Source organism: Salvia splendens, chromosome 13, assembly GCF_004379255.2.
Source record: "Salvia splendens isolate huo1 chromosome 13, SspV2, whole genome shotgun sequence".
Lineage (NCBI taxonomy): Eukaryota > Viridiplantae > Streptophyta > Magnoliopsida > Lamiales > Lamiaceae > Salvia > Salvia splendens.
In genome coordinates this window covers 20,149,659-20,210,606 of record NC_056044.1, presented here as the reverse complement: position 1 = coordinate 20,210,606, position 60,948 = coordinate 20,149,659, and the positions used below count along the sequence as shown (strand labels likewise).

General features: G+C 38.4%; 7 protein-coding genes, 1 long non-coding RNA gene and 1 pseudogene across 10 annotated transcripts in view; 5 read left to right on the top strand and 4 right to left on the bottom strand.

Moving 5' to 3' along the window:
* The first annotated feature begins 2,045 nt into the window (after positions 1–2,045).
* Positions 2,046–4,644, top strand: LOC121763026 (mitochondrial dicarboxylate/tricarboxylate transporter DTC-like). Its single transcript, XM_042159076.1, has 6 exons — positions 2,046–2,289; positions 2,633–2,716; positions 3,337–3,398; positions 3,624–3,985; positions 4,074–4,288; positions 4,371–4,644. Exons 1-6 carry the CDS (start codon positions 2,173–2,175, stop codon positions 4,425–4,427), a joined length of 897 nt encoding a protein of 298 aa, XP_042015010.1. The 5' UTR covers positions 2,046–2,172; the 3' UTR covers positions 4,428–4,644.
* Positions 4,645–6,244: 1,600 nt separating this feature from the next.
* Positions 6,245–7,842, top strand: LOC121763043 (NHP2-like protein 1). Its single transcript, XM_042159101.1, has 5 exons — positions 6,245–6,368; positions 6,492–6,612; positions 6,726–6,829; positions 7,355–7,486; positions 7,576–7,842. Exons 1-5 carry the CDS (start codon positions 6,366–6,368, stop codon positions 7,600–7,602), a joined length of 387 nt encoding a protein of 128 aa, XP_042015035.1. The 5' UTR covers positions 6,245–6,365; the 3' UTR covers positions 7,603–7,842.
* A 10,309-nt stretch (positions 7,843–18,151) lies between these two features.
* On the bottom strand, positions 18,152–19,054 carry LOC121763032 (40S ribosomal protein S6-like). Its single transcript, XM_042159084.1, has one exon. The coding sequence runs from the start codon at positions 18,985–18,987 to the stop codon at positions 18,241–18,243; it is 747 nt and encodes a 248-aa protein (XP_042015018.1). The 5' UTR covers positions 18,988–19,054; the 3' UTR covers positions 18,152–18,240.
* Positions 19,055–26,138: 7,084 nt separating this feature from the next.
* On the top strand, positions 26,139–31,005 carry LOC121763004 (lysine--tRNA ligase, chloroplastic/mitochondrial-like). Its single transcript, XM_042159047.1, has 14 exons — positions 26,139–26,418; positions 26,765–26,983; positions 27,443–27,554; positions 27,869–27,977; positions 28,523–28,580; positions 28,674–28,742; positions 28,931–29,038; positions 29,288–29,380; positions 29,513–29,617; positions 29,703–29,906; positions 30,016–30,110; positions 30,298–30,388; positions 30,508–30,675; positions 30,766–31,005. Exons 1-14 carry the CDS (start codon positions 26,188–26,190, stop codon positions 30,859–30,861), a joined length of 1,758 nt encoding a protein of 585 aa, XP_042014981.1. The 5' UTR covers positions 26,139–26,187; the 3' UTR covers positions 30,862–31,005.
* Positions 31,006–31,356: 351 nt separating this feature from the next.
* LOC121763044 lies at positions 31,357–33,243 on the top strand. Of its 2 annotated transcripts, none has more exons than XM_042159103.1 (3): positions 31,357–31,690; positions 32,008–32,804; positions 32,951–33,243. In XM_042159103.1, exons 2-3 carry the CDS (start codon positions 32,488–32,490, stop codon positions 33,009–33,011), a joined length of 378 nt encoding a protein of 125 aa, XP_042015037.1. In that variant the 5' UTR covers positions 31,357–31,690; positions 32,008–32,487; the 3' UTR covers positions 33,012–33,243. The 2 variants fall into 2 exon arrangements, with proteins under 2 accessions (XP_042015037.1, XP_042015036.1); XM_042159102.1 differs by having other exon boundaries at positions 32,003–32,804.
* A 130-nt stretch (positions 33,244–33,373) lies between these two features.
* Positions 33,374–37,256, bottom strand: LOC121763003 (ruBisCO large subunit-binding protein subunit beta, chloroplastic-like). Its single transcript, XM_042159046.1, has 14 exons — positions 37,059–37,256; positions 36,369–36,607; positions 36,155–36,280; positions 35,851–35,988; positions 35,686–35,781; positions 35,331–35,573; positions 35,006–35,240; positions 34,720–34,889; positions 34,557–34,634; positions 34,403–34,474; positions 34,206–34,310; positions 34,023–34,115; positions 33,850–33,942; positions 33,374–33,748 (listed from the first exon to the last, which is right to left on the bottom strand). The coding sequence occupies exons 2-14, from the start codon at positions 36,594–36,596 to the stop codon at positions 33,611–33,613; spliced, it is 1,815 nt and encodes a 604-aa protein (XP_042014980.1). The 5' UTR covers positions 36,597–36,607; positions 37,059–37,256; the 3' UTR covers positions 33,374–33,610.
* Positions 37,257–38,660: 1,404 nt separating this feature from the next.
* LOC121763014 (probable serine/threonine-protein kinase PBL16) lies at positions 38,661–40,782 on the bottom strand. 2 transcript variants are annotated; one of them, XM_042159058.1, is made up of 6 exons: positions 40,584–40,782; positions 39,949–40,250; positions 39,718–39,853; positions 39,475–39,611; positions 39,288–39,396; positions 38,661–39,210 (listed from the first exon to the last, which is right to left on the bottom strand). In XM_042159058.1, exons 1-6 carry the CDS (start codon positions 40,645–40,647, stop codon positions 38,822–38,824), a joined length of 1,137 nt encoding a protein of 378 aa, XP_042014992.1. In that variant the 5' UTR covers positions 40,648–40,782; the 3' UTR covers positions 38,661–38,821. The 2 variants fall into 2 exon arrangements, with proteins under 2 accessions (XP_042014992.1, XP_042014991.1); XM_042159057.1 differs by having other exon boundaries at positions 39,288–39,411; positions 40,584–40,780.
* A 3,187-nt stretch (positions 40,783–43,969) lies between these two features.
* LOC121760667 lies at positions 43,970–56,456 on the bottom strand (annotated as a pseudogene).
* Positions 56,457–60,110: 3,654 nt separating this feature from the next.
* Positions 60,111–60,948, top strand: part of LOC121763049 — a 3,430-nt gene continuing 2,592 nt past the window's right edge. The window contains exons 1-3 of the long non-coding RNA XR_006042337.1: positions 60,111–60,549; positions 60,629–60,706; positions 60,784–60,843. This is a non-coding gene — a long non-coding RNA (uncharacterized LOC121763049). The remainder of the gene's footprint in view (positions 60,550–60,628; positions 60,707–60,783; positions 60,844–60,948) is intronic.

Below are 60,948 nucleotides of genomic sequence, written 5' to 3'. Positions count from 1 at the left end.
GCGAGGGCGCGGCGGGTGGTGTTGAGCTCGGCGGCGGAGGCTGGGGAGAGGAGGAAGTGAGGGGAGAGGAAAAGGAGTGTGAATAGATGCCCCATTTTTTCTGAAATTGGAGTAGGAAATTTGAAGGAGACGGTTGGAGTTGAATATGGTTTCCAAAAATGCCCTTGTTAATTACTTTTTATTTAAAACATGTAAAAATAGCTAAGCCATAAAATTAATTTGGAGTATTAAGATCTATGGCTGAGATTTGTTCTTTAGTTATACACTTAAAATTAGTTAAACACTGATCACTCCTCTACAACCTTCTATATATTTACTTCGAATTGGCGGATCCAGAACCTGGAAATGGCGGGGAGGGGGGAAATTTAAATATTAAATATTAATAAATTTAATACTTAAAATTAAATATTATATTTAATATTAATTTTAATACTAAAATAAATAATATTATATTAATATTTAAGTAGCACTAGCTTCGTTAATAAAATATAAACATGTATGATAGCTTGCAAATATGTATTATTCATTTTAAAATATAAAATTATGGTAATTATTATATACATTTAAAATCATTGTAAATATTATATACAAAAGTGATATAAGTAGAGTAGTAAATATTTAGATTTCAAAAATATTTAAAATGTTTATTTTGTTATATAGAGAAGATGCATGAATCACAAATTATAAGTACTTTAGGACAAAAAACTTTAACACAAGATTACAAATGATTTTAACTAAAGAATAAATATAACAACATAATATATGTAAATAAGTAAAAGTTTAGATTTCATAAAGTATGTAAAGGTATTATTTTGATAATAAGAAGAAATATGAATTGGTAAAATAAAAAAAAAGTAAAGAATGGAAAACATATATGTTTTTGTGGAGGATTGAGTCCTCTAGGTTAACAACCAAACAATCAAACCATTAAGCTACTACATTTTATTTAATATTTATTGAAAGCAAATATATTTCTACACTCCACGGAGGGGGCGGATATGCTATTTTTGGCTCGATTCAAGGGAAAGTTTAGGCTATCCGAATAACCGGGAGGGGACGATCGCCCATTCCTGCCCCCTAGATCCGCCACTGCTTCGAAATCGTGTTGATCTTCTGTTATGAAATTTTATCTACCTCTATATATTTATGTTGAAAATGTGTTGACAAATTTTTAAAATAGAATTCTATCTAATATTATTCCCAAATTTACATACTTGAAAAACAAAATATTGAAAGGACATCCTGAAAATGACCAAGTAAAAGAAGTTGACCTCAACTTAGCTATCCAAATATAGACCTTCCACATCCAAAGGGGTGAAAACATGATTTTAAGAAGTGTAGGAGTGTTTGTATAATAACTAAACAAATGATGTAGATTGGTCAGCCAAGTTGGGCCTCTCGAAAAGTGCAAACATTTATTCTTTTAATATTGCTCATTTTTGTTATCATCCCTAAATTTTACTTTAATATTAATTTTACCCCAAACCATATAATACATTAATAGATCATAGCTTTCTTTGATTCTCAGCCCTTCGTCGAGGGCGATTTTTTCAAGTAAACATACATAAATGAAAATGATGGCAACAAAGAATTGAGCATGAAAATTGAGGTCAATAATTAAATAAATAATACTCCTACTACCTATTATTATTATCAAGTTTATTTTCTTCTAAAATTTATACATACTTAATAACTAAAGTATAGTAGCATATCCTTATTAGCTCAAATAAAATATATTGATTAGTTCATATATTTATGGGAGCTATTTCTTAAAAACATTTGTAATAAGAGGGAAAAAGGAGCATAGTTTGGGACCAACATAAATACAAGAAACCATTTTTCGTTCTCAAATTGGATTATTAATTGGTTTGAAATCAAAATCCAGAAATACCAAATTGAGGAATACATGTATTAGAACATTTATTAGGTATATTTCCTACTAATTCATCGTCATGACATGAGTGAGTTCATGTAGAAAAGAGACAAATTTAACACTTGGGAAATAAAGTAAATTTGAGATGGCGGCCTTAAAAACCCTCTGCATATTGCCATATTCACTTGGACTTCACACAAAAGGCCCTCGAATTGTTCACCTCGGTGCACTCTTTCTCTCTCTAGTCATCTCCCATTTTGGCCGAGGAAAGCTAGAGAGAAGGAAAATAAAAGAGAAAAATGGCCGCCGAGAACCCGAAGTCAGCTGGAGTTTGGCCCACGGTGAAGCCCTTTGTTAATGGGGGTGCATCTGGAATGCTCGCTACCTGCGTTATTCAGCCTATCGATATGATCAAGGTATCCAATTTTGTGTTTTATATCACATGCTTGCTCGAGTAAACTGCAGTTATGAGTTGATAAAGATTGTTTTTTTAGTTGTTGTAGATGAATGCTGGGTTTTTGGCATGGTGATAGATCTTAGGTGAAATGGGTTATGCTTTTTGAATCTAAAAATTGAATCTTGTTAAGGGTTCGGTGTCTTTGTGGATGTTCTTGTTTGTTTCCCTTGCCACTGCCATGGGTTATAGATCTGTTGTTTATGGGGTTAGAGAATGTTTGTGATGAGTGTTTCTTTTGGAGTATCAGCTGAAGGGTATTGAATGTTGATCTTGATTTGTGAGGTTGTGGTTTTGATTTTCAGGTGAGAATACAGCTTGGCCAAGGATCAGCTGGTGAGGTGACCAAGAACATGCTTAAAAACGATGGTATTGGTGCCTTTTACAAGGTTTGTTTGGGTATCTTTTTTTGTGTTTTCTTTGTAGGCCGATGGCTGTTTTGAGATTGAAGCAAATGTTAGATCATCTGTCTTACATTATAGTACTACCCCCAATCGAGCCATGGAATCGTCTGAAACTCTCTTTTGCACTTTCCAAGTACGGGGTCTTTTGATTTTAGAATTGTTTACAATTGATGAGTGAAAGGTTTTCATAAGCAATAAGTCCCCAAATAATGATGGAAAATGTCTGGGACATCACTCCATAGATCAATCAGTATTGCCTGAGTATTTTGGCTTGTCAATTTTGGTTGAGTAATTTTGCCATTGCATCTCTGTTTTTATCCCAGATACATTTAAGCCTCACTCCTTTAGATTCTGATTTGCTTAATACCAGCAGTTATATTAAACTATTGTAGCATAAGGAATACTTTTGTTTTAATTCTTATTTACTTAATACCAGCAGTTATATTTAACTATTGTAGCATAAGGAATACTTTTGTTTTAGCCACAATGGTTATTGATTTAAGATGGAAGGCTGTAGGCACTTCTGTTTCATGTAAATTCAGTTGTCACTGTTGGTATTTGCTTTGCTACTGGACTCATTTTTTTAATGCTATTTGTTTCTGCAGGGTTTGTCTGCTGGGCTTCTTAGGCAAGCAACATATACAACTGCTCGTCTTGGGTCGTTCAGGTGAGATATTTATTTTGATCTTTGTTGCTCAACGGAATCAAACTAGTGAGTCATACACATCTTGTTATGCACTTATATTGCTTAAGTTAGATATCTGCTAACTACAACTCATTTTTCATCAAATGAACCGTTTTAACAATAGGCGTCTTTTGAATGGAGAAAACTCAAGATTTCAGTTTAACAAGTGGCATTTGCTTATTTTGGAACTTGTATTTTGCGTGGTAGGATTTTGACAAACAAAGCAATAGAGGCTAATGATGGGAAGCCGTTGCCTCTTTACCAGAAGGCTCTATGTGGATTGACTGCAGGAGCAATCGGGGCATGTGTTGGCAGTCCTGCTGATTTGGCACTCATTCGTATGCAAGCTGATGCAACACTACCTGCTGCGCAACGAAGGAATTATACTAACGCATTTCATGCCCTTTACCGTATTGTTGCTGATGAAGGAGTGCTAGCTCTGTGGAAAGGTGCCGGTCCAACTGTGGTGAGGGCTATGGCGCTCAACATGGGTATGCTTGCTTCGTACGATCAAAGTGTGGAGTTCTGCAAGGATACTCTTGGTCTTGGCGAAACTGCTACAGTCGTAGGTAGGATACTCTTTTCACATGCACCTAGTTCTTTCCTTTAGTCTCGATTCTTGACAGAGTTGATAGCTTTTCCTCCATCTTTTCCCAGGGGCCAGTTCGGTATCAGGTTTCTTCGCTGCAGCCTGCAGTTTGCCCTTTGACTACGTGAAAACCCAAATCCAGAAAATGCAACCTGATGCTCAAGGGAAGTATCCTTACACGGGCTCTCTCGACTGTACCATGAAGACATTGAAAGCAGGAGGACCCTTCAAATTTTACACTGGATTTCCAGTATACTGTGTCAGGATTGCTCCTCATGTCATGGTATATTCTGTTTCTCTCATGAAGAATCACTGAAAGAGACACTATTGATTCTTGTTTCTAACTTTGGTTTTCGACATTGCAGATGACCTGGATTTTCTTGAACCAAATCCAGAAACTTGAGAAGAAGGCCGGGCTGTAACTCGAGCCGGAGAAGCCCGTTTTCAAGCTCTAACTTCAGAATAGTGTTTGGAATACAAGGATTATTATTTTGAGATTAATACTTATGATTTTTTGTACTGAACTGGATTGTATTCAGATTTGGATAGGAGACAAGTTTACAATTCACTTAATCTGGAAGAGTTGTTTCATTAATTCACTAAATAATACTCCAATCAATACTGCCTTGATTTCTATTATATACTCTTCTCTTCTTCTCTCTAATATGCTTTCTTCAATATTGTGTGTATCGTGAGTGATCGATATTGGCAATTGTTCACTATAGATTATCAACATCTGTCTATGTTAACAATATTGTTTAACTTAGTTCTACAATGACTAAAATATTTATTGAAACAAGATCAATTGAAACTATGAGTCTACTGATCAGTCCGCTTGTAAAAGATGCTATTAGAGATGCTCAAGGTTTTCGGTTCCGGCGGTTAACCGCAGAACCGGAACCGTGACTTTTTTCTTGAACCGGAACCGCCATATTTTGAACCACGGCCCGATTTTGGTTTCAAATTTTACGAACCGAAACCGTTCCGGAACCGCCGGTTTCGGACGGTTCCAAACCGGAGCCGTGAAAAACCGTCGGAAAACCATAAAATCTAGCCGGAACCGCGAAAAACCGCCGGAAACCGGCGTTTCGGAACCGTGAAAAACCGTAAAAAACTGCCGAAAAACCGGTGGTTCGGAACCGGAACCGTGAAATAGCCTCACGGTTCGGTTCCGGTTCCACATTTCTCGAAACCGGAACTGACAGTTCCGAACCGGAACCGCCAGTTTATGAACCGTGGGCATGTCTAGATGCTATGTAAAAGAATGTCGAAAGTAACTAATGTGAAGACTGAAGACAGACAAAATTAGAATATGGACAGTGGTGATGATGAATCATGTAAATTTTACAAAAATATATTTTCCGTTGCATATCTATCATGTATCCCTCCCTCGCTCTGAGTCTGAATAAGTTCAATTTACTGGACTTTGAATAAGTTGAATATGTTGTAATGATTTGGCCAATTTAACGTACATTAGTAAAAAAAAAAGTTAGATGAATTTTAAGTTTCTAACTGAATTATTTGATTAACAAACCACCAAAAGATAAGAAAAATGGAAAATTTTGATGAATAATGCCAATTGCCAAGAACTTTGTACGTGATTGAATATTCTTCACCACGACATCAAAATTATTGATGATCTATTTGGTACCATTAAATTGAGGACGTGGAATAAAAGGTTGAGACTTGAGAGCAATGTTGGAAATCTCAAAAATTCACTATACTAATTGAGGAGGAGAGAGAGACTAAACATCATAATCATAGTTTGTAAATAGAGGGGAGAAAGATTGGACATAAATCATTTTAAATGATGACAAATAAGAGAATACAAAAGAGAATTTAAATTGTCTAAAATATTCATTAAGAAAAAAAAGTAAAATTGTCTGAAAATAGTGCAAAAATATCTTAAAAGTTATGTATGTCTGTTGCTATTAATTTTTAAAATATCTTAAACGTTATGTATGTCTGTTGCTATTAATTTTTAGGATGTAAGTACTTCCTTCGTTCCACTTAAAATGTTTATTTTTTATTTTTAGTTTATCCTACTCAAGATGTCTACCTACTTCATCTAACAATTTTTATTAAAATTCCGCGTCATTCAAGAACGTGGACATCTTTTTTAATTATGCTAAAATATGGGGCTTTACAGAGGCCAGTATAGTTCATACTAAATTATGGGCTCTATACAATATAGGCATGTTTTTGTCGGGCCAAGGCCCATTTTCACCCTAAAATCTTCTTATACCCTACTCGCCCTAGACCCTAATTCTTCTTGGCGGTCTCAAAACCCTATAAATCTTTTCCTCTTGAATCCTCGGCACTCCCAATTCATTCTAGTTTGAGAGCTATCCGCCATAATCATGGTATAATTCGTTCGTTCTTTAATCTCCGTTTCTCAATTTGAGTATTTTATGTTTTACGCAATCTATTGCTTTAGCATTTTATCTATTTTTTGGATTATGCTTGCTCAATTTGTTTGTGTGTAGACTGCCGAAGCTGTGAACCCCAAAGCATATCCCTTGGCGGATAGCCAGTTGTCGATGACAATTCTCGATTTGGTTCAGCAAGCTGCCAATTACAAGCAGCTCAAAAAGGGTGCTAATGAAGGTGAGGTGTTTTTTTCATGTGTTTGTTACTTAATTTTTTGGGTTTTGGTGGTTTTTTGTTAGTTCTGTGGGTATTTGGTTTTGTTTGAATGCTGAGTTGTGATTTGGTTGCAGCTACCAAGACTCTGAACAGAGGGATTTCTGAGTTCGTTGTTATGGCTGCTGATACTGAGCCCCTTGAGATTCTTCTTCATCTCCCACTTCTTGCTGAGGATAAGGTAATCTTAGTTGTGCTTGCTGAGCCTTTTACTTATGCATACTTATAAATTTTGACCATTTGTTTAGTGGTTTATTTGTTATTTTTACCCAACCTGGTTTGCTTGTTATGGTCTTTGGTTGAATTATCTGAATGCAGTGGAATGTTTGTTTGATTGCTTTTTGTTCTGTGCCTATGTTACAGTGACACAGAATCACAACTTCAAAAGAATTTAGTCAAAAGAATTTAGATTAGAGTTTAGGATTGTAATGGCCTCCAATATATGGGGAGGCTGTTTGAATTAATCGTGTAACAAACAACTGTAATTCACCGGATGTTATTTATCTTTAGTGTTATATTGGCTGATGCAAGCTAGCTTGATATTCTCTAATGATGGTAGTGTTCTATGTCATGAACTTATAATAAGAATGATGTTATGTGTAACTACTATTGCTTCGACTGATGCAAACTAGCTTGATAGTCTCTATTGATTATAGTAGTTTCTGGTGAATGACTGAATGAACTGATATGTGATATATGATTGCAGAATGTGCCGTATGTGTTTGTTCCATCTAAGCAAGCTCTTGGTCGGGCGTGTGGAGTTACAAGACCAGTGATTGCCTGTTCTGTGACTAGCAATGAGGGAAGCCAGTTGAAATCTCAAATTCAGCAACTGAAGGTAAGTGAATATTTTGATGTAAACAACTCAGTCAGTAATTTTTTTATTTGGCAAAATATGAATTCTCGCACCATTCATTTGTAACACAGGATGCAATTGAGAAGCTCCTGATCTGATTGCGTAAAGCCTTATCCAGCATGATGGGCCTCTGGAGCAACTCTTGCTGAGGCTTTGACTGAGTGAGTTTGGGATTGTCTTGCCGTTGTTTTGCTTATCTCTTGCCTGTCTGTAACCTAATTCATACGATTACTTATGTACTATTGCCACACTATAGTCATGAAAACTTGTTTTTTGGTCTCTTGTTATGAGGATTGCCCTTTGATATTGAGTAAAATTTGCCCTGTGGTTTTTTGGTATTCCATTTCTCTCCTCCCAAACCATGCTTTAATACCGGCGTGCTTATGGTTAAATGTAAACGAAACAAAAACCAGTTGTTTTGTGGGGCATGTGGTGGTTGGAATAAGCTGATTTAGATTATGTAGTTGTTTGTTACCTAGTGAGCTTTGGGTAAATTAAAATATGATGTTAGAAGTGCAGATGGACTGTTATGAGTTGGAACATGGTTTTTTAAACCTCAAATTTTCTGTAACCATGTGCTTCCAACGTCATTTTGATGTGGTAGTAATATTTCTTGATCAAGAAAAGCCCACTATACAAATCTCTGGCACCAAAAGAATATGTTGCGCCCTATTATTTCCAGTCGCGGCTTTTCTTTGTCAGTCATGACTAATTTTTAATTCGAAATAAATCATTACCGTAAACCATATACTATGTAGGAATGTTTTGATGCCAAATTTTTTTTAAAGCAAGAAAAAAATAACTTGATTGTAAATTATAAATGAATAACCAAAATAAAATAAAATAAGTAAAGTGATGTTATTACATAAAATTACAACCAAAGTTTCAAATGTACATTCAACTAATTTAAAATGTGTTCACATAAATGAAGATTTGTGCAATCTTGAATAGTAGTTTCGATTCTTCCTCTAGAAAATAAGTGTTTTTACTATTAAATTGTTGGTGGATCCAGGATTAAAAACAGAGGGGTGGAATATATTACTAGCATGTTTAGGGTGGATATGGCGACATCGGAGGCAAACGGGGGGGACATGACAATTTTACGTCCGAATAAGGAAAAATTAGTCGCCCGGAGGGGGCATGAACTATTTTTTATAAGATCATTCTATTTGATGATGTCAAAACTTAGTAATTTTGGCAATATGTATTGTACTACTAGTGAAGAGCTAAATATTGAAAGTTCAAGATTCCAAGTGTGTTTTATTCAAGGAATGCTACATTAGTAACAAATGCTCAAACAAATCCCACATCCATACAATGACGATACAAGTAATATAGCATGAAAAAAAAGTAATAGTATTTCAAGATGTAATCAACGCCGTTTATTGGAAGAGAAGAGCAAAAGCTATAGCGACGACGGATGCCAAGCAAGTCGGGACGAAGACGGGGGCAGCAGAGGTAGGGGCCAGAGCTGGAGCTTCAGCGGCGGAGGCACCATTGACGGCGGATATCGCCACCAATACTACGAGCATGTATGCAGCAACCATCATTTTCTTGGCCTCCATTTGTATGTATAGAAAAAAATGTGAAATATATATATCTATGAATGCACACACCAAAGGTGTATACACTATAGAGAGATTGGTGTTGAGATGAAGCAAATTGTGGGTGTTTATATACAGCTCAAAAATGGCCAGCTAGATTCATCGTTGCTTCATTCAACAGATAATTATACTAGTACAATTTTCCATGAGACAAGAATAACTATATACAAATAGCAACAAATTATAATTTCTCCTTAAATAATACTACTACAATTTTAAAAAGTCATTTTGACTTGGTAACGAATTATAAGAAATTGTTTAACTTTGTGAAAGAAAGTTTATGAAAAAATTAATAGAATGTAAGTCTTGCTTTTAGTACTACAATTAAATTTATAATAGACCAGCTTGAGTGAAAAAATTAATGAAATATGAGATTTACCGTAACAAAAGTAAAAAGTAGAATTAAGTTTAAAAGCTTGAGTGAAAAAATTAATGAAATATGAGATTTACCGTAATATAAGTAAAAAGTAGAATTAAGTTTAAAAGATTGAGTGAAAAAATTAATGAAATATGAGATTTATCAGTAAAAAGTAGAATTAATTTTTAAACTGTTATATCCCAAAATGATAAAATAAATCTTAAAATCATGAACTGATATTAATTGAAGGTACTCACAGCTGTTTCCACTTGTCAAAGCAAAATACCACACAGCATAAGTTGGCATTTTACCATTGTTTTGTTCTTTTCCATTTCGCCTTTTCGACTAATTAATTAAAATTTTACTTAAGCATTATACACTTGGCTTTTGCTTTTGTACCTAACGCCACCACAGTCCACGCCACTACTTTAATTTGTCACCTTACGTTTGAATTTTTATTAATTAGTAGTATTATATTTTTTGTAAATGTTATCCTATTAATTTTCAAATTATGTTCATGTGCCAATTTTGGACTATGCCCTAGCTATGATCTGAATTCTGAAAATGTGTTTTTTTCCTTCAAATTTAAAGATGACTTTTCTTTCAAGTTTTTCCTCATTTTCTAAAGAAAGACTTAGATGAATATGCTAAGTATTTTGTAAGACTCTTATGAATCCATCTCTTTTGTGAGATTTATTAATTTCATTATTGAATAGTTGTTTGCTTAGTCTTAGGATTATTCAAGTAAATGTATACAGCTCTAGCTAGTGTTAGATTTGGGGAGCCAATGTGATATTTGCCTTAGTGAAAATTGTCTAAAATAGTTACTCCTATTTCCATTCATTGTTTGATCATCTTAGAGTGAACCGCATGAAAGGTCCCTAACTTTTGGGTTTGTAACACCGGTGACCCCTAACAAAAAAAATACCACCACAAGGGTCTAACAAAATATACAATCACAAATCTTGTGTTTTTTGCCATTTTTCGGACGAAAATGCCCAAATGGCTTGAAGGGCAATTTAGTCTCATTATCCTCCAAACCTACACAACTCTGCGCACCTACTTTGTGACTACAACCTGATGTGTAAGAGATGTCTAAAATTATACAGGCTATTGTTTCCACTTTCCTATTGTTTTTCCACTTTCTTACGATGTTTACTTGCGACTATATTATCTCTCCTTGTCTATTGATTTCATTCCTCTTACTTCTTCCCCTTTCGTTTTCTTCTTCTTCTTCTTCGTCTTGTCAACCCCACGCATCGCCATCCCTAACTCGAGTTAGTGTGATTCTGTTGATTTTGTATCATGTAACGTATGAGATTTCCCCTTTAGGCTACTCGATTGGCAACACGAATTAAGGGTTTAGGGTTCATAGTCGGGCAACACGATTTAAGATTTTAGGGTTACCGTGCTACGCAAATTTTGGGGGATTTCATTTGAGAGAGAAATAGTAATTTGTTATTGTTTTTTTTAGCATATGATTCATATTATTTTGCAATTCTGGTTTGAATTTTGGCAAGTCGGGCAACTAGATTTATGGTTTTAGGGTTACAGTTGTATGCAAATTTTTAGGGATTTCATTTGAGACAGAAATAGTGATTTGTTGTTATTTTTTTAGCATATGATTCAAATTATATTGCAATTTTGGTTGGAATTTTGGCAAGTCAGTCAACTCGATTTATGGTTTTAGGTTTACTGTGCTATGTTTCGTCGAACTTGCAATGGTGATTTGAATTTTGTAATGTTGAATTCAATTCAGGTCCTGTTGCAATGTCTTCTTCTTCTTCTTCTTCTTCTTCTTCTTTTTCTTCTTCTTCTTCTTCTTCTCAATCTTACGGGTCAAGCTTCAATTGGAATTGGCCTCGCCCCGAAATTGTAAACTGTAATCATGATCTTGAGGCTGAGCTTGTGATATCTAGGACGACTGCTAACCTGGGTAGACGTTACTATCGTTGCCCAATATGGAAGGTTAAAATCATGTATTATGTTTTTATATTAATTTTGTTGGCAGGAAGTTTAATGACAAAGTATTCTGCACGAAGATGATTGCAAGTTTTTCCATGGGTTGATGCGGGTCTATCCCCAAGCCAAGACAGTTACTTTAAAAGAGTGAAACTTGAACGAGACCAATTCGAATCTCAGCTTAGAGCCAAATCGTTAATTGAAGGTGTTCTTGAAGAGAAATTGCGCACAAAAATTGAGGAGTGTGAAGCGTGGAAGTTACAATTGGCCATGAAAACTAACGAGTGTGAAGCTTTGACGTTCAAAATTGCTAAAACAACCAAAATGTCCCGAAAGTTTAAAATCACAATCTTGTTGTTATGCATTGTAATTTTTCTACTTTTGTAACAAAGCTATGTAGTGTTGACTCTTTCGTTATCTTGTCATGTTGATTACATTTTCCATTTTCAGATGTCATATGAATATTGATAGAGGGAAAAGATGAGACTATGACTCTGTGTGTGTGTGTCAACTGGTCAGGAGGGTACCTAGACCTAGCTGTGTCGTTGGGTCTGTGTCTATCTTCCCTATCAACAAAAAAATACCTCAACCCACTTCTACTGGCTAGTATAGTGGAGTAAGGGTCGAATCCCACAGAGATGGACGTAGGCGAGATACACTTGCGATGACATTCTGGGAGCGGTTGGTTAGCTACCACGCTTTTTTGGGGTTGAGTTTTACCTAGTCGGAAAATGAAATGGAACCTATACCCCTCCTGACCAGTAGGTCAGGGTGGGCTCTAAATGCTGCATGCTAAAAGAAATTAAAATGTGTGTGTAAACTAAGGTGCGAGTGTGCATATGAGAAGCTACTAGACGAAACTTACTAAAAATGGCTAGACAAAAGGTAAAGGGAATCAAAGGACATGCTGGCAGACTATCTGCTGGGTGTGCAGAAAAGCAGAAAAAGTGCAAGTACAAAAGCATAAAGCAACAAAAGCAACACAAGTGGTCCCATTCTTTGATTGTGACATTTTCTTTTTCACCAAGCTAAACTAACAAGATATGACAAACTCCATTGATGAATGCTCAAGCTTGAAAATTCGTGAATGCAATATTTAACTTGAAATCAAGAACGAAAGCTAAGAAAACTGAGATCTATGCAAACTGATCAGCGGGACAGGGTGATAGAAACAAGCATAAATGAATTCCATGCATTTTTGAGGAACTTCACCTGATTAAAACTTGTAAGCACTTGAGGAAAAACTAGATCTAACTAAGCAAAGCAGATTCAAGCACTTAAACAACAGAAATCAACGTAAAACTATCAGATCTAGCTACTAGGCAGAAAGAGATAATAAGCAAGCTGAAACACAAAATAAAACCACAATAAACTTCATTGCATTCAAGATTATCACCCAAAAGATGTTCCAACTAAGTAGCTACTGGAATCCAAGTCAAAGGCAAGCAAAAACAAGTACTTAAACTAAGAAATCTTAAAAACAAAGCAAGTAAAAGATTGTTTGGCTCATCGGAAACTGAAACTGGAGGAATTTCTGGAACTATGGCGGCTGGAATGAATCAGGCATGATGCTCCTCGCCGGCAGGTGGCCGGAATCTTCAAGTCAGGCTGCTGGATTTAGATGGAACTAAGAGCTAGTGGAACTATTCTCCTCAAAAGTGATGTAGTAGTGATGATAAGTCCTAAGTGAAGTGGTGTCAAAAATCCCCCCCCCCCTTTTCTTTATGTTCAGCTCCTATTTATAGGGTGGCTTGCCCTAATTTCTAGGGCTTTCTCTTCATGTGGAATGACAATTTTGCCCTTCTTTAGATAGGTGATTATTCCAAGCAAGTCCTTTCTTCTCGTGTCCAGTTCTGTAGCATCCATCCTGATCAGTTTGCGTATTTTCTGCTCATACTAACCAGTTTGCGCAGCTTTTTCACTCGAATTCCTTCTGAACATTTTCTCCTGATTTAGTACTTCAACCTGCACACTTTAACAACTATTTTGCAGATATTATCCAATAAAGCACCTTATACTGACCAGTAACCAAGACCGAGAACGAGACTCATCAAATATCAATCGAATATCATACGAATATGATACAATCAAACATTAGTCACAAATCAGGCACACAAACTATACACATAAATCACGAATGACGTATTTGTATGAAATAACATAAATCACGAATGAAGTATTCAAATTTGTATGAAATAACACACTATGTACACTACAGAAAAATAACCAACGAAGTACTCCATCACATGAATTTTCACTAAGTACGTGAGTAATTAAACATACATATCACTGCCACCAAAATATTTACCAAAAAACAACCATTCAACATACGGACACCAAAACAAAAACCATCATTCAACATACATGCACCATACTGTTTGACAAAAACCATCTCAAAAACCTCCAAACAAAGACCAAGTTTTTAGAGTAATATATAACTTTTCCACTGTTGCATCAGTAAGTAAAGTTGTCAATCTTGATCACCGCGGCGGCCACAGCGCTGAGGCTGAGTCATGGCCCTGGTCCGAGTACTAGGCCCCGGAGCCGTAACATTAGGCTGCAACAAATAATATTATATATGAGAAACCACTTCGTACGAGTAGAGAATATATATGCGGCTACTTAATGAATAGTACCTCTTGGCGTTGGTGATTGTTTGATTATTCGGGCAAGTTACTCCCATCTGTCGTACGCGACCCACTTTGTTGTGAACTCTCCCCAACTTCAGAACGAGCATCTGTCCGAGGGTCATTGCTGCATGTCCTCCTGTTATGACCTTCCTACCCACACCGACGACATCTCATGATGAAGGTTCGTCCCAGTGACTCACCTCCGTTCGCATGAAGATGAATCCGAGGCTCCTCACGCCTCAGTTTCTTCGGTCGTCCACGCTGTCGTTTTGTCCTCAGGGGCGCCAATTCCAATCCACCATCAGAACTCTTAGGCCAACTGTCCATCCCATTGATTGGGCAAAGGACATTCTCGTACAGCATCCTCATTGTGGATTTCAAATAATAGCGGGAGACGTATCGCGTGACATCCTCACCATTCTTGTTGATTGTAGCGATAGCATGAGTGCACAGGATCCCTGTTAGCTGCCACAGTCTGCAAGAGCATATAAAATCGTGCATGTTCACAACATATTGACCAGACGACCCTCATACTTGGTACGAAGCCTCTCCGTTCCATGTAGCTCTCCATGAAGAAGCCCTCGCGTACCACTTATCAACAAGCTCCTTGATAACAGGAGGGACTATGTGATCGTAGCTTTTGATCCACTGGCCTCTGATTTGAATCCTTTCCATCTGACTCATTCGAATGTCTTCCAACATACTGATAATAGCTTTTTCTCAAGCCAATGCAACCTTTGAATTAAATGTCTCACAAATATTGTTGAGGAGCACATCACAACAAGTATGCGGGGAAAAAATGCCTTCACCCATTTTTCTTTGGGAGCAACCCCAGAAAGCCACTGATGTGCTTGGGGATACTCAGCCCGCAAAGCATCCATCTTGTCCACATAATGTTCGAGGGTTGTACTTTCGGCAATCTTCCACAACCGGTCTTTGAAATTTTTCCCTGACGAATCTCTTCTTGAAATTGTTGTATATGTGCTAAACACAGAAGCGATGCTCGCTCTGTGGGAAATCCTCAAGAATCACTTTTGCAAGACCCTGCCAGTCACCGAGTGCAACACAACATAACACATTTACCACGTAATCACACTGACAGTACTGAATGTATTGATAAAATCACAGATAGAGTATTAAACTTTAATCACATCTGAAGTATATACGTAATAGTGAAATCACATAAACCATAACTTTTGGTTGTCAGACATAAACACATATCTTAGGCCATTTGCATGCAAGTCAAGGTCATCAGACAAGTATTCTATAAACCACTTCCACTGGACATAGCTCTCCGCCTCAGTCACAGCCCAAGCAATCGGCCACCAGCCATTGTTGGGATCAATTCTCATTGCTGTCATTAGCTTTCCTTTGTACATTCCTCGCAAGAAACAAGCGTCCAAGAAAAAATTGGTCGACATAACCGCATCCACCCGTTTTTCAATGGTCCCACACAACAATAGAACCTCAGGAATCTCGGCCCTATGACGCCAGAATCCCTCGTATTCTCATAATGTATATGCACGTTGGAATCATGGTGTGTCCGTTCCAATTCGGCTTTGTAGTAGAACAAATTCCTGTATTGGGTTGCCGCAGAGCCGAATATGTCGTCCAGTGCGTGCTCTCTGGCCCGATATGCCTTCATCCTACCGATCTTCAACCCAAAATCTTCATCGACACACTGCCATATAGCTGCCAGTGGAATGTGAGGGTTGGCTTTGATCTTCTCCACGTAACGCTCACCTAGCCACTTTGTCGTGAGCCATTTCTGATCCAACACTTGGGAGCATGTGTGTGCGTGATCCCGTTGCATATTCATCACCACATAATCCTGACCTTTGTGTGTTTCGATCTTCCTCAAGTACACATACCACTCACAACCTTGCCCTTTACACATGGCACGAAGTTTGTCGCCGTCATTTTTTTTCACGTGCACCTGCCGTCTGGTCATTATTGCATACTGCCTCTAGACATCATAGAAGAAATCTCTATGCTTAAAAACATCACCAGGCTTCCACAATGGAAGCTCATTAGGCAGGAGCTTGAACGGGGTATATTTTATACCTTTCTTCTTCAAACCCTCCAAATCTTCAAGGTCTTTAATATCTTGTAGCTCGTCCACACTTTCATCCTCGCAAAGTGGGTTCTCTGTCGTGTTCCTCTTTTCCACATAAGGTGAATACTTCCTCCGCCGTTTCTCCCCTGCCCCCGTCGGGGTCTTCACCTTCCCCCGGCTGGTCTATATTCTCTGGCTCCTGACACGCATGTTGTTGCTGGAAAATGGATTCATAATAGGATGTAAACAGCTGCTCATCTCGGCACATGTGTGCCAACGAGATAAAATGGCTGATCTCCTCATCTTCATCATCAGTCGGATGTCCCTCGTTATGGAGATGGCGGCCGTCCGGAACACACTCAAATGATGGAATGTATACCTCATCTGGAGGTTCTACTTCCGGTACATCATGTGCTACTTCCGGCACATCAGATACTTCTGTCGTTGGAGCTCCATCTTGCACATCACGTTCAAATCTTGACATTAGCATTTCATCTGAAATGTCCTCGATGATGGGAACTTCCAACTGCGGTTGACATTGAGGTTCCTCTGAAAATTCCATGCTCGGTTGGTACACATTCTCTTCAACTGCACTTGGCTCTTCCACTGAGTTGGAAACTTGGTCACGTGGATATGCAGGTGAAGGAGTAGGAATTGATTGCTTCGTCGGAGGACTTGGAATACATTGTTCATCTGAAATTGGGGCCCTTGGAACTACAACCTACAATCGACAAAAAGATAAATTGCAAATGAATACCAAACATAAATCATAAACATAGTTCAAATTTGTATAGTAACCTCTGCCACGCATTCGTGGACATCTCGTTCAACTACTCGAACTTCTTCAACTTCTTCTTCTATGGCTTCAACCTCAGGTTGTACATCTGATACAGATTGGGTAAGAATTGATTGCCCCATTGGAGTAGGAAATGATTGCCCAGTTGGAGGACTTGTCATGGAATCAACTGATGACGGTCTTGGAATTGGGACATCCTACAATAGACAAAACATAAAGCATAAATCACAAGAAGACCCAATATTGTAACTCATAAATCACAAACAATACCTCTACCTCTTGCACGCATGCATGGATGTCTCCTCGTCCAACAACTCCAACTACTGCATCATTCTCTCCACCCTCAACCTCAACCACAGCAGCTTCGGGTTGTGCTCCTTCTGCACTACTACATGATGCAAATGCTTCCATCAAATTCTTATGAGCTGCCTCATCTTTCCTCTTCCATTGCTGACGTTGGTCTTCAAAACTTTTGGTCAAATACCCTTCAAACTCAACATCCCTAGTGTACCACTCAATCATCAATAATGGTGACAATGGTTTCCTCTGCTCCTCCAGCTAATGTCTCTTCCTTTTCGGTTTAGGCTTCGTCAATCTCTTCAATGACCACTGTGGATTTTTTGCAAGCTTTGCGAAATTTTAGAAACTCATCCGCTTCTTCCTTTCGCTTCTTGAGTAAGGCGGCCGCCGCCGTAATCTCGACGACGTAAATGTGAACTAGCTTTGTGCTAGTGGCCGCGACTTCGATAAAAACAGTCAGATGTGGGTCGTCAATAATGGGCAGCAACGGACTCCTATGTCAACACCCATACACTCATCACTATACTTCGAATGAACGTAATAGAACTCGCAGACGATTTTCCTAGCATACCTCAACCTCAACACTATACTGGACAGATCTAAGAGCTCGAATTGGTTAATGTTGCAAGAGTCAAAGAATGTCAAATGACCCCCAACATACTTCTTCTGTTCATTGATTTCGAAGATTGAACCTCCGTGATGAAAAGCAACGGAAAACCTCCCGGGATGCTCCTCTGTTAGGGTTATTAGAAAATTAGAAAAATACCAAAATTAAACCAACAAATACAACATATAAAGTAAAAAATCAGAGCACCAAACGCCACGACATCAAAAGAAATTCCCAAAAAGAATCAATTTTTGGAACCCTAAATCACAGACTGGATCTCTTTTTTTTTTTTTTAATATGTTGTGGCTCATGCAATTGAAAGAAACCAGTACAATCTCAAAATCTTTCCAAAATTAAAAATAAAGGCATATAAAGGATCCAACAACATTCATCATAAAAGATTCATGTGCAGATCAAAGTCAATCATGCAGCAGCAGATTTAGTTGCAGCAGAGGCTTTAGAGCGCCTCTTGGCCAAACTCTCGCTTCTTCTGTCTCTCTGTTCCTTCAATCGAGTAGCAAGAAGCTTCTGGTACTCAGCAGCCTCCGACTTGGCCTTGGCGATCCTCTTCTTCTTGTCGGCAATTCTGGCTCTCTTTCTCTGCAACGTCAGAGGGGTCACAAGCCTTTGAATCTTGGGAGCTTTGCTCACTTCCTTTCCTGCTTTGGTGGTGAAAGTTCGGCGGTAAGTGTTGACATACTTCCTCACATCATCCTTCTTGTTCAGGTTAAACAGCTTGCGGATCTTTGAAGCCCTCTTGGGACCTCTCATCCTCGGCTTCTCAGTATCAGTGAGTCCTGGAAGTTCGTTGTCACCCTTTTTGACAATCACCAAATTCAGGACAGAGAGATCGGGGCTAACAATGCACCCTCGAACAGACTTCCTTCTGCGCTCCACGTTCCTCCTTCCATAACCACGGAAGCAAGGAGTTCCTCTGTGCAGCAGAAGCCTGACACGGCCAGTGGTCAACACTCCCTGCTTCATGGGAAAACCTTGTTTGTCACAACCTCCCATAATCTTGAAGACATACCCCTTGAACTCATCTCCCATTGCTTCACCGTTGACTTCCTGGGAGATTCGCTTATCCCAAAACGCCCGAAGCTTGAGATCATCGTCAATCTCGAGCTTCTTCTGGCATCCAGTCGTCGGGTTTGCAATGTTGAACTTCATCTTTGATTGAGCAGCGCAGATGCGATACTGCTACTTTCAAACAGTCGGCTGTATCAGCAAATTAGGGTTCTTTCTGGAAGAGACTGGATCTCTTGGTTGGTGGAATTAAAGTGAACGATTTGTGAAATTGTAAAATACAACTTACTGTATTCCTCATCCGGGACAAAGAAATCCAACTCAGGATCGCGAATGTCCCATGTTTTTGGGTCAACGTCGATTACCTTCGGACCGCGTCTAGGTGCAGCCGCTGGCGGAGGTGACGGTGGCGGTGGCGGTTGCTTTTTCCACCGTGACAAACTACGGGAGGAGGACGCTCCAGAGGAACCAGTTCGGTTTTGTTTTGGCGGCATTGATGAAAATGGTGTCAGAAAACCTCCGAAAATGGAGCGAAAATGGAGTGATGGAGTGGAGTGAGATGAGAGAGCGACAATGAGTGAAAGTGAAGGTGAATTGGAGAGGAGAGAAGAGAAAAAGAAGTGTTTTAATTTTCATAAAATATCGATGCAAGTACATACTAGGTGGCGTATGGGAAGCGAACCGTCTGCATTATTTCGAGGAAGAGAGAGGAGAGAAGATATGACATTTCGGTCATATCATTGGTAGGGTGTCAGCCACAGTGCATGTTGCAGGTGCATGCAGAGCACCTGCATAGGCAGCGTCAGTAAATAGACGAGAATGCCCTTTCAAGGCCTGAGGGTGTTATTGTCCGAAAAAACCTAGTTTGTGATTGTATATTTTGTTAGACCCCTATGGTGGGGTTTTTTTTAGGGGTCACCGGTGTTACAAACCCAAAAGTTAGGGACCTTTCATGCAGTTCACTCATCATCTTAAATCATTGTTTGACTTCTTGTTTTTATTTTCTGTTCTTTTAGTGTCTACTTGTTTTTTGTATTACACCTTGACGGTGCAGAGCTTACTCCACCAGCGTCGACCATCCCACTAAATCAGGGCAAAAATATAAGTTGATTATGTGTAGAAAAATAATGGAAAATGAACTACATGCCAAGGCAAAAGATAACTATACTAAAAAACCCTCGTGTGAATTAAACCCAATATTTCAAAAATATATTCTCGCACTTGCGCATTTGTTACCTAACCCAACCCCTTGTGATTGTGTATATAATTATTCAATTTCAAACAAATAAAGGTAAAACTTAATAGCCTAAAATCTCCAACTAAACTATGTCTTACCATATGATTAATATCTATTTATTTATGTCAGACCAACATGTTGTGGATTCATATTTTGGTGCAGAATTGTTACTTAGGAGAAAATATACCAGCAAAAAAAATTAGATTATGCTAAATAGTTGTCCATCCAGTACTTTTTTTTATTATTTGCAATAACATAATGAATAGAATAAAATACAGTAATAAAAAAGAAAGATAAGAAATTAAAATAAGACAAGCATAAAAGATAAAAAATAACATAAGTGAAAACATAAATCATATTAAAAAGCTGAGAGAGAAGATAATACACAACCTTTTCATTAATGTGAATTTTAGGGATTCAAGAAATATATGTTGATCCGGACGTGATAGATTCGTAGATGGTTATTTTTGGCTTTTTTTGTTTTGCTTGTTTTAGAGACCTTTTGATTATTTGTGTGTTTCTCTGTTGCACAGTTTGCCCTCTTTTGACCTTTAGGGGTGGTGCGGTACGGTATACCGCACCAAGAATGTCATACCGCATATCGTACCTCAAATTGCGGTATGATAAAATGTCATACATACACCTTACCGAATTTTTCGGTATGACAATTTCCGATACCGTTACCATGCCGTTTATGCGGTATGCCATACCATATTTCAGTATACCGTACTTTTAAGGTATACCGAAATAAGGTATGGCATACCAAGTACGGTATACCGAAATAAGGTATGACATATCATTATACCTGTGGTTCATACCAAAAAAATCCTATTTTATAACCAAATATTTAAAATAAAATTTCACCTATTTAAATAATGTCCAAAACATTAAAACTCCATCACAATCAAATCTTGTTCATAAGATTTAAATCAACAAAATTTCAAACATCAAATCCATACAGTGGACTTGATTTGCATCGCATCACTAAATGATTTCACAATCCACTTATACTGTCATAGCTACATGGTATTTCAATTGTGCAGTAGTTGCATATCACAATTGGTTTTAAACTGCAATCACCCATTTTCGTTCTTACTTTTTTGCAATGATTCCAATATGGGCTACCGCTTCTCTTTTTAGGAGTTAGAGGAGGTTTCTCCGTGGAAATTATTTTTAAACTGCATATCGCAATGATTTCTCTTTTTGCATTGATCCCAATATGAGATTTAGGGTTTCTAATTTCTATTTCTTAAATTATTGTTAATTTTAAGTATTATTTATATTAATACATAATTGAAATATATAAATACATATAATCGGTAAACACTTCATTTGTTTATATATACCATATGTTCGGTATAAATTAATAACGGTATGTATGATACCACATAGTCGGTATATACCTCATTTTCGGTACATACCGAATGTGCGGTATACCGCGGTATATGAAAATCTATACATTTACCTTACCGAAGTCTATCAGTAAGGTATCATACCGTACCGCAAATTGCGGTATACCGTAAGTTCGGCATTTTTCGGTACGGTAAGTGTGGTATTGCGGTATTTCGGTATATTTACCCAGCCTGGTTCATCTCTCATACTTTTTCTGTACGGTAACTAAAATTTCAATGTTCCTAAGTCTACCAAGCAAGTGAAGAGTTTTTTAAAGCTAATTGACTACTATCAGAAATTCGTGAATGACTATGGGCCACTGGTTCGACCTCCGGTGAATGTTACTCATCTGAGTCAGGATTAAGTGGAAACGACTCTGATTCCTATACCATTTGTTACCAAATATAGAATTCCCAAATCGGCTATGCGCCTTAGAACAGGAGTGGTCATGGGTTAAAGAAGCAAATAGTATGAAGTTTTTTAGGGAGAGGGGCAGAAGACACTCCAATGACAATAGAGAGAGAGAGCAGATTAGGTAGAGATATTCTTCATTTTACTATAATCATTGTTGTAATATTTATAAAAAGTTGATATTTTTCCTTGTTTGTTGTCAGGCACGTGTTATGCACACGTTGTCATAACGACGATGTATGGAGAAGAGGTTGTGTATAGAAAACATTCTTGTCTTGGTTCAGTTCAGGAGTTCATGGACCATTTGTATCATTTCAAGCGTCCTTCATGTGTTGGAGTTTCGGGTCCATTTGATATCCCATCAAATGGGTTTGGGGTTGTATGAAAACTGCATTTGATTATGTCAAGAAACATCGATTAGCCCCATAAACATTTATCCGTGGATGGAAGACCCATTATATTTAAAATATGAACTTTGTGATAATAACTAGGATGGTGTTGTGAAGATAACCAAATATGAAATAAAATATGTAAGCAAATATGAAATAAAATATATAAGCAAATTTACATTATATGCATTAAAAAAACTCTTAATATTGAATTTTGTAATCGTCGACTTTTGGTATAAGATAAAAAAAATTTTGGGTTAAAGACTTTGCACACATAAAAACCCATAAAGATGTTGAACAGATGCTGATGTTGATGTTGTGTAACAACGTAAGCAACTAGTGACTGGTTCTATTGTGCCCACAAATGAATAAAAAAATGTTAATGTGATAAAAATTACTTTTTTCTTTTCTATATTTTAATCTTCTGTTTATTAATTGATAAATTCTTTAAATAAACATTATTAGTTTGTTAAATTTTGTAATTGTTAGAATATTTAGAAAGTTAAACCTGCGTGGAAGTACGAGCCGCTTCATGCCATAACCCTTGTTGGTTATGAACGTGAGGGCAGAGTCAAATAATATATTTGTCAAAATTCATGTGGCCGCAAGTGGGGTTTACATGTTACTACATAATCTCGAAAGTCTTAGTTGGCCGTGTGTACGTTCATGTGGATACTAAGATTCCGATTAACGCTTCCGGTTCAACTTCAAGCAAGACAAGAAAAGGTGAAGTTTGATTGAAGTAAACTTTGTTATTTGTATAACATATTCATGTCTTCTTTTTTATAATGGTCTAATTTTGTTTTGTATATTTATGATCAGAACAGGTTGCAAATTAACATCCCATCTACCTAATGTTTTTTTTACTGTTGTTGCAAGAGAGTTGATAAGATTGAAACTGTTATCTATTATCATTTTCTTCACTTTAACTATTTATTATTATCATTTTTTTAAAACGACTGCAAAAAATATGCTTCTAGTAACGTGCGATAGAGGGAGTATTTACTAAATTCTCAATATTCCTAAGTCTATCAAACAAGTGAAGAGTTTTTTTAAGCTAACCGACTACTACAAGAAACATGTGAAAGGTTATGGGCCACTAGTTTGACCTCCGGTGAATGTTACCAAACTACTTAAGTTTGTGTGGTAGAATGAGACACAAGAAGTGTTTGATGAACTAAAGAATGTTATGACCTAGACTTAGGGGATGCATTGTTAGTGATTTATTATCAGAAGTATTCATTAGAGCTAACTTACCACATACGAGTAAAAGAAGAATTAAAAGAAACATAAAAGATGAAGAATACTACTTCTTTCCGCGAAAAGGAGTCTCGTTTCTCCATTTTGGTCCGTCTGCGAATAGGGGTCTCGGTTCATAATTACTATATAAGGTAAAAAAGACTAACTCATTCTACTCATGTATCATTTAAAACTAATATATATATATATATATATATATATATAAGTGGGATTCATATTCCACTAACTTTCTTCCATCTATTTTTCTTACCATTTTCCGTGCCAGAATGAAATGGGACTCCTATTCGCGAACGGAGGGAATATCTACTAATGGACGGATGTAGTATTAGTTAGTATTAATAAATGTCATGTATCTTGTTATGTGATGCACTTTTTATTAGCACTAATGGGTAGTACCAGATATCAAACACAGGGAAAACGATCACAGATTAACTATCCTCTACTAAGCTTTTTTTACTATTTGGAGAAACAAAAGATTTTTATTTTTAAAACTAAAACTTGTTAAATGCCGAAAACAAGTAAACAATTACAGATAAGTCACACATATAAAATAAATGAGATAAGAGAATTCCAGGAATGTACTTTCACAGTTATGACAAGTTCCATCTACAACACCCTAGCACAGTTCACACTTTACTAGAACGAGTCACATAAATATTGATCACATACACTAGGGGAGTCAATCTTAGATTTGTAACTCCTAAAGGTTCCTAAGACTCATAATGTTCTCACTCTCAATTAAAAGTATCGTTTTAAAGGGAATTAATCGTAGTGTCAACTAAGTTCTTCTAACACGTAAACCTCTTCCCACGATTATGTTGCACGTCAATAAATCATCATAAAATGTGTCACTCAAACATGAAGCATTATCCAACACTTAGAATAGAAACAAAGTAATGAACCAAACGGATATTAAAAAAAATAGGAACTGTATAAACCAAAGTCGTTGCTAACACATCCCTAGAATTCTATGAATTTAGCTACTCATAATGAAATAATATAAACCATAGTTTGTAGGAAAAACATAGAAAACATAAGAACTAAAATAATAGAACTGAAAGGTGGAATCTTGTAGTCTTGATCTTCTTTTGAATACATGCTTTAAACTCCCAAAGAGCATCCGCAATGGCGGACTTCCGCGTGGAATTCCCACGGACGTCCGGAATTCCGTCGCGGACGTCTGCCATTAGGCGTACCGGGCGCGGATACGGAATTGGGTTGAGGACGTCGCAGGTCCGCGGAATTTAGCGGAATTCCGTCCTGACGTCCGCCATTGCGTGGACTGTCACGGAATTCCGAACGGACGTCCCGTATTGTGCATTAAATGTTTTTTTATTTTCTATAAATACATCCCGTTGAACTTCATTTCATTCGCACCACTTGTTTTAAAAATAATGTACTTGTTTTAGTAATTATGCAATTTTTTTTAATGAAGTATGTTTTTTTAAAATAAAGTGGTTGCATTTTCTCCGTATTCGCGTCGAAATTTTAATCTCGTAAATTGTTTCTTCCGGAAATTGTTTAATTTGTGAATTTGTGATTTTTTTTAATGTGAGAATTTCGTCGGGAATTCCGCAGGGGAAGTCCGCCACTGTGCGGTGGGAATTCCGTATGACGTGGCAGAGCAGTGGGAAGTCCTTATGACGTGGCAAGAGGTGTTTTTGGGAAGTCCGCAGGGAATTCCACCGGGACATCCGCACCACTGCGGATGCCCTAAACAATGATGAACAGTGGAAGAAACTCTCAAATATTATGCTCTGGAAAATATTCTGCAAAAGGTTTCTTTGATGAAGCTTGGGGGGTTATATATAGCCTCCAAGTCGTGTGACATGATATGGTAACTCTTCAGCATAGTATGGTAAGTCTTGGAGAGAAAATAGGGCAATTTATGTTGGCCGCGTTTTCCCAGCGGGCCGCTGCACTTTGTTCAACGGTCGCTGGCAATCATTCTGTAGCTTCTGTATCTCAATTAGCGGTCGCTGCAGGGGCAACGGTCGATGGTGGCTAGCGGCCGCTGACTGGCTCAAAAAACTCCAGATTTCTAACTTCGACTTTTTGCTATATTTTTTTGCTCTATTTTGCACATTTATCAAAAAGCACGTCTAAATACCAAAATAGATCAAATATGCAAATAATGGACATGTAATGCAACTTTGACACTAAAAAACGAATTAAATAATGGCCTTAAAACAGTGCAAAATCCGAGTGTATGACTATGTAACTGCAAAATTATCAATCTTATAGTAATTTTTTTCTAAACTCCCTTTTTACATATGTATAAATATACCTTCAAGAAATATTACGATTTTTCACATACTATATTTTTTAATTATTAAATCACATAAATATATGTAAGAATATTATTACAGGTGTGTAACAGTTTATAAGGATCCATATTTATGTTGTAAAATAAAATAAGAGTATTTATTTTTAGATTCTCTTTTAAGGAAAAATGCTAGACTCTTATTTTTAGATTCTCTTTTAAGGAAAAATGCTAGTAATTATTTTTATTCGTAAGTTAATATAATAAAACGAATAAAAAATAAATGAATTACAGTAGAATTTGATTGAGTATAGAGTGAAGTGGATTATGTAAAAGAGGAGAGAAAATGAAAGAGGCATTTTAGATAACAAAGCGTTGTCGAAGGGAAGGAAATGGAAGGCGCTCTGCACCCAATGAGACTAAAGCAGCTGCTCCACTTCGCCGCCTTTCCCAAACTCAACAAAACTCACTTCATTTTTAGGAACACTCGATCCTTTTCCACCACCCGCTGCGCTTCTCCTTCTTCTTCGCCTACCGTCGCTGGTGCTCGCAACCGCAGGCCTTCTTCTTCTCAAACCAGTACCTCCGACAGAGAGGCAATTCGCGCAATTCGGATTAAAAAGGTCTTTTTTCTTTGAATTGCCGATGTGTAGTCAATAGTAATGCAGTTCATTCCGATAGGTCTGTGTTGATTGATTCAAAATTGAAAATATTAGGTTGATTACTTTGTGGTTAGTTTAAATGAACATTGCTTTTTATTTGGATCATGGCTCTTTTCTGGTACGCTATGGCCCATATTGATTACTATTTTTTACTCGAATTGGCACTTGAATGTGGAATGAATTGCTTTGATGCTAATGAAGTGAGTGGATAAAACGGAGGTGAAGGCAGTTTTATGAATGTGTTGGTTTGGATAATATTTCTTTGTCTATATCATAAAGAGCTGTTCTTTTTTTTAATATACTATAGGTGGAAGAGCTAAGAAGCAAGGGCTTAGATGCGTATGCTTATACTTGGAAACGTACTCATGCTGCAAATCAGCTCCAAGAGATTTACATGGATTTGGGAAATGGCGAGGAGGCAGCCTGTGAAAGTGATCGCGTATCTATTGCTGGAAGAATTGTAGCCCGTAGAGCTTTTGGAAAGCTTGCATTTTTAACTTTGAGGGATGACTCAGGAACAATCCAGGTATGCACAAAGTCTGGTACTAAGAATGCATAGTTCGCTAGTTAACCCATATCTAATGCGTATAGACATATGATTTCATTATAACAAAAGTTCTACCCTGCAGTATATTAAGGGAGATATAAGATAGCTGCTTGTTGAATATTATGTTCAAAAAGCTAAAAATTTGAAGGGTTCTATTAGATTTTCCTTTAATTATCATCTCTTTGCCTGAATATAGTATCTTGGTCATATGTCGAATAATATGCTTAGATAGCCAATTGGAGCCTTGCTTATCAGCAATTTTCACTGAAACCATAAGTCTGAAATATTGCTTATGCTTTACTGATGTTTGATTTAAATTATGTTAGCTCTCATTTCTTTATCATTTTATGTTCAAGTTGCTTTGTATGAGGTCATTCATTTGTTAGTGTGTGGAACTTTCTTAATGAGGTTTAGTAAATAAGTTTCTTTGGCATATAGCTCTACTGTGAGAAGGAAAAGCTACTAAGTGACCAGTTCGAACATTTGAAGACGTTAGTTGATATAGGTGATATTTTGGGGGCAGAAGGTTCAATTAAGCGCACTGAAAAAGGTATGTTTTTTGTAGTGCCACTGTTCCAAGCTTTTAATTGAAAATTCAAGAGCAGACTTTGGAAGTTATCTAATAGAGTCGAAACTACCCCAAATATGTCATGGAACCAGAACATTTGTTTCTAAACTCTCATGCCCCTTTACTTGATTGCCTCATCTACAGAAACATGAGCAAGTGCTTCAACTGAACCTGACGGAGATATATGTTGCCTGTAGAAAACCCACTCAGAGGGATTTGATTTTTTAAAAGGAGAACTTTTGTGATCTCATCAACTAATTCATCCATAATAGCTAATTTTATCTTATTTTTGGCAGGAGAGTTATCTGTCTGTGTGACCTCATTCTCAATCCTTACAAAATCTTTGCTTCCTTTGCCTGACAAATATCATGGCCTGACCGACATAGATAAGCGCTATCGCCAAAGGTAAAACTATCTCTTACTTTCTTGTGTTCCCCATGCAAATGTCTTATAGTTTGTGCTTGATACATCCATGATGTTTTTCAATACACATACCATGGTAGTTTTGTTTTTCTGTTTGGGTATTCTGTTAAAATAGTGCTATTGCCAAAGGTAAAACTATCTCTTACTTTCCTGTGTTCCCCATGCAAATGCCTTATAGTTTGTGCTTGATACATCCATGATGTTTATTCATACACATACCATGGTAGTTTTGTTTTTCTGTTTGGGTGTTCTGATAAAATATTTTCCTTCATGCCATGATGTCTTTTTTTCTGCCATGTGTGAGGTAATTCATAATTATAAAGTATAGAAATAGAACCATGATAAATTTCCTCATTTTCTTCTTCTTGTAAAGGTAACTAACCCTTGTATCTATTGTTCTGCATCTAGTCACCTCTTATTTTTATAGCCTAAAATTTTAGGTGTTGTAACAAGCTCCATATCCCCAGCTCCAGCTGTTGCTACTAAGTTCTTGCGTGGTCACTCCCTCCTGATTCCTTTTCTTGCAGGTATGTAGATATGATTGCCAATCCTGAGGTAGCTGATGTATTTAGGAAAAGAGCTAAGGTTATCTTTCCTTCTATTCTCTCTACTTGATTTCCTTGTGCATGCTTTTCTAATTCCACCTGGTGAGGTGCTAACCTTTTCTCCTCCGAGTAGATAATATCAGAAATACGGAAGACAGTAGAATCTGCTGGTTTTATTGAAGTTGAAACTCCAGTACTTCAGGTATTAAGAATTTATGAATAGTCGGTCACATACATATTTCTTCCTAAACGCTTTTTCGTTCATTTTTTACTTCCTTCCAAAAGAGTTTGGGGGAGAAGTAAAAACTGGTTTAGCACATCACTAATTATATTCCACTCAAGTACTGTACTTATAATATAAATTTTAATATTTGCTGATTTCATGTATAGGGTGCAGCTGGTGGTGCTGAAGCTAGGCCCTTCATTACATACCATAACTCTCTTGGACAAGATCTTTATCTACGAATTGCAACTGAGCTACATTTGAAGAGAATGCTGGTGAGGTTTGTTTTTCTTCAACTCGTATGTGTGAAATCTCCTTCCTTAGTGGGATCATCTTTTCTATGCTGCAAGCAATGCTTCTTTACTTGTACTTGTTATGGTTCAAAACTCAAAAGATATTGACTATCACTTAGTGTATCCAAAATTCCCAATGCTTGATTTAGTCCCTATTGCTTGCTTCTTCTTCTTAGTCATCAAAACATAGTCAATCAGCATGTCATAGTGATCTTTGATTGACATCGACAGGTTGGTGGATTTGAAAAAGTATATGAAATAGGAAGGATTTTCCGAAATGAAGGCCTTTCAACTCGTCATAATCCTGAATTCACCACAATTGAGGTAAATAATATCGAAATTCCTTCTGTGTTCTGGAGGAAACAACTATCTGGTCGACCTGTTTAAATTGTAATTAGTATTGTTGAGATTCCTAGTCCATATGCATAATTTGTTGTAGTTTTGGATGATGATTAGATGTATGAAGCATACACAGACTATGAAAGCATGATGAATATGGCGGAGGAAATTGTAACACGTTCTGCTCTTGCAGTTAATGGGAAACTTATCATTGATTATCAGGTAAACGAGCGTAGTATGTTGGTTATATCTTTTCATTACCTTTGGATTTCTCTTTGTTATAAATGATTCTTGAATTTGGACGCAGGGTGTAGAGATATCATTGGAAAGACCTTGGAGGAGGGAGACGATGCATAATCTTGTGAAAGAAGCAACGGGCATTGATTTCGCAATGTTTGAGGACCTTACTGCTGCCAAAGAAGTTGCTCTGGAGATGCTTAACGCTGGTGGTGATAATCAGAACAAAAGCTCAATAGAAGCATGTCCATCTGTTGGTCATGTGCTCAATGAGGTTAATCATAATCATCTGTTAGTTGACAAACTAAATATTATTAACTCCTACAATAGTTACTAGAAGGGCTCTATTTTAAACCGAACGCAAACTCTTCTCCGCTTTGTAGGTATTTGAGTTGGTGGTGGAACCAAAGTTATTGCAACCGACTTTTGTGTTGGACTACCCCCTTGAAGTATCACCACTGGCCAAACCACATAGAAGGTACTTAGGCTTACACGACCAAATATTTTTTGTTCCATTTAATTGTTGTATGGAAAAATTTCTGCCAGTGTTATTCGCTGTACATGATCACGCATTGGTTGATATTTCGGTATGGCAGTATTTCTCTGTGAGAAATTTTCTGTGTACAAACATATTCTGGAGTACTTACTCTTGATATGACCTTCAGACACGCAGGCTTGACGGAGAGATTTGAGCTCTTTGTATGTGGTCGAGAGATGGCCAATGCCTTCTCAGAATTGACTGACCCTTTGGACCAGGTACACTACCAGAGTTGTGAAAGGCACTGATATCTGAGAGATTTTTTTATGTCCAAGATTATCAGTATTAATATTGTTATAGTTATAGTTTGAGGTTTGGATCTTAAAATGATTTGCAGCGAGAGCGGTTGGAGGACCAAGTGAGGCAGCATAAGAAAAAGAATGCATCTTTGGTTTCAGAAGATAAAAACAAGAAAGTTGATGGCGATGACGATGCATATGATGTGAATCTTGACGAAGACTTTTTAACCGCACTGGAGTATGGGATGCCTCCTGCATCTGGAATGGTACACTTTCTTACATAATTAGTAAAAGAGAGAAGCAACAAACATGAAAAAAATATTCTTCATGTGTTGAGGGCATCCTGTATTTTTCAGGGCATCGGCATTGATAGGCTCGTGATGCTGCTGACGAACTCTGCTAGTATACGCGATGTTATTGCATTTCCCGTCCTCAAGACTCCCCAAGTCTGAAGTAGATCTCTGCTTGTAGCTTTAAGCCATTACTATTAATTCTTCTACTCTAGTTCATCATTCAAATATACACAACCTTTTTGGTAGTGCAATCTGATTATTGAAAGATGTACATTTTTATAAATGCAAGCTAGTGTTGATTTATGTACTGATGCGCAATGTACACAATTTGGGAATTTCTTTTCCGTAACCTTAAATATTGGAAAATTTTGATGAAATATCAAGAAACTCAAGACGGATCTCCAAAATGTGAAGTCTTACAATTATACCAATGAAAGATTCGTAATTATTTGGCGGTTCCTTCCGATTCTTAAGCATCAATATATATAATTAGTAACACAAAAAAGATTTAATCTTGAGCTATGAAAGTTGTAGTCCTAAGGAAAGACAGAGGGGTAGGGAGAAAGGAGCCTTGCCCCCTTCCAAAATGAATTCTTTTTTTCATTTCAATTAAAATTAACTGGCTTTAATAATCAAGTGGCTCTTAGCCACATTTCATGCTTCTCATCCCCACCACTTCCACCATTTCCTCATGCCTCATCATTTCATTGAAACTTCTATTCTTAAAATCATATCCCACCTTCTCAACAACAAAACCAGTATACTCTACTAAAAAAATGTTCCCACGTAAGGAATAATTGCCTAGATTCATGCTAGTGTCCATTGTATCTCACTCTCTCTAGGGAGGAAACAGTGTGGGACACTACAAATCAGTGGAAAAAAATCACTCTACATAAAGCTCAAAAGGGAAGATTTTGCACCTGATATGAAAGGCAAAAAGGGATTGACATCTGGAGAGAGAAATGGATTGCTTAGTTTGGCATCTTAGGTAAGATAACAGCTTAATCACAAATCTGGAAGCATTTGATTCCTAATCATTAAAAGGGTTTCTAGTTCTCTCATCCAAAAGCATATCTTGACTTTGGTTGTGACAAAAGGGTAATCCTTTGTTTATTTAATGCTGGTTTTGGGTAAGAAACACCCCTTTGTAATCCAGAATATATACCATTTGGTGCCCAACATATGTTTAATATTAAGAAAAAAGGTTTCTGCTAAAGTTGGTTGAGCTTATTATTTGATTATGTAATGTCAAGTTAGGCCTACTTTCCATATCTAAAACTTGCTTGAGCTCTTGTGGCAGCAAAGATTGGCAAGAGACATCCAAATAAGAAAATTTGAGAGGATCAGATGTTTTGCTGTGGAAAAAGAATGCCATGTGTTGGTTGAAAAAGAAAGGAACCGTTAATTGCTCAAGGTTTGGTAAGAATATGCTTGTACTATATTTTGGATTTTCAGACACTGTTTGCGGTTAAAAAATAACACGTAATGGAATGTTGGGCAGTTAGGTGCCTTACATATTGGTGTATCTTTATAGCTGGACTCTCTGCCTAAGCATTCCTCCTATTTTGTTCTCTTTAAACTATCGTTCGTGTTCCTAAAAGAGGGCCGGACACGCATTCGGATTGTCACATGAATCTTGATTTATGCATCTGTCTGACTTTCTGGTAAGTGTTATTGTGTTTTTTTTTTTTGCATTAGATTCTTGAAAAACTGCGGTTCTGGAATTGTAGACTCTGTATGAAGAAGGTTGAATCTTAAAGGCAAAATAATCAAGATGAGACGACGATGAAGGAAACCATTTTCATGAGGGTATTGTACTGCAAGATCCACTGTCCATTGATGTGCTTCTGCAAGCCGTCTGCTGCTCATCTCTACACTTCAAAGCCATTGAAACTGGAAAGTGCTCCACATGTCGCTCCTTCGACAGTTTATGCTAAGGAAGAAGAGTGTGTTGAAGCGAAGCATGAAGCTGCTGTGGTAAAAATCTGCGTACGGAAGTCCTGTCTTCGCTCCAACTCCACCAGAGAGATTGGGAAGAAAAAAGTGCAGTGGATGGACCACCTGGGGAAGGAACTTGCTGAGATAAGGGAATTTGAATCAAGGTGATTGATCCGATCCCCCTTTTTGTATTAAGTTTTTCAATTTAGCACCAAAATCTGTTTGAGGCTGCTACTTGATGTGTCAAGACTTGAGACTGTATTTTCATTTCTGTGAGAATTTGCTTCTTCATTTCAACTTGTTTTCGCAGTGAGTCTGGAGATACAGATAACGAAGATGAAAGCAGCCGTTGTCTCTGTGCCATTCTCTGACTTGGCTATACGCAGAGAGCAGAGGTGATCAATCTGTTTCTTCGGCTTCATTTTTGCCTAATTCAACTGCTGATCTACGCTTCTAATCCAGCCAATCTGTCTGCGGATTGTACATCATCAATTCTTTGTAACAAAGATGAAAGCCTACATCAGTGGCTACTGTAATATCACTGCTAACACCAAACTCCATTTGAGCATTGTTTTACATTCAATTTATTATGCTTGTATGCAATTTGTGTCGTTGCAATTTCAAAAGTGATATAGAGCATCGAAATAAACAAGTGTAAAAACTGTTGATAGCATTCTCATTGATTACAGACTCTTCATTAGAGGCTTGAATGCCTCTGATAAAGGAAATTATATTTAAAAATTTTGCCAATTTCATTCCACTTGAAATTACAAGATTACATCCATTACAAGATTATTCCATTGCTAATTTGGAAACAGAAGAAATAATTTATTGAACATTGAATTGAAGGCATATCATTGTCCGACCTAAACTTGGTAGTGTCATCACTCCAAAACTCACGATCTTAATCTAAATCCGCCAGCCAACCACATCAGAGCCTCAACACCACCTCCTCTCTTCATCGATTTGCTTAGTAACCATACCCTGAGTTGTCCATTGGGTTTCCTGCCACGACTGGCTCAGGCTCCTTGATCTCCACCACCACGCAGTCCGACATCAAGAATGTCTTCGCCACCGAAGATGCATGCTCTAAGCAACACCTCACCACCTAGGCTCAACAAAACAACCAACAATTAGAGTCTGCAAGGAAGAGAACAACATTCCTAAATGGTTTCCCTTCATTCAAATGAAACCTTATCTACTACCTACCTTAGTCGGGTCAATAATTCCTGCAGCCATGAGATCTTCATACTGTCCGGTTGCAGCATTGTATCCGTATTTTGGGTTATCACTTGACAGCACCTAAACATATACACCCACTTGATCTTAGAGGAATGATACTCTTCATAACAATTTATGCAAATGGCAAAGTATCCACTCACCTTTTCACTAACAACACTTCCATTAACACCAGCATTCTTGGCTATCAATTTCAATGGATAACTCAAAGCTCTTTTGACAATATCTGCTCCAACCTGTAATGGGATACCCTCTTAGTTGGATATGGTTTCCAAATATATCAAGGGATGACCAATACTAAGGATGGATATTAAAGAAGACATTACCTTTTCCTCGACATTATCAAGAGTTTCCTTGATTGCGTCTACTTTGGATGCAAGCCTCAATAGTGTGCATCCACCTCCAACAACGATTCCTTCCTCAACGGCAGCCTGTGCAGCAAGTAAGAATTTTATTAAAACCTTTTAGCATCATCCGGAATCGGAAGAATATGACCTTTACATAGCTAGAAATCACAGCTTGCCTTGGTGGCGTTGAGAGCATCTTCTACTCTAAGCTTCTTCTCTTTCAGCTCTGTTTCAGTTTGCGCTCCAACCTTCAGACAGCAGATTTATGCTTTAGAAAATTACAAGAATAATAACAAACGGTTCAAAAATAAAAAACTGAACTAAACTTACCTGAATCACAGCAACCCCTCCTGATAGCTTTGCAATTCTCTCATTTAGCTTCTCCTTCTCGTAATCTTGATCAGCCGCCTTATCAACAGTGATACATAGCTTTAGAACAACATAAAGACTAAATTTGATATGCTGATGCAAAAATAATGCGAAGGTTACATACCTCAATGAGGTTTTTAATTTGAGAGACACGTTTGTTTATAGCGTCTTGAGTGCTACCATCCCCAACTATTGTAGTGGAATCCTTAGTCAACACCACCTTGGCAGCATGACCCAAAACTTCCTTGTCAGCCTTGTCTAAGGTTAGCCCGACTTCCTCCCTGATCACAGTTCCTGCATACAGAAGGAAAATTCCTCTAGGTAAGAGATGTACAAGATAAAACAAGAAAGAAGTGCAAAGTAACTCTTTTCAAAAAAATCAGCAAAGGAAGTGTAACACAAAAACTTACCTCCGGTCAAAGTAGCAATGTCATCAAGATACTGACTCTTTCTCTCCCCAAATCCTGGAGCTTTAAGAGCGGCAACTTTGAGTGCCCCCCTGAGCTTGTTCACAACTAGAGTTCCTAGAGCTTCTTGCTCAATATCTTCAGCAATTATCAACACGGGATAACTGCCTCTAATGGCATCCTCCAGGACATTAATGAGATCCCTTGCATTTGTTATTTTCTTGTCAACAAGCAACAACTGTAAGAGCAAATCCACTTGTTAGTAAGAATAATTTCTTAGTCCTACTACATGTATTGGATCTTTAGTTAAAAATAAACAAATGGTTACCTTGCAATTCTCATACTCAACAGTCATTTTCTCGCTGTCAGTTACAAAGTAGGGAGAGATGTAGCCACGGTCAAACTGCATTCCTTCAACAACATAAAGATTGTTGTCTGCGCTTCGTCCCTCTTCAAGAGTAACAACACCTTTCCTACCAACTTTGCTCAAGGCCTCAGCTATCATATTCCCCACTTCATAGTTGTTTCCCGCACTTACAGCAGCAACATCTGCTAGTTCACTATCTTCAACCTGCAAATATCACACTGGTTACTCCATCGTAGCATTGCATAATAATCATCACATGTATCACAGAAAGCTCATACATGTGCATCTTGTTAAATGCCAAGATTGAAAAGGTTACCTCTTTAGATATTGTTTGCAGTTCAGCAACCAATGCCTTGGTAGTCTTTTCAATTCCCCTAGTAATAAGGACAGGGTTTGCTCCAGCAGCAACTACCTGCAAACAAGGTGAATCCATAAGATACATACATTTTGATGTAAGACATCATCCCCAAGGTCCACATACCTTGACACCTTCGGCAATAAGCCCTTGTGCAAGAACAACGGATGTTGTTGTCCCATCCCCAGCCAGGTCGTTTGTCTTGGCAGCTGCTTGTCTCACCAATTTAGCTCCTATGTTCTCAACTGGATCCTCTAACTCAACCTATATTGAAATCAATGAAATTGCATATGTAAAAGTTAATTATCATGAATCCGTGAGAAGACACCCAAAAATGAAAATGTGTTCTATGATAAGCAATTCATTGATTATCATTGATTACACGAATAACACAAAATTATAAACAATTCATATTGACTAATTGGTATACCTCTCGAGCCACTGTAACCCCATCATTGACAATTTTTGGGGCACCATACTTGCTTTCAAGAACGACATTCCTTCCCTTGGGTCCAAGGGTGACACCAACTAGATCCGCGAGTTTGTTAACACCAACCTGACACCAACCGAATTAACCTTCAATAATCATCTTAGGTGAATAACAAATTCTTAGCAGAATTCAGAGGGGGGGGGCAAATAAGCACCTGAAGCCTCTTGATGGCTGAGCCATCGTTGTTGAAGTATAAGTCCTTCGCAGCAGCTGTTATCTGAGAAAGGCGTGTTTTGCGGAGGACCACATTCTTTCTCCTCCCAAGCGAACTAGCGGATATCGAAGCAAGAGATGACAACCTGCTGGATGAAACTGAGATTCTATCATCAAGAACCCTGCTGCCGGGAGCAGCCAATGAACCGACTGAGGAAAGGCCAGCCATTTACTTCTCACCTACATCAGAAACAAAGAGCTGAAATCAGTAATCAAGAAAGTAGACGCTATAATATGTAAATTGCAAACAGATTACAAATCTAAGATAGAGCTGAGATTACAAGGAAATGAAGTTACAGTTACAAACATAACATGGCTTTCCAGCTACCACAAAAAAACAACCTTGATACCAACTACTATCGTCCAATAGAAATTGGGTTTGACAAAAATGGCATCTTTAATCAAAAGAGCAAGCTACATAATTCCAAACTATATCATCAGATGAAAAGCAATACAATAATTGGCCAAGCATGAGCTCCTAATCTATAAGGATAGGAGCAAAACAACAGCAATAAACATAGAGGAAAACATAGGAAGACCACAACATGACATACAAAATAAGCATTAATCCAGAAAAAAAATATAAAAAAAAATTGAAAGAGAGAAGCGGAGTATTAGTGAAGCAGCTCACCGAAAATTGAAGGAAGATTGAAGATATTGAAAGCGAGGTTGAAGAGGGCAGCAGATGAGGAGAGGGTTTATCCAGAAGCAGATGCTAGTCGATTAGGTTTTTAGTAGGTGAGTGAGTGAAGCGTGTGGAAATCAACGGGTTAGTTTAATTCTTGAAGTTTCCAGTTGATATCAGCCGTCCGATTGTGGCTCTGTCGCAGAGGAACAATCTAGAACCTCTCCCTCAGAAATTTCTCGAGCTTCAAATAACAATAAAACTGTAATCTACCAATAACGTTAGAGCATCCGCAATGATGGTGGGGAAGAAGGCCGCCGTCCGTACCCGCGGCGAGGACAAGGCTCGCCACCGCTGCGCTCGCGCCGCGCCAGCGAGCAGTCGACGTGGCGGCACACGATTGCCGTTGCCTTTGAATAAATTTTTTTTAAAAAAAATTCGTTAATTAATTTTAAATAATGATAAAAAATAAAAAAATTTAGTTTCCAAATCCCAAAAATATGACCGTTTTTTTGCCCGTTTTTCTGAATTTTTTTGATTTTTTTGATTTTTTTTCCCTAAAATCATCTATAAATACACACATTCATCATCCATTTATCACATCAAATCATCTCTCATTCATCTCTCATTCATAATTCTTATACAAACTATCAACACATTCATCCCTCACTCAAACCTCAAATGGATTTCACCCATATTATGGCGGAAGCGGAGCGCGAAGAACAAGAATACTACGAACAACATGATTATAGCCGACGAAGGGCAGAGGGCGGCTAGCTTCTACGACGAGGATGAAGCTGGAAGCTCAACAGCGAGGTCTCCCCCACGCCGAGGTGAGCATATGACGGTTGGCCAGAGGATCGAGACAAGGCACACAATGCGTGATACCCAAACCAACATTCAATTACAAGAAGACCTAATCAACCACATGTGGATGAAATTCGGCAACGAGTAGTGATTTTTTTAATTTTTAGTATTTTAATTATGTAATTTTTAATTTTTAGGCTTTTAATTATGTCGTTTTTATTTTATTTGTCATTTGTAATTTTATTTAGGTTTTTTTAATGAATTTTATTATTATGGAAATGTTATTGTTTAATTGAATTTTAAATTAATTGTGCTCGTCCTTGCGGATGAGCACAGCTGTGGGTGTTGTGCTCTTGCCAGAGAGCATGCAGAAAAAGTGGGATCGGGTCCACAACCGTACTGCTGGCAAGAGCACGGTTGTGGATGCTCTTAACACTTAACGGCTTACAATTATTTATCATTTCCCATACCATTAATAGCATTCCTTTCTTGTTCAATAAAGACAAAAAAGAGCAATTTTAGATAAAATGTTGTTGAAAAAATCAAATCTTTCATTTATCGATGGGTCACTTATGCAAAATGCAAGTCATAAAAAGCTGAATTTGTTACTCCCCTCAGAGAGAAAAAAAGGATTTTTAACTCTTCAGCATTGAGGTCAATGTTTCAAATTTGTTCCTATTTATACTTTGCAAAATGGTTGAATAACTTGATGTATTCAAGAACATTTAAACATATGTATCTGTACAATCTATGATCTAACAAAAAAAAGAAGAAACTCGAATAATCAGATCACACCCACCAGAAAGAGAAGAACATTATCTACTAGTATGTATGAAACCTTTTTCATTTTCTACAAGGCCTATTTCTTGCTATGAAATAACCCGGACAAACTAGAATACAAAGTAACAAGCATGAGCAAAAAAGAAGACACAAAGGAAATTAGAGTATGCAGTTTTGGTGTTTCAGTAGCCAGAATTAGAGTTAGGACTAGTAGTAGTAGTAGTAGTTGTATATATGGTGAAAGATTGGTTGGGAGCTGCATTTGCATCAAGCTGCAGAGGCTCTAACGAATCCACTATGTCTCGCATGAGAGGTCGCGCCTTAGGGTTGCGGTTGAGGCAGTGGTAGGCTAGCATGGCTGCTTTCTGAACACCCTTTACAGGATAGTCTCCTCCCAGCCTAGCATCCACAATGTCGAGCACCTTCTTCTTCTCCTTGAGTAACGGGATAGCCCACTCCGTGAGGTTCTGCTCCCGTGCTGGCCTTGACCGGTCCAAAGACTTCCTGCCCGTCACAAGCTCAAGAAGCACGACTCCAAAGCTGTACACGTCACTTCTTGGAGTCAGGTGGCCTATGCATACAGAGGCGAAAACGTGAGTCATGAGACTGAGGCAGTGTCTGTGTTGAAAATGGTGATGCCATTGCTACCTGTCATTATGTACTCAGGTGCAGCGTATCCATACGTTCCCATTATGCGCGTGGAGACATGTGTCTTGTCTCCCTCTGGCCCGTCTTTTGCAAGGCCAAAATCAGAGAGCTTCGCATTGTATTCCTGTTGAGAGTTGGATTATTGTTTTTAGTAGAATACGACCAAGAAAGATTTCGAGCATCTTACCTCATCTAACAAGATGTTGGATGTCTTGAAATCACGGTAGATGACCGGCTTCTCTGCTTCGTGCAGGAAAGCTAGCCCCTTTGCTGCACCAAAAGCTATCTTCATTCTAATAGACCAAGGCAAAGGGAGCAGCACTCCTATAACAACATCAGTTGGTGTATAAGCAACACTAGAATGCTCAAAACTCCTTAAAATTATGTTTGTGTGTGTCTTATTGCATCAAGAAGATGAATGTGGAGTTACTGGAAAAGAGATGGTTTTCAACGCTGCCACGAGGCATATACTCGTATATGAGAACCCGGTGTTCGTCCTCACAGCAATAGCCAATCAACTTGACTAGATTTGGATGGGAGAGCTGCCCCAAGAAGATCACCTCAGACTAAAACATCATCAAATAGTGTATATACATAGACATAGTTAGTAACTTATTGAGCAAAATGAAAGATCAATTGTGATCAAGATTCTGAATTTTACCAGCCATTCCCTATGACCTTGAGAACTCTTGTCTCCATCATGAACCTTAACATCAACTGTGATAGGTTGAAGGCCTTGTATGTCTTCACTGATGTATCCTTTGTACACACTTCCAAATCCTCCTCCTCCCAACAGGTAATCTTGTCTGAAATTTGAAGTGATGCTCTTGAGCTCATTGAATGTGAAAACAGTCAGTGGCTTCGACGACGTGCACCGGCGTAGGTCTTCTACTTCTTCTGGATTTGATGGCAGTTTTCTCTCATCTTTTCTTACCTTCTCTGTGGGGCCTTGATCTGGGGATTCTGCAACACAAAATTACATATACTTTCTTACTTAAAAATATGCTTTCTTGATCATTTTCATCTATTTTTCATTATTATAGTATATTGAAAGCATCAACTATACCATTTGTCACCACAACTAAATAAAGAATCAAGGAACAACAATACAGATATTCGAATTTAGTTTTAAATAGCATCAACTTTGGAATCTTTCTGCATATCTCTGAGGGAAACAATACTGGAATATTCATGAAGTTAAAGCAACATACAAATTTGAATTATTAAAATATTGCTGAAAAACGATAAAGATCAAATTTTTATCCAAGAAAACTGAGAAAAAAAAGGAAAACTCACCAGATTTTGCGTTAGAAGAGACCCTGTAAATCAAAGGTTCACACCCACACCAACAATTCCCCATAAGATCAAACCCACAAAAATCTAAAAAAGCTCTTGTTCAAAAACTCATCAGAGAACACCCCATGAAAGAAAGATGTGATCTTTTTTCAAGAAAAAAGGAAGCAGCAGCAAAAGGAAAGACAGGAAAAAAGAATAAGAGCATCCGATCCGTGCTCTTTGCTCTTGCCAAAGAGGTCGGATATGGGCCCGAATCCACTTTTATTACTTTTTTACTCTCAGCTCTTAGGCAAGAGCACAACACTCACACTCTTCCACAAGGACATACTCAAGGGTCTCATCATTCTATTATTCAATTTGAATAAAAACATTTCCATAATATTAAAATGCATTAAAAATACCCGAAATACTTAATTAAAATCCTAAAAATTAAAAATTACATAATTAAATTCATAAAATAAAAAAAACACACTACTCGTGGCCGAATTTCGCCCAAATGTGTTTGATTAGGTCTTCTTGTATCTCAGTGTGGGTTCGGGTATCGCGCATTGTGTTTCTTGTTTCGATCCTCTCGTCCACCATCGTATGCACACCTCGGCGTGGGGGAGACCTCGCGGTTGAGCTTCCGGCTTCATCCTCGTCGTAAAAGTTAGCCGCTCTCAGTCCTTCGTCAGCTATAATCATGTTGCGCAAGATAATACACGTGTACATGATGTCGGCGATATTTTTAACGTACCACAGCCGAGACGGGGCCTTCACAATGTTGAATCGGCCATGAAGAACCCCAAAAGCTCTTTCGACGTCTTTCCGAGCAGACTCTTGACGCTGCGCAAAAAGAATCTGTCTCGGGTCTTGCGGATTGCTGGACGTCTTCACGAAAGTCAACCACCTTAGGTTGATACCATCGGCGAGATAGTAACCCATGTGGTATGCATTTCCGTTGACGGTGAAGTCGATCGCCGGTGCTACACCACTCAAAACATCATTGAAGAGTGGTGAAGAATAGAGCATGTTCAAGTCTTTGTTGGATCCGACAATACCGAAATATGCATGCCAAATCCATAGGTGGTAGCCGGTGACCGCTTCAAGGATAAGTGTTGGGCCGCCGCCTTTGTGGCCGCTTAAGTGTTGCCCCCTCCAAGCAGTCGGGCAATTATTCCACTTCCAATGAATGCAGTCAATGCTGCTACGCATACCGGGAAAACCGTGGACTGTTTCGTAAAGACGAAGCAACCGTTGACAATCATCGGTGGTGGGTGCCCGAAGAAATTCCTCACCGAAAGCAGAACGAACGCCGTCGCAAAAATTTTTAAGGCATAGGATTCTAGTTGACTCACCGACATGCAAATACTCGTCGAAGAGGTCAGCTGTTTGCCCAGTAGTAAGTTGTCGGATGGCACAAGTACACTTCTGCAACGCCGAGAGACTTTGTCGACCGGTTGGGTCTCTACTTGATTGAAAGTATTCAACACGGGCGGACAATGTGTTGACAATACGCATAAACAACCGTTTTGACATGCGAAAACGGCGCCGAAAGTAATCTTCCGGAAACCGCGGCTGGTCGGAAAAATAGTAGGCAACGAGCCTTTCGTTGGCTCCCTCCCTGTCACGAGGGATGTAGCGGCGAATTGATCTAGTTGGTCGAGGAGGAGGGATAGGGGTAGTGGCGGCGACATAGGCTTCATAGGAGGCACGATATTGTTCATAGTATTCTTGTTCTTCGCGCTCCGCTTCTGCCATGATATCGGTGAAATCCATTTGAGAGGGTTTGAGTGAGAGAGGAAGATGTAGATGAGTTGTATGAAAAAATATGAATGAGAGATGAATGAGAGATGATTTGATGTGAAAAATGGATGATGAATGTGTGTATTTATAGATGATTTGGGGAATAAAAAATTATAAAAAAATCAAAAAATTCAGAAAAACGGTAATAAAACGGCCATATTTTTTGGAATCTGAAAAAATATATATTTTTTTATTTTTGGTATTATTTTCGATTTAAAAAAATAAATTTCCAACGGATAATCCGTTGGCCAATAGAAACGCGCCACGTAGCCTGCTTAGCGGCATGGACGTGCTCGATGCATCGAGCTGCGCCGTGCCAGCGGCGCCAGCGGCATGGACCCCGTCCGTCCCAGCGAACACCGCTACTGATGCTTTAAGTGCGCTAATTTGAAAAGAGTTACGAGTAAAGGGAAATGGTGATAGTTTATGGCAAATGGCAATGATGAGTGGAAGCATGAGTGGGCCACAGTAGTCTGGGAATGTCTCATAGCATAGTTGATTTGCACTTATTTATCAAGAATTGTTCAGTAGCAAGTTAGTGCGTTTTTTCAATTTAATTCCCACCAATCCTTTCCTATCCCTCTCTCTATCTCAGTATATCTCTTCTTTAGCTGTTGAGCATGCGCATGACATCTCCCATACCATTTCCATACCTCTTCTACTTGTGTGCTGTCCCTTACTGTTAGTTGTCTTATGTAACCACCTTACCTACTAATTTTAGAAACATATTATGATGGTAGTGGTGAATGGTGATAACTTTATGTTAAAGATGTCAAATGCAAACATTAAAAATGACATACTTTCACAAATAAAGGAGAGGATGAAATATTTTAAAGGGACATTAACATCTAATTTCATGAAACTTTCAAAAAGTTAAGATTTTCCTGCGAATTTTCAACTTGGAAAATAACATCACAAAGTTTAACTGAGTTTGTTATTTACGAACTTTCAACTTAGAAAATAATATTACGAACTTTAACTGAGTTTGTTATTTCCTACCGGCGAAAAAAATCCGGCAAATAATATCATGATACGGATTTTTTTCGTAATTTCTCGACAACAATTTCCAGAGCTTCAAGTTCTTCAATCTTTGTAATTTTTCTTGATGCACACCCTCCAAATTGTTCTTCAATCCATTAATAATATAGCCGGAAATATTTTGCTAGTGGAAAATACTAACAAACTCGAGTAAAGTTTGTGATATTATTTGTCAAGTTGAAAGTTTGTGGGAAAATCCAACTTTTTAAAAATTTCATGACATTAGGGTCAATATCACATTTTTAAATAAAACTAAATTTAGTTGAGAATTTGCATATATGTGTGATGAAAGAATATTTATAAGTTCCTTGAGAGCAAAAATTCTCAACTAAATTTAGTTGTATTTAGAATGTTAACTGATAAAAAAACGTGCTAACATTTATAAAAGCAGGATTAAAGCAACAATGTTACATCTGATTATTCAAAACCATCGGTTAAGAAAGTGAAATAATTAAGGTTTAAAATAATGGCCAAGTAGAAATTAGAAACTACTAGTAGTTATCAAGTTTTGTCATCAAAAATGTGTTTTAACTCTAATTCATCTTGGAAATCAGTAGTTTCAGCTAGCAAGTTTTGATCAGCAATGTAATGGCAACTGCTACGACTCCAACACAGTATCCCAACCCCAAAGGGAGACCATACACTGATAGTTCTAGTTCACTACCCTTGTTATTACAAACCCACAGAGTTTGGGATTCCCTTCAAATGAGTTGGCCGGAAATGTATCAAACTGCCCGCCTCTCGGAATCTCTCCTTCAAGATCATTGCCAGCAACGCTCAACCGTGACAAGAAACGTAGCCCCCTCAGAGACTCAGGAATCTCCCCGGAAAGATGGTTCCCTGACATATTCAGGCTCTCCAAGTTAGTCAGACCCGAGAGCTGGCTCGGGATGCTGCCTGTGAAGCGGTTGTTGCTGAGGTCCAACGCTTGAAGAACCTTCAACCTTCCTATTTCTTGTGGGATTTCTCCGCTGAGATTGTTGCTGCCCACAGCCAACATGCGGCGCAGGTTGTAGAGACGGTTGTACTGGTTCCCGTCTATTAGAAACGGCAGCTGCAGATAGCTCATGTCAGAGGAGGTGTTGTTTTCAGATAGCAGAGCTGGCATGAGGCCGAGCTGCGGTGGGAGGTGTCCAGATAGCTGGTTTTCGGTGAGGTTGAGAGCGTAAAGGCTTGGCATAGCTCCCAACCAGCTTGGGATTGTTCCTGTCATCCTGTTTTTGTATAAAACTAATCTTTTCAGTTTGGTGAGCTTTGCAATCCAGGAAGGGATATGGCCTTGTAGAGAGCAGTTTCCTAGAGAAAGAATCTCCAAACTGTGGAAGCCTACTCCAAGGGTGTTGTCATCGGGCATCATTGAAAGATTAATGGGCTAGATTAGATTAATAGGAAATAATTCTATTGGGCTTGGTCCAATGTTACAATTATTCTATTATATATATATCCTCTATTGTAGAGAACACAAGAGATAGAAAACCTAATTCTCTAAGAGAGAAAAGCGGCGCTACGTTCACAAGAGATTTCCTAGCTTTCTCTATAGAACGATTGTACCGAGGAATTGTTCCTGCATCGGATCAGAATACACGTGGACCTCGATAGTAGTGGATTCAACTTGCAGGATACAATCGTCGAAGAAGAACAACACAACAAGTAAGATTTAGTTCCGTTGTGTATTATGTGCTCAACTTGCAATGTGATTATGAATATAGATCTGGAATTCTTGTCCGCAATTTCCGCTGCGCTCATTAGATGAATACAAGAATTCCTAACAGTGGTATCAGAGCTCGGGGCTTGATTCATAATTAATTTTGTTTCCTAATTAATTCGTGGATGATTTTGAAAATCAAAATTATGAAATCAGATTTCAAAATTCTTGCAATCCAATTAATCGATTTGATTCATTCAAAATTGAAAAATTTCGCGAAATTCAAACAAGTCTAAAATCAATATTGGCTTCGAGCAAACCCCAATCACTCTGCAACTCCTCGATTTGATCGGCGACTGCTTCTCGGACGCGGACGGAGGGCTCGCGCATGGCGCGGCTCCGGCTGCTGGCGCGACGGTGGGGGGTAAGATCTGGTCGGAGATTAGAGGCGTCGTATCGCGCGCCTCATAGATCTGGACGTCCTTCATGAATCTGCCGGCGAGATTCTCTAAAACGATGCCGTCGGAGGCGCCGAAGATGTCGAGGACGTGCTTGATGAAGTGCTGCTCATCGGAGGTGAGGGAGTCGAAGTGGCGCTGGTCGGCAGAGAGGTCGACCTCCTCCGCCGTGCAGAAGGAGGCCTCCGCCTTCTTGCACATCTCCCAGACTTGAGGGTAGTGGATCGGAAACATGCAGATATGGTTGGAGGTTGTGGCAATGGAGGATTAAGGGATTTGGATTTGGATTTGGATTTGGATTTGGAAAAGAAAATCATGTTCCGCGACAAATCCATGCCAAGAAATTATTATTTATTAATAGTGCCAGTTTAGGGTATCCTATTAATTTAGAATTAATATTAAGTATCCTAAATGTGCCTTTAATATTAGTTTAGAATTAATATTAAATATCTATTTATATTAGTTTGGAATTGATATAAATTAGATGATAAATTTATTAATTGGATTAATGTATGAATGAGCAAGAATTGATTAATATTATTATTTTGGAATAATAAATAATATATGTGTGCTTGATGATGATTTGGAACTATCACTTAATTTACAAATTTATTAATTTAGAATTAATATAGATTGGATTAATTTCGTTAATTAGATTAACAAATTGGGACATAGTTATCATCTGGAAATGATAATATATACTCCACAACACAATATTAATTTGGAATTAATATTAAATATATATAATTATATTAATTTAGAATTAATATAATTAAATCCACATTTAATTAGAGAATAAAATTTGATTGAGCATTATTTGATATCCTATGTGATAAGCATGCTATTTGATTTATGCTTATTTTTTAACTATAGTAGTTAGAGACCGTTTTATTGTCTGGGTAGGCGGCGCCCAGTATGTGTAGTCCGTGTTATACTATGTCTGGGTAGGCGGCGCCCAGTATTTGTAGTCCGTGTTATACTATGCCTGGGTAGGCGGCGCCCAGTAATTGTTTGAAATTTAATATTGGATATTATATTCACAGAACTAGTATCACACTTTTCCCCACAAAATATAAGTCTTGTTTTGAAACAAATGCGTCGTCCATCACAATTGTTTGATGCTCCTAGCCTTTTCGACCATGAGTTTTACGCCCTCGCGTTCACTCTATATCCACAAGGTTTAGGCTCATTCAATGATGCATGGTTGGCATCGTGTGATGGGGTTGACTTGCTTAAATTATTTTGAGTAGCCCTCGCAACCAAATGATTTATGGACGCATATTAATTAGATTAATAAACCAAGAATTGTAAAATTGTTGTTACAATTGGCTTGGAGGCCTACCTGGTGATATTATTGTAGCCATCAGCCCTCGCAGAGACTACAACTATATAGACTTGGATCTTGGACCACTAAAATTTATATTTGATATAAATTCGTATTTTATGTTTGGGGGCATAATATATGTTGAAATTAGTGGGAGCTAATCAATACAATAAACCCTTGTTTGATTAGTGATACGAATGTGATCTTTATATGCTTTTCTAATTTGCCTTTCGTTTTATTTTCTGTTCAGATAATATGTCAAACTTATCTTATGAGTGTATGATGGAATCAAACAAATTGACTAGGTCAAATTTCACGGAGTGGCAGAGAGACTGCCCAAGACTTAAGGCACAAGGTGCAATGAGTGGGAGCTCAGCTATGTTTGTCATTGAGATAAATATGTCTATGAATAACTCACAATCCTGGGTATTGGATACCGCTTGTGGTTCACACATTTGTAATAATGTGCAAGGTTTAATTGACAGCAGGAAAGTGAGGCCTGGGGAAGTAGACCTACGTGTTGGAAATGGAGCAAAAGTTGCTGCCGAACGCGTGGGAACTTATAGATTAGATCTTCCCTCAGGACATAGACTAGATTTACATAATTGTTATTTTGTTCCAGTTATTTCAAAGAATATTATTTCCATTCCGATGTTGGACATCGAAGGTTTTTCCTTCCATTTTGCAAACAACAGATGCTCGTTTTCTACTAATGGATTGCTTTATGGAAATGCCTCGTTAGAGAATGGATTATATATGCTTGAATGCAAACGGAATATTCTCAATGTGCAAAATAAAAGACTTAAGCTATGTAATACGGATAATGCTACTTATCTTTGGCATTGTAGACTTGGTCATATCAATGAGAAAAGGATAGCGAGATTGAGAAAGTTAGACTATCTAAATTCATTTGATTTTGAATCATATGGTGCTTGTGAATTCTGTCTCAAAGGAAAGATGACTAATAAACCACTTTCTGGGAAAGGGGTGCGTGCTAATGATGTGCTAGAGTTGATCCACACAGATGTGTGCGGACCGTTTCCAACTCAAGCAAGAGGTGGTTATTCGTACTTCATTACTTTTACTGATGATTTGACAAGATATGGATATGTGTATCTTATGAAACACAAATCCGAGGCCTTTGAGAAATTTAAAGAGTTTAAGTGTGAAGTTGAGAAACAACTTGGGAAAAGTATCAAAACTCTTCGATCAGATCGAGGAGGGGAATACTTGAGCCGAGAATTTCTTGATTACTTGAAATCGCATGGAATTCAGTCAGACTGGACACCTCCTGGTACACCACAAATGAATGGAGTATCTGAAAGGAGAAATCGAACATTATTAGATATGGTTCGATCCATGATGAGTTTAGCTAGTCTTCCTTTATTTCTCTGGGGTCATGCTTTATTGACTGCTATTTACATTCTGAATAGAGTTCCATCTAAATCAGTTGAGAAAACACCATATGAGTTATGGTATGGCAAAAAGCCTTGTCTTAACTATATGCGGACCTGGGGTTGTCCAGCCTTTGTTAAGAAAATGATGACTGATAAGTTGGAATCTAAAAGTGAGAAGTGTTATTTTGTGGGATATCCTAAACAAACTAGAGGATATGAATTCTACTGCCCCGGAGATCACAAGGTGATAATCTCTAGGAATGTGAAGTTTTTTGAAGACACTTATGTCTTAAAGGAACAAAGTCACAACATGGTAGATCTTGAAGAAATTCAAGAACCACAAGATAACATTAAGAATGAGGTATTGTCAAATGGTTTGAACAATAACTCAGTGGGAGTTTTTGATGATCTATTGAGAGGGGAAATTACTATTAGAGGAGACCTTAGAGGGACTCTCGAAGAGCCTCCTCAAGACAATGAGATGCATCAAAGACAAGATGATACAATAGTTGCATCACCTCTACCTCAAGAAGATCATAGTGATATTCCTGAACCTACTCACATTCAGAATGAACAGCCCGAGCCAGAAGAAAACCAACTCAATAGGCCTAGGAGGATTCGTCGTGCACCTGAGAGACTGAATCTAATGGTTGAGAACCAAGATGATGAAGTTGATTTAGATTACGATGAGCCTAAGACCTATACCGAGGCGGTGTCAGACACCGATCGAGAGAAATGGCTTGAAGCCTTGATATCTGAAATGGACTCGATGTACTTCAACTTAGTCTGGGAACTAGTTGACTTGCCAGATGGGGTTTACCCCATAGGCTGCAAATGGATCTTCAAAAAGAAAAGAGATGCAGATGGCAAAGTACAAACCTACAAGGCTAGGTTAGTGGCAAAGGGTTATAGTCAGCGCGAAGGCATTGACTATGATGAAACCTTTTCGCCAGTTGCTAAGATCAAGTCCATTAGGATATTACTTGCAATTGCTGCATACTACAATTTCGACATTTGGCAAATGGATGTCAAAACCGCATTTCTCAATGGAGAATTAGAAGGCGATGTCTATATGACACAACCAGAAGGTTTTGTATCGAAAGAAAGGCCGAATGCAGTGTGCAAGCTAAAGAAGTCCATCTATGGACTTAAGCAAGCTTCGAGGAGTTGGAATATTTGTTTTGACAGAACAATCAAATCGTTTGGTTTTGTCTGAAGCAAAGAGGACCCATGTGTTTATAGTAAACGCGAGAATGGAAACGTTGTCTTCCTCATCATATATGTTGATGACATCTTGATTATGGGAAGCGATCGTTCCATGATGCAATCCGTGAAAGAATGGTTGTCTAGTTCCTTTATGATGAAGGATCTGGGTGATGCTTCCTACATCCTTGGAATCAAGATCTATCGAGATAGACCAAATAGGATGTTAGGATTATCACAATCCACTTACATAGACAAGTTGCTAAGGCGCTTCTCAATGGAGAACTCTAAGAAAGGTTTTCTTCCTATGGGACATGGCATTGTATTGTTAAAGAAGGATTGTCCTTCTAATGACAAAGAAAGAGACAACATGAAAAGGATCCCGTATGCTTCGGCTATAGGATCTATTATGTATGCCATGATTTCTACTAGGCCAGATGTGGCCTATGCGCTTAGCATGACAGGCAGATATCAGCAAAATCCCGGTGAGGAACATTGGAAAACTGTTAAGACTATTCTTAAGTACCTTAGAAGGACTAAAGAATATTTCTTAGTCTATGGTGGACAACCAGAGTTATCAGTTACTGGGTACACTGATGCTAGTTTCCAAACAGACCATGACGACTATAAGTCTCAGTCTGGATATGTTTTTGTCCTCAATGGTGGAGCAGTGAGTTGGAATAGTTCCAAACAAGGTACAACTGCCGATTCCACCACCGAAGCCGAGTATATTGCTGCATCTGAAGCTGCCAAAGAAGCTGTTGCTTTGTTAGAGTTCGTTAAAGAACTGAGTGTCATTCCGAGTGCCAATAGTGCAATACCTTTGTATTGTGACAACACTGGTGCTGTTGCGCAAGCAAAAGAACCCAGAGCTACGAACAGGAACAAGCATGTTCCCAGAAGATATCATCTGATCAGAGAAATAATTGAAAGAGGCGACATAAAATTAGAAAGAGTACCCACTGATGATAATTTGGCTGATCCTTTCACCAAACCGTTATGTATAGCAAAACACAACAAGCACTTTGAGAGCTTAGGTGTTAAACATCTTGGTAGATGACTTTGAATCAGTGGGAGTTACAGTTTTATATGTCTTAGAAACATTTTGTGTTGAGACAATATTACTTGATCACATTATATGAAAATTTCATTTTCTATGGGTTTTGTGCACTTATTGGAATAATTGTTTTAAATGTTTGATTTTATTCTAAATATTTGTTCCCTTGAATTATGACTGTCGTTAATGGTGTGAGACATTAATGATATAGTATAATTCTAAAATAGCCCTAACCAATGATCATCAAGAATGAGATATTGATGATATGTTATAGGTTAGCATGGGGTTTGCATCACATTCTTCGAGAATGTAGTTGTTCTCACAACTACGAGATATTAGATACTAGTGATGGACACATGGTATACTTTGGAGAGTATTGGTATACCCTACTATTAAACTGCTTTGTTAGGTGTCTACAGTTTATTAGTGCATGAAGTATGTAATAGTCCTTGGATCTGAGGTCATTACACATTTTGTTTGTTGAGTGGTGTGCTTTGATCTTGTCCAACGCTTTGCCTCCCCTCGGAGGATTAAGATACGGACTTGTGTTGGGTACATCATAAGATAAATGGAAATGGTAGTTGAGCCAAGAATGAGATTCATTCCTCGATTAGAATTTCGAGAGAACACTCAAATTCTCTATATTACTTGACCATTAAGTCATTGGCCAATGCAAAGATATATTCAATTAAAGTAATTGAATATGATCGAATGGGTCATTTAATAAAGATGAGATAAAGTGATTGAGCTATTTGGATGACAAATGACAAATCTTAGGCTCAATCGGGTGGTTCGTGAATGAAAGGATATTACTATAAACTTTGTGTAAAGGCTTGTTTACCGAATTCACGTAAACGTCCGTCATATATCGAGCTACGCTGCCAACGCAGTCTAGGAGTTTTGTGCAGACTTCGATTAGATCGTCGTCGATAATGAGGGCCTAAAGGGTCACACTATATGTGTATTATGATCCGCTCAAGGGTACAATGTTAGAGCTGTGTATTATATCTAATGCTAGTCCAAGTGGGAGATTGAAAGATTAATGGGCTAGATTAGATTAATAGGAAATAATTCTATTGGGCTTGGTCCAATGTTACAATTATTCTATTATATATATCTTATATTGTAGAGAACACAAGAGATAGAAAACCTAATTCTCTAAGAGAGAAAAGCGGCGCTACGTTCACAAGAGATTTCCTAGCTTTCTCTATAGAACGATTGTACCGAGGAATTGTTCCTGCATCGGATCAGAATACACGTGGACCTCGATAGTAGTGGATTCAACTTGCAGGATACAATCGTCGAAGAAGAACAACACAACAAGTAAGATTTAGTTCCGTTGTATATTATGTGCTCAACTTGCAATGTGATTATGAATATAGATCTGGAATTCTTGTCCGCAATTTCCGCTGCGCTCATTAGATGAATACAAGAATTCCTAACAATCATCTCGTCTTGGAAGGTGCCCATCATGATCAAGACGACGAGATTGTGGCAGTGGCTGAGAGTCTTTAAAGCGCCAAGGACGTTGGAGAGATTGTTCTTTGCAAGAGCTAGGTGTTGGAGAGATTTCAGAGAGGCCGTGCAAGGTGGAACCTCACCAACTAGCTGGTTGCGTGACAGTCCAATGGCAGTGAGTGATCTGCAGGTGCACACTGTGTGTGGGATGTTACCAGTTAATGCGTTGCAACTGAGGTCAAGGACTTGCAAGTGATGGAGTTTGGAGAAGTCAAGGGGAGTAATGTCTCCTTCAAGGTGGTTGTCTCTCACCACCAGAGTTTTTAGTTTGGTGCAGTTCATCAAAGAAGGAGGAAGGGTGCCATTGAGGGTGTTGTTGTGGAGGACTAGTGTTTCCATGTTGGTAAGCAATCCTATTCTTTGAGGTATCTCACCACTAAGTTGATTGAAATGTAGCTCCATGGTGGTGAGGTTTGAAAGTTTAACAACGGTGTTGCTGATGCGCCCTGAAAACTGGTTATCATGAAGAGAGATTTCCTTCAACGTTTTCATGTTGTAAAGATCGTGTGGCAGCGGACCCGAGAGAGAGTTGGAGCCGGCTTTGAGAACATGGAGGTTTGAACATTGGCCGAGGCCAGGAGATATAGGACCAGTAAATTGATTCATGGAGAAATCCACGATTTTAACTAGTTGGGAGGTTTTGCAAATATTAGAAAGAATGGAGCCTGTCAAAGTGTTGTTGCTGATGTTGAAGCTGATGAGATTGAATGTGTGATGAAGGAATGAAGGGTGGAATGAACCATTGAAGTGATTGCTGGATATATCTAAGGTTTGGACTGAGGGTGGTAGAAAGAGTTGAAGTAGACTAGAAAAATGGTTGAAACTCAAATCTAGTGTTTGAAGTGTTTGGATGTGGGGGAAAGGGCCTGAGAATTGGTTATGGGAGAGATTGATGTGAGCAAGAAAAGGTAGGTCTCCAAGAGTGGGGGTAATGGTACCGGAGAGATGCTTCTCCGGCAACCATAAATGCGTGACTCGAGCAACACCATTTTTTATGGTGCAGTGTGTTACGGACTCAATTCCCACATCGGTTGTGAGAACAACTGATGTGGAGTATATAGACTAAATGAGCTCTCTCTCCTAACAGACTAGTCTTTTGGGATGAGTTCTCATGTTTAGTCGGTATCAATTGGTGCTTTCATTGAGAGCCCAAACCACTCGGAGTGGTGGCCGGGCAACGAACTCGCCGTGACCAACGAGTGCGTTTGGGACCGCTCGGAGTGGTGACCCACGGAGTGGTGGCCGGGCAAAGAATCCGCCGTGACCAACGTGGCCGTGACCAACGAGAACTCGGAGTGGTGGCTCACGGAGTGGTGGCCTGGCAAAGAACCAGCCGTGACCAACGTGGCCGTGACCAACGAGGACGTTGGCCCTTAAAGGAGGGTCGAATGTTACGGACTCAATTCCCACATCGGTTGTGAGAACAACTGATGTGGGGTATATAGACTAAATGAGCTATCTCTCCTAACAGACTAGTCTTTTGGGATGAGTTCTCATGTTTAGTCTGTATCACAGTGTATGCCTTGCCATTGACAGCAATTAGTAGATGGAGACCAGTTGAGAGGAGAGGATGAGATGTGGTGGTGGAAAGATAGGAGGGTTTGGTGGTCAAGTTGATGGCAGCTAGAAATAGCTTTAATCTGGCAAAGAATGAGGAAGCTAATTGCAAGTAGAATCTTCATGTTGCCTTAGTTCATGTGAGTTGGAACAAGCATCTTATTATCTTATATATACACAAGAAACAATCAAGAAAAAATATGTTGGGGGAATTTCAGGTCTAGGGGAACAAGGGTTCCCTGCTGCAGCTGCAAACATGGATGAATCTTGAAAGTGATTGAAAACCAGGTCAAGCTGATGTGTGTGGGATGAATAAATTCCCCAAGGAAGTGGGAATTTGTTAAGTCTCAGTCCAATGACTTTGGAAGTATTACAAGAATTGTTCAAGATACAATGACTAGCTAGCATAATTATACAAAATTATGCTCTAATATTTGGTTCAACAGTACTGTAGTTTTGATACATTTTTTGTATATAAAGCATTGAAGAAGGAAATGTAGTTGTCGACTTAATATTCACCATTTTATAGTACTATGTCATAAATTGTTGACTTGTTTTACATTCTTGTTACATTACATCCCCAAGCAGCTTTACCACAGAAAATGCAATGCCAACTACAAATTTGGTGCAATGAGTGTGGACCCTTAATGGATTGAACACTAGAGTGCGACTGCGATTATCCAAATTATTTGGGTCAAATTCAAACAGATCCTCAGGCATTTCTTGGTGACTATAGGTAGATAATGGAATGGAATGAATGTGAATAATTAATATATTTATTCCAAAAAAAAATATTTTTATCAAATATTTTGGATCATATTTGGTGTGTGTGCGCACGCGCACGCATAGTCTGTGTTTATGTGTGGTGGTGTGTGCATGCGTGTTGGTGTGTGTGTGTGTGAGCATAGTTTGTGTGCATGCGTGATGCGTGTGATAGTGTGTGTGCACATGTGAATCAGTATGTGTAGTGTTTAGAATTTTTTTCATGATTATTAAATATTTTAAAATTTTAAGTTTATTATAAAATTTACTACCTCCCACAATAAGTGTCACATTCCATTTCGATCCGTCCCACAATAAGAGTCACATTTTACTTTTACCATAAATGGTAAGTAGATCTCACATTCCACCAACCAATTCTACTCACATTTTATTATAAAACTAATATATATAAGAGGGACTCATAATCCACTAACTTATTCATCACATTTTTCTTTACTTTTCTTAAAATTCGTGCTCACATCTGTTAATGTAGGACAGAGGGTTTAGGGTTTAGTATTACTACCTCCGTCCCAGAAAGATTGTCCCGTTTTCTTTTTCACACTCGTTTTGCAAAAATAATAATAAATAGTTAAAGTAGAGAGAGTAAAGTAAAAGAGAGAATAATGTACAGAATAGTCTTACCTACATTATTCTTTCTCTTATTTTACTCTCTTTCAACTTTACATATTTATTATTATTTTTGCAAAACGAGTGCAAAAAAAGAATTGAGACAATCTTTCTGGAACGGAGGGAGTATAAAATTGATATGATATTGAATTGATATACTCCCTCCGTCCACGAAAAGATTGTGAATGTCATGAGTTTTAATGTATAATTTGTAAAGTAAGAGAGAGGGGAAAAGGTAGTGGAATGAGTGTTAGTGGATTGTAGGGTCCACATTTAGAATGATGTGTAGGGTTAGTATTGGCTGAAAACTTTCTTTTTTGAACTTATTCTATTTTTCGTGAACGGACCAAAATGACAAAACTTGTCTATTTTTTGTGGACGGAGGAAGTATAAAAGTACATAATATAAAACTCCCTCCGTCAACGATAGGAGTCCCAATTGAGTTCGGGTGCGGGTTTTAAGAAATAGATAGAAAACTGGTTCAAAAAAATAGTGAATGTGGGTCACAATTTTGTATAATATTTTTATAATATAATGTGAGACTTACATATTTTTTATAGTAAAAGTAAATTGACATTCTTATTGGCGGACATACCAAAATAGAAAAACAAGACGCCTAATCGAGGACTTTAATTTTATGGAAATATAAAATAAGAAGAAGAAAAGAATGTAATGGTATGATCATTCTTTGGCTAAATGAAAGAAATCACTACAAAAAAATCGCTATTTAGTGGCGGAAAGAATCTGCCAGTAATAGTGGCGGATAATCCGTGGGAAATTTCAGTGGCGGAATTGCCACGGATCAGTGGCGGATTTTAATCCACCCATATCTATGGCGGATTAATTCCGCCACTAAAAATCATTTTCTCAATAAGATATATAAATATTTTAAAAATTAAATATAGTGGTATACAATATTATAAAATTTAAATCTAGTGGCGGATTGTCCGCCACTGCATTAGGGTGTCCACTATAAGCCGGACACTTCCAATAGCCCCGCCACTTTTTTTGTCCACATCCCCAATTTATTTGTCTGCGCCCACAAAAAAAGTGTCTGCAGCTATAAGCCGGACACTTCCAATAGCCCCGCCACTTTTTTAGTTACTTTTCATTTTATTTCATTTTTCGTTTATTTTAAATCAATTGTAATTAAAATTATCGGAATGTAAATAATTAGAAATCGAGGTAATACTGAAATGTAAAAAAAGTATTGGGACCAAATATTCGTTGTATTATGGAACTGGGAAAATTATACAACGAACATTTAAAAAAAATACAAATAAAAACACCGCCACCGTCTACTCGGTGGCGGACTCCCCCCCCCCCCCGGCCGCATCCTCTGACAACCCCAGCTGACTATGGATCCGACACATGAGCTTGTAGAATATACCCTTGGTGATCGGGTCGGTTGCGGTCTCATAGAAACGGCAGTTGTCTTGCAGTTGTTTCATCAACTGCACATCTAGGTTCGCCCTCAAGACCTCATGGGAACCAGTGGCCATGGATGGCGGTATAGGGGCGGGCTGTGAGATGCGCGATCCAGACGCGGCCAACGAGAGGCGGGAGGCACCTGCAGCCCCTCTAGCGCTTCGGATAGAGGCTTGTTAGCCCGGAGGGCGTGGGCGCGTAGAGTGTGTAGGGAAGGGCTCTTCGGTTTGCTCGTCGTTGAGGTCAATTGATTACGAGCCGCTGTCGCTGCTGTAGTCCCCGGCTATGTTGTGTCTAGTACGCTTCGCCAAAGGAGCTCCTGCCCGCTCTTGCGCACAGATGGCCTTGAATTTCAGACAGTGCTCGAGAACGAGATACTCCTCCCACATGTTGAACTTCGGCCAGCCTTCCGTGTTGAATTAGGTCATAGACAGCGCCTTCATGTCAGCTTCGCTTCGGCCACTCTCAGCACTGAGCAGATTGTTCTCGTATATGCCCACGAACCTCTTGGTGGCTCTCAGAATCCTAGACTACTTTTTGCGGAGCTGTTCTCCGTCACGCGGTTTGGCGCCTCGAGGTTTGAACCCGTTGTATGCCAACAGGAAGCGCTTCCAAAAGCTCCCCTCGGTCTGATCGGTGCCCACAGCAATGGACTCCGCTTTGGTGTAGTGCGTGGCCGTCCACCGACGGCTGCCGGCGCCGCTGCCTCGCTGCCACCGCCGCTGCCCGAGCCGCCACCGCCGCTGCCGACGCCGCTGCCACCGCTGCCACCGCCGCTGCCGCCTCTTCCGCCGCCCCCGCCTCCACTGCTTCCACCCGCCCCACGTGACCCACCGACTCTTGTCGGAACTGCCGTATCCACGAGTGCTGCCGGCGTATCCGGTACGCCCGGACTGAGCAGACCCATCATCATCTCCCGTGTGTCTCGATCTGCATCGGTGAAAGGAGATTGGCTGGATTGGAAAGGGGTCTCCGGCCGCGGATGGTTAAGCGCGTCCAGGTTGGGACGGTAATCTCCAAACGCTGAGCGGCTCCAAATTCCTCTGAAAAGGTTGGGGCGTGAGACTCGACCTCCACTGCAGAGATGGAGGAGTTGGACTCGATCCCCACGGAGGGGGAGTTTGACTCCAACCCCACGGCTGGGAAGGATAGCCGTCATATCCCGATTCGTCAGTGCCGGGTGATTCGTCGTCGCCGCCGGTCCCCGCTCCAGCTCTGTCGCTCGTCGCTCCAGCTCTGTCGCTCGTCGCTCCAACTCGGTTGTCGTCGACACCATCAGGTAATCAGTGTACCATACTGAAAGCTTGCTCGGAACTATTTCAGCATAGGATTTGATATATATCTCATTTATTTCACTTTCTTCTTCAGCGTTTGCTTTCTCGGAACTATCATCCAGATGTGAACAAGTAAGGCATGATGCACCGTTGGTTTGTATTGGTTTCTAGCCTTATACTACTTTCTTTGTTTTGTTTCCTATGAGTTGATTAAATTATTCATTGATGCTTGAATAGTGACCATAATTCATAAGGAATAAAAGACATTCCCTCGTTAACGTTGTGTTGATGCTTGAATTATGATTAATGCTAACTCTTTGTTTTGATGCTTGAATCAGTTATAACACTTCCAGCTCGACTTCCATACTTTATCGAGGTATAATTATCTCCAATTTTCTAACCCTTCATTTTCTACTTTGGGATTAAAGGTTGTGTTGTAGTCTTCTGATTTGCCTTCTAATTTGTATGAGTGTTGAAATAGATACTCACAAAATACTGATAATTCCAAATAGAAGTCGTTCATCTTTATCTTGATCTGATATACATCTAGTTCTTGATCAGTCAGCATGTTAGAAGAAATTAGGACTCTATTTTCCTATATTTAGATGCTAATAAGACGATATCTGTGTTGTTCGTGTTGAGTTGGCATTGTTCGTTTAAAACTATGTTCAGTTGGTATGAAAACTAGGCAGAGGTGGTCCCTTAGTGCTCTATATTAAAATCTCTAACCTGCATTGACAGAATCTTCAATCTTGAGATACTGATTGTAAAGAGTCCTAACAATATTCTATGTTGCATACCTGACCATGGCCTCACAGTTTTTTGGTTTTACTGCTTTTTCATGTTTCATTTGATATAGTTTGACACAGACAACACCTTCAGGTTGACATATCCAATGTATTATGAGGTATTGACTGCTGTGAAGTGGCACAGCGTTTGTATTTTAAGTAGAGAATGCTTTATGAGGTATTATTGGCTGATGTTTTTTTAAATGAAAACACACACACACACACACATAGTATATAAGGGTATGTACTTTTTCTCTGATTATTTTGGTGTGTATTTTCGTCATGTAATTGGGGCATGCCTGAAACAGATCCTTTGATGTGTCAAATACAAATGTGGAGCAATCATTTCCATGTGTCCTGTTTAATGATCCTCAAGACTCATCTTCATCGTTGTTAGTTTGAGATTTCATCTAACAGAAAGAGATGTGATATACTACTTCATTTACAAATTTTTGTTACTAAAAGATTGTTGGAGATATCATTAATTTATTTGTGTGACCAGTTTGCTCTGGTGGTAATATTCGACAAGATCTTACTTTAGAGAGGTTGTATGGGGCCTCATTTGTGTGACCAGTTTGGTCTTTTTGTTATTTAGCACTATCAAAAATGACCTGAAGAACTAAGCAGTGAATTTAAGAGAATTGCTAGCCCCACATCTCAGTTTCATGAGTGAGTTATTCCTTTGAAATGGTTGTTGAGATAGAATAACCAAAGCTGAATTTCTTGTAACTACAAAACATATTCGATTGTTTCAACATGTAATTATTCTGAATCACTGATGCCCTGAAGATCAGAGAAGCCCAACCAAATTACATCCACTTTTGTTGCTTATTTTGATGGTGTTTTTAAAATAGGAATAACTGCATTTCTATGAAAGTAGTATTTGGGCATTGACTGATTACTTTTTACTGTATATTGACGTGGAGGGGTCTCAGTTGAGGTCCATTGCATATTTTCCTTTTCATTCAGCTTGCTACATGATCTTATCCAATCATTTCCAATCCACTCTTCTCTATTTTAATTGACAATGATTAACTAGATACACTTCTCTTCTTGATTAAGACAGCTAACATAAGAGATTCTTAGATCCATTCAGTAAAGTTGCAGTTGCACATGCCTAGATTTGTACTCATTTTTGCTTCGGCATTAGGATATACTCCCTCCGTCCCGCACTACTCGCACTTATTTCCTTTTTGGGCGTCCCAAGTTACTTGCACTCTTTCCATTTTTAGTAAAAAATTTCACCTACAGCCGTAATTTTGACTTTCCTATACACTCATTCCTTAATCTCCGTGCCGAAAAGGAAATGAGCGAGTAGCCCGGGACGGAGGGAGTATTATTGCTTTGCATAGTTAAACTTGTGTTGTGTTTTGTTTATATTGTTGATGGAATTTTGATCCTTCTAAATTCAATGAACAGGTAGTTGGTGCTAAGTGGAAAGAGTTGTGTTTGGGGCATCTTCTTGAAGAAACAACATCTGGTATGAAGTTGGTGTTATTTTCATCAAGTTTTATGATTTAGTTTATAGTTTCATGATATATATATATATATATATATATATATAGGGTTTTAATCTTCCAAAAGAAGCCCTTATGTAAAGAAATTCAGACCAAATACGGATCGTGAGATCTGGAAATGAATGGCCACGATCTGCAATTGGGAACGATTTCTTTGGGTCATAATAGTAGTGTTCTGTGTCATGTAAGGGTACTGTAGGTATATAAAATATAAACAACTGCTTTCCGGTTTTTAATAGCGGATTAATTGGGATCATTACTCCACACATTATTAATCTGATCGCGCCATTCAATTCGTCTCTCTCTCCCCAAAATCTCAACTCAAAAACGCCCAAACCCTAGAATCTGCTCTGAAAAACACACAAATATTCTTGCCATCCGAAAAGCCCAAACCATACAAAGCTCTACAAATTAATCATCCCCTCCACTATTTCATCTTCGCCTGCACCAAAAAACGCCTCTGCGAGAAAATCCGTTTCCGCTACCAAAAACCTAGTAAGAATCCAAAACTCAACGAAGAAGGGGAAGAAAACTCTAATTCAACCATGGTCAACACAAGAGCTGGATCCGCGTCTCATGACGGAAAAGGTAAGTAAGATGTTGTAACCCATGACTTGAAGTTGACAAAATCAGGCCGATTAATATCTTTAATTTGTTGTTCACGTAGTTTATCAAAGAACGACGTCGAAGAAAAAGCTACCAATTATCCCAAAAGCTCCGACAGGAAATACGATACCAATTTCTGGTATTTTGATGCATGTAGTTTTGATTCTATTTTGGAATTTGGTATTTACTTGTGTTTTTTTGTTTCATAACCAAAAGTCGAAAATTCAACAGAACCCTCAACTGAAGCCATTCCTGATATCCATGACATAAATCAAGGTTAAATTTATACCTTCTAACCCTTATTGTAGCTCTGCTCTTTAATTACTGATGAATAAGTATGCTGAAAAAAGTTATGGAATAAATGAATATTTATATGCTTAA

Excerpts from the sequence above, each read along its gene's own strand:
- LOC121763032 (XM_042159084.1), bottom strand. The coding sequence starts at position 18,987 with ATGAAGTTCAACATTGCAAACCCGACGACTGGATGCCAGAAGAAGCTC.
- LOC121763044 (XM_042159103.1), top strand. The coding sequence starts at position 32,488 with ATGAAGGAAACCATTTTCATGAGGGTATTGTACTGCAAGATCCACTGT. Across the intron at positions 32,805-32,950 it reads ATAAGGGAATTTGAATCAAG|TGAGTCTGGAGATACAGATA; the intron begins GTGATTGATCCG and ends TTGTTTTCGCAG.
- LOC121763014 (XM_042159057.1), bottom strand. The coding sequence starts at position 40,647 with ATGGGGAATTGTTGGTGTGGGTGTGAACCTTTGATTTACAGGGTCTCT. Across the intron at positions 39,854-39,948 it reads AAGGTCATAGGGAATGGCTG|TCTGAGGTGATCTTCTTGGG; the intron begins GTAAAATTCAGA and ends ATGATGTTTTAG. Across the intron at positions 39,211-39,287 it reads ACCTGAGTACATAATGACAG|GCCACCTGACTCCAAGAAGT; the intron begins GTAGCAATGGCA and ends CTGTATGCATAG.
- LOC121763003 (XM_042159046.1), bottom strand. The coding sequence starts at position 36,596 with ATGGCTGGCCTTTCCTCAGTCGGTTCATTGGCTGCTCCCGGCAGCAGG. Across the intron at positions 35,782-35,850 it reads TTATTGCCGAAGGTGTCAAG|GTAGTTGCTGCTGGAGCAAA; the intron begins GTATGTGGACCT and ends CCTTGTTTGCAG. Across the intron at positions 34,116-34,205 it reads TTGATAATGTCGAGGAAAAG|GTTGGAGCAGATATTGTCAA; the intron begins GTAATGTCTTCT and ends ATCCCATTACAG.
- LOC121763004 (XM_042159047.1), top strand. The coding sequence starts at position 26,188 with ATGGAAGGCGCTCTGCACCCAATGAGACTAAAGCAGCTGCTCCACTTC. Across the intron at positions 27,555-27,868 it reads AATTAAGCGCACTGAAAAAG|GAGAGTTATCTGTCTGTGTG; the intron begins GTATGTTTTTTG and ends TATTTTTGGCAG. Across the intron at positions 28,743-28,930 it reads TTGAAACTCCAGTACTTCAG|GGTGCAGCTGGTGGTGCTGA; the intron begins GTATTAAGAATT and ends TTTCATGTATAG.
- LOC121763043 (XM_042159101.1), top strand. Across the intron at positions 6,613-6,725 it reads CAAAAAGGGTGCTAATGAAG|CTACCAAGACTCTGAACAGA; the intron begins GTGAGGTGTTTT and ends ATTTGGTTGCAG. Across the intron at positions 7,487-7,575 it reads CTCAAATTCAGCAACTGAAG|GATGCAATTGAGAAGCTCCT; the intron begins GTAAGTGAATAT and ends TTTGTAACACAG.
- LOC121763026 (XM_042159076.1), top strand. The coding sequence starts at position 2,173 with ATGGCCGCCGAGAACCCGAAGTCAGCTGGAGTTTGGCCCACGGTGAAG. Across the intron at positions 2,717-3,336 it reads GTATTGGTGCCTTTTACAAG|GGTTTGTCTGCTGGGCTTCT; the intron begins GTTTGTTTGGGT and ends TTGTTTCTGCAG. Across the intron at positions 3,399-3,623 it reads GCTCGTCTTGGGTCGTTCAG|GATTTTGACAAACAAAGCAA; the intron begins GTGAGATATTTA and ends TTTGCGTGGTAG.